This window comes from Cajanus cajan, chromosome 9 (assembly GCF_000230855.2).
Source record: "Cajanus cajan strain Asha chromosome 9, NIPB_CcT2T_4, whole genome shotgun sequence".
In the NCBI taxonomy this organism is placed as follows: Eukaryota; Viridiplantae; Streptophyta; class Magnoliopsida; order Fabales; family Fabaceae; genus Cajanus; species Cajanus cajan.
In genome coordinates, this window is record NC_138525.1 from 26,673,321 (window position 1) to 26,745,409 (window position 72,089).

Here is a 72,089-nt window from a genome sequence, read left to right on the forward strand (position 1 = left end):
AAAGTAGTGTCAACTTTGCTTCTCACAAAACCATTTCCAAGTAGAAAGTTATTTAGTTTGTCATACCAAGCTCTAGTCCATAAAGAGCTTTTTGTAATTTGAACACATGGTCTTTGAATTATGGATGTTCAAAACTAGGAGGTTGTTTAACATAAACTTCCTTCTCAATAAGACCATTTAAAAATGTGTTATTCACATCTATTTGAAAATGTTTTATATTTTTGTGAGCTACAAAAGCCAACATAATTTGTATAGCTTTAAGTCTGGTTACATGAGCAAAGGTTTCAATAAAGTCAATACCTTCTTACTGACACTCTGATGGTCTGGCTTCGACACGAGGGTCCAGATGTTGTTCCTCTCAAACTGACGAAGTTCTTCCTCTATGGCAATAATCTATTCATTGTTTGTCAGGGCTTCTTCTATGCATTTTGGTTCAATCTTTGAAACTAATGCACAAGTTGCGAGGTCCCGAAAAGGGGAATAAGTCTTTAGTCCTTATACCTTTTCACCCAAGATTCGATCCTTTAGATGATGATGAGAAAATTTCCAATTCCTTTGAGGTCTTGGAGCTTTATCTAGTTGATTCATCCTATTTTCTAGAGGTTCTAGGGTCTAGACGTTCTAGGGTCTAAGTCACAATGGTTCTCTCTATCATTTCATTATATTCAATTTGCAAATCTACAAAATCATCCTCTAGATCTGACAGTTTCTTATCAGTCTTTTGTTCATCATTGAACTTCACATGGATTGACTCTTCCACTACAAAGGTTCTAGAGTTAAATACCCTATATTTCTTTAAAGTTTTAGAGTATCCAAGGAAAATCCTTTTGTCCACTTCGGACTCAAACTTTCCAAGTTGATCCTTAATATTCAAGATAAAACTAATAGCCAAATGGATGAAAGTATGCTATGTTGGTTTTTTTTCCTTTGACAATTCATAAGGAGTTCGATTTAGCACGAGTCTTATTATTATTTTGTTTTGAATGTAAGATGTAGTGTTCAAAGTCTCTGCCCAAAAATGTTTTGGTAAATTATTTTCGCAAAAGAGAGTTCTAGCCATCTCCTACAAGGTTTTGTTGTTCCTTTCAATTATCCTGTTTTGTTGAGGAGTTCTCAATAAAAAGAAGTTATGGAAGATACCTTGGTTTTCACAAAAAGTTTTGAAATCAAAATTTTGAATTACGTTCCATGATCACTTTTGATAATAGATATCATTTTGAACATGCTTGCAAAATATTTCAAAGACCCTAAACGACTCGTGTTTGTGGCCTAAGAAGAATACCCATGTATATCTAAAATAACCATCTATAATGACAATTCCATATTTTTTTCCTCCTAGAGTCAATGTCGCAGTTGGACCAAATAGATCCATATGCAATAGTTCTAGTGGTCTAGAAGTGGAAACAACCTTTTTAGATTTGAAAGAAGATTTAATTTGTTTTCCTTTCTAACACGCATCACAGAGAATGAGTTTTCCAAGATATCTCAGGCAGTCCTTTTACAAAGCATTTCTTTCTTATTTTCAAAATATGTTTCATATGAACATGCCCAAGTTTTTTATGCCAAATTCATTTTTCATCTTCACTAGACACTAGACATGTAACATTATGTTCACTCAAACTAGTCAAATCAATCTCATAGAGATTGTTCTTCCTCTAAGATGTAAAGAGCATAGGCCCATCATTTTGTTTGACTATGCATGAGTCTTTATTAAAGATTACAGTATAACCATTATCACAAAATTGACTTATGCTAAGTAGATTATACTTAAAACCTTCAACATACAAAACACTATGTACAGTGGGTACATATGCATTACCTATCTTACTTATACCCTTTATCTTTCCTTTGCCACTGCCAAAGGATAAAGACCCTTCATATGGTTGGAGGTCTAGGAACATAAACATTTATTTCGTTACGTGTCGTGAGTAGCCACTGTCTAGGTACCAGCTTGAATCCTCCCTTCTTCCCACCAAGGAGATCTGCAATAGGAATAATTTGTGATTTTGGTACGTAGATTTTCTTGGGTCCTCTTATGCTAGTCCCACTTGCCTTAGTTTGTCTTTTCCATCTTCCTGGAGGTTTTACTCCTTTTCAATTGGAATAAGAGGTAGACTTAGGCCTCTTTGGAGATGTCTTTGGTCCAAAATCAAAGTCGAGACCACTTTTGCCTGATGGAAGTTTTTTGTGTCTTAGCAACATATTCAATTTTGAATATCCATCCTTTCATAAACTTGGTTAGGTCCTTCCTAAGTTGAATGTTCTCATCATCTAATGTTGTGATCTCAAGAGACACAAAACCAATGATCATGTCTTTAAGACCCCTAAATTTTGCCTTAGACTTCATTATACTTTTCTTGAGTTCATGATTTTCATTTTCAAGAAGTTCTTATTTTTCTTTAAGTTTCTTGTATTCAAGAGAAATCATATGAGAGTTGGAAAGTTAGTTGTCCTAAGACATTTCCTCTTTGTTAGAGTCAGATGAAGAAGAGCTGGATTGAGAACTTACCTCAGCATCTATCTTAAGGTATACCATTACACAGATGATTGCCTTCTTGTTATCTAAACTGCTGCTGCCGTTTATGTCCTCCCATGTGGCCATCATATTTATTTTGGTCTTTTACTTGCTAGATCATCTTTTCTTGATGGAGGGCCTATCTGCCCTCATGTATCTAGGTTTTTTGCATTCATAGCAAATGACATCTGTACTTACATCCTTACTCTCAAAAGATACAAACTTCTTCAATCTCTCCTTATTTTTGTGGAAGCTCCTCAACCTTTCCTTTTTCTTCAGCATCTCCTTGAACTTTCTAGACATGAGAGAGATCTCAGCATCTATAGACTTCTCAGAGCTCTTGTTTAAACTTTCTATCTTAGACTCAACTTTGAGAGCTTTGTTGCATTCCTTCTTCTGACTAGATTCACAACTTTTCAACGCAATCATATTGATTACGTTGATGTGATCCTTGTTGTTGAGGTGAACTTTATGAACTTACAAGGCTCCAAGAATTTCATCAAGCATCAGGATCTTCAGATCTCAAGCTTTAGTGATTATTGTGGCTTTGGGCTCCTAGATCTTAGGTAGATTGTTGAAGATCTTCAGGTTGTTCTAAGCTTTGAAAACTTAGTTCTTAAGGATTTTAACTCATTGAAAATTGTTTGGAAGCATCCAAACATTTCATCAATGGTTTCGTTCTCCTTCGTGGAGAACAACTTATAGTGTTTTTGAAGAGAAGTTTCTCTTCTAAGCCTCACGTCTTTAGTGTCCTCATAAGTTACCCTGATGGCATCCTATATTACTTTAGTAGTAGAGTAGATGTAGAACTTATTGTACTCAGTTTGGGACAAAGAGCATGCAATGAGATAGCGCGCCTTGGTATTGTTCTACAGTATGATGTAATCTTCCTAAGAATATTGATCCTCAAGGTTAGTGACTGCAGCATCACCTTGTGTTATTATCCTCCATAGGGGGTACTAGGTGGACTTAATGAATATTGTCCTTCACTACTTCCCATATGGATCTTTTACTTTTAACACGGTTAAATGCTCAACCTTATCAAAGGTTGAGCTCTGATACCAAATTGTGGAGAAAAGATAGACACTAGAAGGAGTTGAATAATGTATATAAAAAACTTTCACATTTTCAAGTGCGTGAAATAGTATCTACAACAAACGAAAGATTAGTAAGAATAATCAATAAACCTAATGTTTTTATATTGGTTCACCTCAACCACTAAGGTTATATTCAGTTCTTAATCTAACCAGATTGAGTTACACTAACTTTTAGCAAAGTTATAAGTATTCTTTTACCAAGCCACTTCTGGCTCAAAACAAGTGTTCTTTGACTGGCCTTTTCAAGCTACTACCTAAGTATTCTTTTATAGACAAGCCTTTTCAGGCTCAACCCCAAGTATTTTTTTACCGACAAGCCTCTCTAGGTTCTATCCCAATTATTCTTTTATCGCCAAGCCTCTTCAGGCTCTACCTTATAACAATGGTTATGAAGATATTACAAGGTTGTAGTTGTCATCTCTTTTAGACGTGATTACAACGAATCATTTTTGTGCAAGAAAGCTCTTAAAGAAGATACTCTAAGAGATGTGTATTGTAACTCAGAGTTTTTTTATATATATACTATTATTCTTTATTATGCACATCTTCATTTTCTTGAGTTCTAGAGCTTCTTATGTAGTAGTTTTGAAAGAGATGACGGTTGCAGCTTCTTGAGTTTAATTCATAAAATTACTCCGTCTTACTCCTTTGTCTGATCTTTAAAGAGAGAAAGTATTTGTTGGTGCATTAAATGCTTCAATTAATGCCTTTCACCCAAATGTACTCCTTATCTTTGATAGATAAAGCTATTTAGTGTGCATGCAAGAATGCAATCCTTTTTTAGTGCCCTTTTTGTGAAATTCGAGATTTTGGTCCTTTGTTCCGCTACTTTTCATGCTTTTATATACTTTTAACAGAATATAAGTTCCAAGACAACTGCTTTCGATCTGTTAAGGTATAAAGCATTCATTTGATCAACGACTTTTACAACGCATTCTTTTACTAAAAAATGTAGTGTTTGTTATAATTCAAACTTATAAAACATGAGGGATCTAAAATCATGTTTTGACTTAACATAAATTCTTACATATCATTTGCATGTTATACAACAATTATAAAACATCTAACAAAATCAAAATAATGCATCTTAAAAGTCCCAAGAAAGAGGACATAACCCTTTAACAAAACCTAACACAACAACCAATTGCTTCACTAGAGGCAACACCTAAGGACATTGCGATGTAAGACAATATATGTTGCCACCAAAAGATCGATATTTGGCCTTCACCACCACAAACAATGTAACCCACCACACCCCAAAAAGAGAATGGACATTGGGAAAGAGAAGAACGAACCTGGGATGGAGTGAGTTCAGATCTCTTGCTATGGCAATTTTTTTATGCTTGAAAAAAACCTTTGAGATAGGCACGAGATAGATAAAAAAAATTTGAGAAAAGAAGTGTCATTCTTTTATGCATGAAAAGAGACCATAAGGAAAAAAGAAAACATAAAATTGTTACCTTACCATGCAATATAATTACACTTTACCCATGGAAATAAATGTTGATAGATGCTGTGGATAAAATTTTTTAATAAAAAAAATGTTTTTAATTTTTAATTGTTACCAATGAACATGTTTGTTTACCCATCATATCATTTATCTACGATATTTGTAGGTAACTAGTCGTAAAAAACACTCGTAGTAAAAGTTGCCAACCTTTTCCATTGATTTTATCTATATAAATTTTGTGGGTAATATCCTTTGATGATTATCTATGTTGTATGTGTTATGAATAGATATATCCATATGTAACTAAAAATTATTCACATAAATAAATTCGTGAGAAAATTTTCATAGATAAACAAACTTTTTGTTGTAGTGTTATCACTGCAAATTAACCTAGTATATAAAGATTTTAATTTGTTTAAGTTGTTCAATCGAATAATTCAAAATTTAAGACAACGATTAATATATTTTAATCATTATATTGAAACTCAAACGAAAAACTAAGGTTTACTCGTCATGCACAACTTGAATAAAAAATATATATAATTTCAAACAATATTATAAAGCATATAATTAAACATACAAGTTTTTTATGCATATTGTAATCTTGTTTTCTTGCTTTGAAAAGAAGGAATCTTCATTTGCATCCATATAAACGATATTCCAAACATGCACATAGCAATTAGAGAAGAGGAATTTAAAAAGGATTTTTTGACAAACATGTCATAATGTCAAATATGTCATTGTGGATTTCTTGGAAAAGAGTGTGGGGACTACAAAAAATGTGGATATAGTTGAAAGGTGAGGAAAATGTGTGGTGTATCAATAAATGGAGATAATTGGAGACTATACAAATTTTTTATATTATAAAATATAATTAAATTACTTTTTTCTCTTTCATTTTATTTTATTTATTTATTGATCTCTCTATTATTAAAAAGTTAAATTTAATCAATTAATTTTCTACACTAGTACAGATTATACATATCACGTCGGTCATTTTAGGGGGTTTTACGTCGGAAATAGATGCGACGTAGAAGTGGAAGACGTAAATTTACGTCGGGGCGCAAAAATTGACGTAAATTTACGTCAGAGATTACAAGGTCCGACGTGAAAAGTTGCAAAAAATTTATTAAAAAAAAAAAGAAAAACGACTGCAGGCAGAACGGGTCGTTCTGTTTGGAGAACGGCCCGTTCTCCGTGCAGAACGGGCCGTTCTGGAACCCAGACTTGGCTTTTCTTCTCGCTTTTCTTCTCGCTTTTCCTCCTCCTTATTTCTAGCATCTAAAATCACAAACAGAAAAATGAGAAGACGTAATAAAAACCACACCTCTTGAAGACGAAGCATCTAGATCAACTATCAAGGCAGAAAAAGTAATGAAAACAAAAAAAGTAAGTCTAAAAAATTAGAAGGCAGAGGGACGAAGCGAAGCAAGAAGAAGGAAATACGAAAGAACCCTTCACATACTGGAATCGTGGTAGCAAGAAGAAGCGTAGAAGTAAAGAGAGGGACGAAGGGAGAAGTAGTAAGAAGGAGGCCGGAAACCCTAACCACTAACCCAACGAGCTCTGGAATCGTGAGTTATATGGAGAAATTTACGTCGGACAAGGGGGGTCCGACGTAAATTAGCCAATCTACGTCGGCTACAACAAAATAGTCCGACGTAAATTGTCTAATTTACGTCGGACCCCATATGTCCGACGTAAATTTCTCCTCTATATTTACGGAACTGCCACCGCGTTTTTACAACGTCGACTGTTCCAGTTTCCGACGTAAATGAGGAGACGTAGTAGCCCCTTTTTGCACTAGTGCTAAAACAATACAATGTGGTACTTTTCGTCTATCTAAGACTAAGGATGTTAATTTTTTTTACACATAACAATACATTTATCTTTTTTATTGTATCATGTGTACAAATAATTAACATTATTAGTCTGATGAAAAGATCATATTGCATAACTTTAAAAAAATTAAGAGACTAAATTGAAACTTTTAATAATAAAGGGGTCAAATTAAATAAAATAAAGAACAAAAACAGTAGTTTAGCCATAAAATGTTTAATTGTTATTAATTTAAGTGTTAAAAATATATTTTCATTATTAATTAAAATTTATTATAAATTATTAATTTTATGAGTCTAAGTTCTTATTTAACCACACTTTTTACCTGTGTGTTACATGGGTTCATGATTTACATATATTTTTACATTTTATTTATTGTTTTTTAAATGTGTATGTGTAAATAAATAAATAAAAATTCTAATATTTTTAGGGATATATCATATATAATTAATTACATTGAAATGCTATATAAAATTTACGATTTTTATTTGTCACTAATTGAATTATTTAATTATATCAGCTTATAATATTAATTAAAATAGTGTTTCAAATTATTTTTAATTTTAATTTTATATATTTTAGTAACATATAAATATTAATCATATTTATTCTCGTTTTGATGAAAATTATTCAAGATTAATTAATATTATTTCTAATGTGTTAAATATTTTATTAATTAATTTGATAAATTTAATGTTTATTTGATAAGAAAATTTATTTTTATTCATTTGTGCGTACTTGAGGATTAAATTTATTCATATTTCTAGGAACCTAAAGACTAAAGTTATTTAGTTTTTGAATGTCTAAACCAAAATTTTATTAATTTGTGAGAACCCAAAGGCTAAATCTTTTACATTTGTAGATGCCTAAACATTTTCAACCTAACTTTCTCTCTCTACACTTGTGTCTAACTATATATATATATATATATATTTAAAATCCTTCCTTTAAATTTTGTAGATGAAACTTGAAAATCCTTTCTCACAAGTTTTATGGTGAAATTTTGAAATTTCTTCCTCACAAGTTTTATCAATGAAACTTGAAAATCCTCTCCTCACAAGTTTATATGTGACACTTTTAAACCCCTTACTCACAAAGTTTTATAGATGAAACTTGAAAATCTTCGACACAAATTTTCTAGCAAAACTTGACAAACTCTCCTTCATAAGACCCCTTTAGGGCAATGATTCCTTTACAGGTTGAATGATTCTTTTTCATCTCAAGAGTTTTTATTTATTAACCTAACATCCTAATTTTAAGAGAAAAAACAAATTATAAAATAAATATAATATTTTAATTATAAACAATATCCTAAAAATAAATAATATATTTATACATTTAAAAAATATGTTAGAAATTCAAAATTAAAAATTTGAATTATTTTTCCAACAATTTCTCCTTCAATTAAAATTTTCAAATTTTATATACTTAATCTCTTGGATGCTCCTTAGAATTATCTCCAATCATAATTTTGCTCTGTATCCATTTCGTAAGTATTGTCAGTGACGGATCTAAAAATTTTAGATAATGCGGGCAATACTTATTCATATATTTGCAGTATTAAAAATTTTATATATAAATTTTAAAAATATAAATATATATCATATTTATTTTCTATAAGTTTTTATATATTTACAATTACAGTTATGGGTGAAAATAAACTAGATCAAACTAAGTTATACTATAATTAAGTAGGCATGAAAATACATGTCCTAAATAAAACTTATTTATCTGTTATAGAAATTTTTTAAAATATTTGGTTAGAACTACAATCTTAAAGGCCTAATTTATTATAATTTAACACTAATAAAAATATAAAAATAAATATATTAAATTTTATTAAAATAAAGTTTAATTTATTTATGATATAAACATATTTTTAATATCTAATATAAATTTTTAGATAATAATTTATTTAAAATATATTTTATAATAAAAATTATAAATAAAACATAAATCTTACAATCTTAACTATTTTGATTTTTTTTAATCAACATATACAATGAATAGAAAGTACAAAAAGTAAACATGCATGCTGCAAATTTTATTTTATCAAAAATTGATTTTTTAATATATTATATTATATATGTGAACATTAATATATATATATATATATATATAATTAAACATTTAAAAAAAGTTGATCAAAAGTATTCTTCGGCATATATGAAAATTCATCTCCTTCAAAAGTTTGATAAACATTAAATAAATGAACATCTCCTCTGAACTTAAGTTTTATACATACAATAATTTAAACATATATGTTAATTTTATTAGATTTCTCTTGTTTGGACATTTCTTCATTTCTTATTTTGATTAAATAACCAACTTTTTATTTTTAAAACCTCATATTTAAACAAAATAATTAAATTTCTTTTATTTATAAAATCTTTTTATTCATCATAAAATAATTTTTTTCTTTATAAATTTTATTATTTAAATAAATTAATTAAAACTTCATATTTGTATTTTATTTAAAATAAAATTATTTACTAATTTCACTGAAATAGGTGTAAAGTTCTCCAAAATAAAAATAAAATAACCATATATTCAATTTAAATTTTCTAACTACATAAATCAAGATCTTCTAAAATCAACTTAGAAAAAAAAAAGGCAAGGGATAATACAAATATATCAAATCTAAATAAATATATAGCAAAGACGAGTAAATTGTTAACAAGTATATATATCCAGTTTTTCAAGTGATTGCTACTAAATATTTACAATACATATCATACATTGATGTACTATCCAAATGTATAGAAACTTTGTGTGACTTAATCCTTTTCCATTTCCAATAAAAAAGAAATTAAGACCTAAAATCAACTTACATCATATTTACAGATATTAAAAATATTTTATGCAAGAAAATATAAGACAATGTTTACTTGTATTCCCTTTCTTACCCTTTCCTAGTTGTATTCCCTTTCTTACCCTTTCCTAGTTGTGTATACAGTTTGTTATTTTGTTTTATTTTAAAAGTTGTGTATATATATGGAATTTATACAAAATTCAGCCAATTTCCTATGGCTATGTTTTACACATGCTCAAGAAACAAATTGCAACCTAAAAAGTTAAGGACTAATCATATTTATAATGCAACTTGCCATCATGGAATCCCATCAAATTTTGTTCTTTGTTGAATCTTTTTGCACTCTTTGTCAAACCTTTAGTTAGAAGCAACTTCAAGACATCAACCCCTTCTTGCAAAGCCTCATAAATTCGTTGCATAGCAGTTACATTAAACTTTTGTAGCAAAAATGCTTTAGGATCCATTTGCCCAGGAGGACTCCTATTCCCAATTCTCGGCCTAGGACTCCCATTGTGCATCAAAGTAATTATACTCTATTTTAATTTTTTTCTAAATAATAATAACTAATGCTATCATTTTTAACAAATAACTATAAAAAAACCATTGTCTTATTTGTAAGAACTAAACATTTTATGGGCAGGGGACTCATGTATAAGCTTCCTAAAACCAATGTGGAAAACTTGTTCAGATAATATAAAAACTTTCAAATGTGGAATGCTAACATTAACATGTTATCTAAACTCAGAACTTTGGTTCACTATTTGTTGTTTTATAAACTCAAATATTTTATTTTTTTGAAACTCATTAACATTAACAATTTGTTTTGCTCCATGATGAAGGGATGGGCGTATTGAAATTCCCAAATGACCATCATTTTTCAATTACATACACATGTTATTCCCTCAATGAACTTTTTACTTGTACTACTCCTCTTTCATCTAACATGTAGGTTCATGAATATATAATTTTAGGGGGAAAATATATGATTTTCTTAATTAAACTTAGAATTTAATAGTCATTGCCTGCTAGCTAGTATACCGATAAAAAAAAATGTTATTATTATAAAAGTTAACAATCTTTTATACACAATAATATGTGATTAAAAAGATAGTATAAAACTGCAATTATTTTTTCTCTTAAACTTTAATACAATTTGAAAATTATTATTGGAATGCTTAGTGACTTAGCTTGAAAGTGTTTAGTGCTCCCCTCTTATCAGCAGAACTTGCTGCGTTGTTGAGTTAGCTTTTTTCATTTTATAATTTTCCAAGGAAAAAGTCATTACAATTTATGTTAAACAAGTGAAGTGACAGCATAGAAAGATCACTATATAGAAAGCTATGATGATGATAAGGGCACCCCCAGCTTAATTAGCCTCCCTCCTGAATAGGAATCTCATGCTACTCTAACCATAAATCTCATGCTATGCTACAAAGATTAACACACCCTCTACTTTCACTTACCTTTTGGTTCAATCATCATTTCTTCTTTCTCTACTGTTTCTTTCACTCTCTTGGCATATCATAAAATATGTTACAATCTATAGATGGAGTAGTACAGATTTTTAAAATCAACAAATTCCCACTCAAATTTCAACCACCTTTCCTCCATAAAAGAAAATCAAAACTTATACTTCTGCTTCATAATCTCATTTGCAAATGAGACCTATTTGACATAGTCCTAAACATCATCTAATCTCATCTCATCACATCATTACCTTTACTCAAAATCATGACATGATCTTAAACCAATTCGAAACTAGAAAGGTACAAATTTCACCTAACCTTTTTAATCCACAACAAAATCCCAATAGAATAATAATAGCAAATTGACACCAACAACCAAACTAGTCATAAACCACTATAACACATGAACTCAAATCACGATAATAACACCCAATAACGTGCAAAATCCATATTAACAGACTAAACTCGAAATTCACTTCACTAGAACTTAAAAAACTTATTCTTTTCGACAACAACTGAAACAGATCATAGACTAGCATAACACAAGATATCCCATATCACCCAACAACTTGCAAAATCCATATTAATATACCAAACCCCAAATCCACTTCACTAGAATCAAAAATAAAATGATTATTTCTGATTATAACTATAAATATCAAGAACATAAAGAAATAAGTCAAAAATTTACCTTTAATTTGGCATCCAGTGATAAAAGTCAAGATGTAATTCTCCTTCTCATTCAATGGAAGAGTTTTTTGAATCGCAAACTTGTTGGAATTTTCCGTCAACCAGTTAATTGCTTTGAGTCGAAGTGTGCTATCAAACACGGGATATTTTTCAACTCATTCAACACTTCATCTGCCACTTTTTCAACTTTTTTTATCATCTCTATTTTCTTTTGCATACATAAAAAGTCAATTGGGTAGAGCTCCCAAGCGATACACGATTTACTTTGAATAATTTTGTTCTAATCGAAGGCAGTGTATTTCCCAATTTTGTTCAGTATTGTGAAATGTAGAGTTTTCAAATGGTGTGCCTGGGGTGTGTTTATGAGTAAAATTTAGTACTAGTCTATTTCTCTTTTGGGCCACTTTTTTTCCCTTGTTAGGCCATCATTTTTTACGTCCTTACTTGAAGGATTTGTTTCAAGCAAGTTTTCACTAACATCTCAGTGTTACTTTCTATTGCAAGTAAAAAGTGTTTGCGAACTAAAGAAAGAAGATTGGGGTCTTGGGATGAGGAATTTCAATTTGTCCAATATTATTAACATGTTGGGGAAATGAAAATGCAAGAGAACCATAGAAAAATACGTCCTGTGGTATCTGGTTTTAACATCCAAATCATGACCGAAACATTTTAATCATTTAATAAGATTCGAACAAGTCAGGCGACATAGACAAAATCTCATCTTCTTGGTGAAGGATCTATGCAGCATTAAGTTACTTAGTTTCTCTTTTAATTCAAGGCCTAAGAAATTGACCCTACGTGATGGAAAAAGTATATCCTATTGTACGATGTGCAGTTGGTCAGGAAAAATTGTATTGATTAGGAGCCCTAATCACATTTTTTCTAACATTATCATTGTAATATTTTTTATTGACCAAAATTTACTGAAAATTATAAATTTTATAAATTCTGCATCTCATTTAATGAGTCTATATTTTAATTTAATAGTAAGGTTAATTAACATTTGTGATTTTTATTAGCTGAGTGTTAGAGTAAATGTAAATATTTCTCTTTTGTATTTTAGGGGGCAAGGATTCAAAAATTTAGTGATATAGGATATCTGCTTGGTGGGAGTTGACGTGGAAGTTTAATTTGAACTTTTTTTTTTCTTGGTATGCTAGTTTTTTAATTCACCTATTTTTATTGACCAAAAATTATTGAAAATCATAAATTTTATAAATTTTGTATGTCATTTAATGAGTCTCTATCTTGATTTAGTGGTATATTTACAAATATTTATAATTTTCAATTAATACTAAAATGTGTATTAGTAAGAGTGTAAGAATGAATGTCGTTAATATTTCTTTTTGTATTTTAGGGGACAAGGATTCAAAAATTTACTGATATAAGAAATTGGATTGGTGGGAGTTGAAAATTTGAGCTTTTTTCTTTTTGGGTATGCTAGTTTTTTAATTCCGCTATTCATATGGAAACGAAATTTGGTCTTGATGATGTTTGGAAATAAGCTTGGATAGTTTTGGCATTTACACCACATCATATGCTTATCGATTTTTATTAAACTGGAATCCAAGTGGACAAAAGCAATTCAATAGAAATAGTAATTTCTTTCTCAAGTTTTGTAACTAGATCGCTTCTATGAAGGTTTTGTTTTGATTTCTCTTGACAAGTGATACCAGACCAACTCCTTACTAACATATACCTTATTTAAATAAATAAAAAAATGTAATTGTGGACCATGAAAAGTACTTTGTGTGTATTTTGTAGCGAGCGCATTGATTTACCTCCGCAAAAGTATTATTGGACACCCCAACAACTTATATTATAGGCACTTGAGAAAGAGAAAACAAAACAAAACAAAAATGAGGAAAGTATAGATATAATAATTTTATGATGTGATAGAAAAAAAATTGAGAAAAATGATAGATATTTTTTTTATTCATGATATTGATACAAAGGAGAGATGATAATGAATCGAATCAATTCAAAAATATTTGAAACTCTTGATTTAATATTCAAATCATTAAACTTGATTCATGAACCAAATAAACTTTAGTTAAAAATTGAATTTGATAAATAAATGATTGGAAATTAAGTTGCATTAATTCAAATCATTTGGTTCATTGATCAACTCAACATATAAATATATAATTTATATAATTAACTTTTTATTTAATTTCAACTTGTTAAAATTTAAAATAATTCAAAATATAGTTATAAATTAATAATAATATAAGAAGCGGGCACATTAGGGTTTCATGGTTATAGATTGAGTTTTTTATTAGTGTAAGGTGGAGTGTTTTTATATATACAAACTTTTGGTTGTAATTATTTTTATTTTAGGATCACATCTTGTAGCCTTACAAAGCTAATAGAATAAATTATGTTATCTTTTTAAAAAAAAAACTTTAACAATCACTTTTTAAAAAAATTTATTAATAAATTAAAATTTTGAAATTAAGCAGATTCAAAAATTGACTCTTGGTTCATGTGATTCAAACTAATAGAGCTAAACTGATATTATTTACAAATTTGAACCGAATCAAGTTCAAGATAGAGAAAAAAAATTCATGTTAAACGCAAGTCAAATTACAAATTGATTCAAATATTATTGAGTAAAGTCAAATCAAACCGAGCTCGATTTAGCTTGACTCATTATTTATGGCACTAGTACGAATATCAACTATTAAAGGTAATAATTAATTCTACCAAAGACCTTAAGCGCACATAAATTAGATATTCTCTTTCTAACATAGTTTATTTTATATCAAATGATAGGATTTGAATATTGGACAATTTAATTAAGGAATACAAGATATTAGGGGTGATAATGAACTAAACCAATTAAAAAATAGTTGAAAAGTTAATTATTCGATAATTAACGCGATCATTACAACAAAATTGTCATATAGTGATACACACTCTATAGTGACACTATACATGTCACTAAAAATTACTTTTACCCACACAATAACTATAATATATGTTGGTATATTATTAAAAAGTGTGGGTATAGACTATAGTGACACACAAAATATGTTGTTAAATCTCATTCAAAATCAACACTAAAATTATGTGTAACTATATGTCAAATAGACATATACCTACATATATTGTACCTATAGTGACACTTTTTGTATGTAACTATATGTAACATTTCTTGTAGTATGAACTTGAACTAAAGATTAAGTTAGATAAATAAATGAGTCGAACTTGAATTGCATATAGTTTGATTCATAAATTGGCTCAACATATATATATATAATTTATGTAACTAACTTTTTATTTAATTTCAACTTATTAAAATTTGGAAGAACCTTTGAAACTAAGTTATAAGTTAATATATAATAATAAAAGAAGTTGACACTTTTAGAATTTCATGATTTTGTATTGGATTTTCTATTATTTTATGCAAGATGAAATAGTTTTTATTTAAACTAACTTTGGTTATAATTATGTTTCTTTGGAGACATGTCTTGTAACCTTGTAAAACTAATAAAATAAATTATGTTTTTTCTTTTAAAAAAAAATTAAACAATCCTTTTATCTAAAATCTATTATTATAAATTGAAATTTTGAAATGTATAAGATTAAAAAATTGATTATTGGTTCATGTGATTTGAATTAACAAATTGAACCAAATTGCTAGCAAGTTTGAACCAAATTAAATTTAATTTGAGCTGAAAAAAATAGTTCATATCAAACTTGAGACGAACCGCAAGTTAATACAAATATTATTGAATGAGTTAAATTGAATTGAGTTCAATTCAAGTCGACTTATTTTCAACTCTATAAATTACTATCATTTATTTTAACCAATATTAAAAAATTAAGTAGAATGCATAGAATATCATGTGTCTAAATATCATTTATATTATATTTTCATATATGTTATCCAAAACTTTCTATTCCTCAAGATTATGATTTCAAGCAGGAAATTTACCATGTTACTCGAGTACCGCATTATTAGGTATTGATATGGTTTTTTAATAGATTAATTAGATGGGTCTGCTGGCTAATATATTTCTCTCATTGTTGCAATTATCCTTTACAATGTCTTAAAACAGTCTGACAAAAGCTCAGACAGATTTTGTATTTAGATTTATTAGAATATTTATTGCACTCCTTGAATAAAATAATAACTGTCCATCACTGTGATTAACAAAGGCATGCTTAAGGTAAAATATATGTCCATAATATGTTCTTACCATTCTAGTTATCTTCACATATATTTAATGTATAACTTGAAGCATTACATACACACGAATTTCCAACATTTTTATATGATATCTTGCTGATGACGGTTCTATATATAGAGAATGAACAGTTTTTCTAATTTGGCGGATAGATTCTCATTTCAAATGGGTTTCTTTTTCACAACATTCGTCACTACTTATGTCAACTCTTGTGTGCTTCATAAACTAATTTCAAATTTAGCGTGATCATATGCTATAGAATCTACAAACCTACAAAAAAAAGGATGTTCATATACCAGATTTCGAGTCACAAATTTCTTTGTAGAGTTCAAATAAACAACATACGCATATACTTGTAAACATTCTTAGAAAACTTGCATGGCCCCATCAAATTATAAGCATACGCAATCAGATAAATTATGAAAATGGTGGAATATGTGCTCATTTAATTACAATGCTTCACCACTAATGATGGCATTAGTCCCTAACCTTAGTTTTTGTTATTAATTGATGAATGAGATATTATTTTGAGGTATTAGATGCTTTCTCTTCTCCACTTTCTTTCTCTCTATTTTATTAGCTCCTTCTAAAAGGAATATGGTATCAACAAAAATATAGTCACATCCTCCTTATGATAATAACACACCTAATTTACAATATTCCTTACTAGACATTCTCCTTAAAGTTATGTGTACATTGCATGTATCACTGGCTAAATGCAATATATTATCGACCACATTATTTTTAGTATATAGTTCTGACTTTCTGATCTTATATCTGCTTTATGTCTTTAACAAATTAAAATTAATTTGATATGTTTGCATAAATTAACACATTGTGGCTTACTTATGGGGCACATATCCCTCAAAGAAAGGACGAACCACTACTATCCCAAGGGAAGGAAAAGGTTCAGATTAATGATTGTATATATAATCTCAGAAAAAGTAAATTAATCTTTTATAAAACCTAATGGAATCAGAATCTAAGCTCGATCACTTTAACTAAAACTTTTCATGCATATATGTCTCACCCCACATAGCTCAGCGAGTAATATATAGCAATGCAAGTTTACTCATTAAAAAATTATGAAAGGGGCATTTTAAATTTCATACCTAAACTTTAAATATCTACGCGTTTAAATTAATTAAATTGTTCTAATTTTATAAATATATATATATATATATATATATATATATATATATATAAACAAAATCGTGCAAAGAAATTTTGAAATGTAAAAATTATTTCTAAGTATAAAATAAATTAATCTCTAAGTACGCTTCTATTCTTAACACAAAAATATAATAAAAAAATTATCATAATTAAAATATAACAATTAAACAACTTACTTTAATATTTATCTATGTTAAAATTTTCTAAATTCATTATGAGTTTATCTATACTATTATACTATATATAAGGGGATACTTTCCTTCATAATCACTTTGGTCTCCATTTTTAATTAAATTGTTATATTCCTTAATTTTAAAAAAAAACTATAAAATCAAGATTTTTTTAATCCTTCATATTAGAATCTCGACTCTCAGTCTCTTTGAATGATCTTCTTTTAATTACTTTTATTTTTAAAATGATAGAATGACACGAAATATCTTTTTTCACTAATCTATAATCTATAAAAATAAATAAAGGAAATATTTTTTTTTTTCATTTTTCTAAGAACATAGTTACCCTTTAATAATATCAACTTTCCTATATTTATCAATACCTCTATCTGTAATTCATATACTTTCTCCTTTAATAACTTCAACTTTCTTTTGAATAAAACCACCACGTAAACACAATTTTAACTCTCTTTGCATTGTAATTGCTGCAATACATATATTAAAAAAAAAGCTTTTTCATTTTTCTTACATTTTAACTTTTATTTAAATAAAATACACACAACCCCACTAGTATACATTCATAATATAAACTTAAAACACGTATGATTTCTAATACAAAAAATATATGTTGTTTCAATTTATTTGATATGTCAAATTACTTTTTAAAACAAGTATATAATTTCGTTTTTACTTTTATGTATATATTTGTTAATAGTTTTTCACACAATTCTTAATTATACAGATACTTGATATTAATATTTACTCTCGAGACAATACTACGTACTATTACATACTAATTATTTCTTAAAAATAATTAATAAATATCAATATTAAAAAAAAAACTTTAAATTACTACTAAAATAGACAGATAACACTTTTAAAATGTAATTATTAAAAACAAAAAGTTTTCAATTATTATTTTTTTGAAAGAACAGTTTTCAACTATAAGAATGGGTTTTAACAACAATATAAAAAAAATTACGTTAACAATGTATTTCAATAAATTTCTTATAATAAAACTATCAATAACAATTCAACACTTATATTCCTTTATTAAGAATCAGGAATTTAATCCTTATAGTATGAAATTACGATCGAATGTATCACTTTATTTTTATAAGTATAAACTCATTGAAAAGAGTTATAGCTCTTTATAAATAAATAAAAATTTAAAAACTGTCAATAGTTAAATTAATTTCCCTTTAAACCGTTACACCACAATGGATAACCAAATGAACATATTGTCAAATTGAACAAAGGATTTAGATGCATCCAGCTGGTGTTGATATTAATGGGGAAAGAGATGTGAATGAAAGTTCCAGAAGCCAAAATGTGTAGAGTACTCCTGACTAGTTTAAGGGCTGCGTATTTAATCAAACTAGCTGCCTAGGCTTTCCTTTGATACATAGTTTTCAAGCTTTTCAGTTTGTGGCTTTGAAAAGAAACGAGCATATGCAGCATTTTAGTGGAGGCTACTTTTTTCCTTTGATGATTCTCATTTTATAAAGTTTGTGGGTGCCTCAAGGAATTTAGGGTTTGTCCCACCATGCATGCATGTTTTATTCTTAATTAAATGAAAAGTTTCTTTCTCTAAAAAGGAATTGGATTTCGAACTTAAAACATTTCTGAGTTGGATTGTCCTCCAAAATTCAGACAACTGTACAAGCTGACATGAAATCATGGGCATCCTAGTTGGACACATGAGAAGTTTTTTTCTTTTTTTCTTTTTTAAGGGACATGATATGATAAGATAAATTGGCTGACATTATATTTTGTGATCTATACAGTATCCTAAAATTAATCAAAAAATAATTTGTTGTTGAAATCAAACTAGCAACTCCTCTTAATTATTGATGTAGCTAGTTAGTAACCATATATGAATTTGCTGGTTGGTTATTCTATTTTAAAAAAAGGCACTCTCAAGTTAATTGGCATCAATGATGATTTATACTTTAACTATAATTTTCTTTTGAAAAATTTTACAGTACCCTCTCAGCATATTACGGATTTTGGGTATTGTTATAGAGAAATTTTCTCTCCTTTCTCTCTTGATATATACAAACTCATTACCAAAATCCTCATATATATCTAGGTATCATAACAACTCTATTTTTTTCGATTTCAATTTACATGTTCACATGCATATATCATATGTTGTCTTTATTTTTTCTTCTTATTCTCTCTTTTCATTTAACACTACAAAACTGAATTAGTGATAGAAATTAGGGACAACAAAAATAAAATTTATCTCTAATCTTTGTTGTCTCTAATGTTTAGAGAAAAAAATAACATTTTTCCGTCTATAAATTTTCATTGCTAATTCATTCTTTTCTAAGAGTATGTTTGGATACAATTTTTTAAAAAAAATTTAAAAACTTTTCTATTAATTGAAAAAGAAAATCTAGTAAAAAAAATTTTAAAAACATTTTTAATTTATATCTAAATTGGTTATAAGAATGTTAATCATTACAATTTATACTTCATTGGACTTTAATTAGGCTATCATATTTTTTAAAAATTGACACTTTTACAAAGTTTTTATATATTATAAAAAAATTATTAAAGATGCACATTTTGATGGTTGCATTAGAATTAAGACAACATTCATCCACTAACTAGCTACAATATTTTTATTCTCTCTTCTTTTTTTTATATGTATGTCACAATTATCTAAAGTTGTTAAAATGGGTTTTGATTCATAGATCAATCTGGTCCACCTTAAAAATAAGTCGGGCCAAGTCAAATAAATGAAAATTCTCATAATGAGTCAAACAAATCCAACCTACTCCACTTTCAACTTAATCCACCTAAACTAAACTAACGATGGACCAAGTTGTTCACTTAACCCACTTACACTTCCATCAACCCACCAACAATTCATGTAACCATTTATTATTATTACTATTATTATTATTATTATAACAAGATACTATTTTTTTGTAGATAAAGATAAAGTCAATTTTAAATAATATTAAATAGTTATAAATTTATCTACTCAAGTCTCTAATGCAATTTAATACTGATAAACAATCACTCTCATAAAAGGATTTTTTTTAATTATTTAAAGTTATACACTTTTCTAATTAAGTTTAATGTTGTATATGTGATATTTAGTTTGACAATTTTTACTTTAGATTAAAAGTTATTTTAGATTGGAGTTTATTTCAAATTAATTGAAACTTATTTTAAATTAGATTTTAAAAAAATAGGTAGATTGGTGAGTTGACCTATTTAACCCATCAACTAGTGGTGTGTTAGACTAGATTAGAAAATTTTGGACATTAAAGTTGGTGATCGAGTCAGATCAACCCACTTAAAAAGTGAATTGAGGTAAATTAGGTCAAATGTATCGAGTTGACCCGTTTTGTCAATCCTATGATTATCCTTAAATAAAGACAGTTTTATTTATATTTGAATCAAATAAATCTACTATAAATAATAAAATATATTTTTCTCTGAATATTTAATGTAACTTTATACTTAGTATTCAAATTCGAAATCACTAATTAAAATGAAATAATCTTGTACCAAACTGATCAGGCACCAAGTGGGTGTGTGGCGTCATTGTTTCTCTTATTTATGCGCTAGTTTTCTTAATGAATTAAACAAATAAACAGTTCACACTATGGATAGTGCAAATTCGATGTTACATATGAGGCAAAGGACCACATAGTCTTCTTCACACGATATGGTGGATGCTGTGCACGTGTCCACATGAGCATGGTTATGCCTTGTGTCTGCTGCTTGGTATGAACATAAATAGGGATAACACACTTAGGGTTTGGCACCACCTAAAATTTGCATTACAAGTCTTAGTCATAGGGCGTTATTGCATGCATAAAGAGGGGCACACACCTATGAACAATGACCCCTTGGATGCCCAAAGTTCATCAGCCTCCAAAGTTTAGGACCACCATTGGCTCAGTCAAGTCTAGCCATGATGTTGATCGAGCATATACATGCATGCAAATCATGTGGATAAACCCAGCACTAGCACCTGACATTGTCACAGCCACACTTTATTATTCAATCCATGACATAATGCATGAGCTTCCACCCACTCAGAATATATTTGCTAGCTTCTAAATTTAGTTTATTTGCAATGTCCATTCATGGAAACCGTGCTTATTTTACTACCTTGCTTCAAAAACAAGTGTATAGGAATGTATTAGTTAATTAAGATAGTGCTTAGTCTATTTCATTTTTAGTTTTAAATTTTAATCACTATGTATTCTCGGTTGAAAAAATTTTATAGTCATTCAATTAAAAATTATCGTTAATCTTTTTTTTTTTATAGACAATTTATATATATCTCAAAACTAACAATCAAAGATGAATTTATGTTCATAAAAAATCACTTTTGTTGACTAAATATAAAATCATTATTAATATGATTTGTAAAATTATTATTTTAAAAACTAACAAATTTATCAAATATATATATATATATAGATATATTTTGATTGTTTTGAATAACAATGTATTACATTAGAGTATTTTTTTTTCTTTAGATTTTTCTTTTCCTTAAAAAGGAATTTCTAAAAGATCTTAAAAAATTAAATAGCTTTCTTTTATAATATATTTTTTTCAAATAAAGCTAATGAAAAAAAATTAAGTTGACTTCTCTTTTATTTTTTTTCTTTATCTTTGCTCTTCTCTCTCCCCCGTTCACTCCCTTTCCATGTTCTTAATTTTTCTGACTAGTGTCAGGTTATCTATATTTCAGGATAAAAGAAATAAAAACCATCCAACAACTTCTATTTTATCTTTTAAAAAAATTATTTTGAGTTCTAATTATAAACTGACTTTTAACGTGTTAAAAAAAAAGTTTAATTGGTTACACACACCTTACGAATATGTAATGACACATGGCTGCAGTAAAAAGATCATATTAATTTGCATACTTTATTTGTGTGGAAAAAAATCACACTACATATAATTCAACTATTTGTGCACTAATTTATCCATTAAAAAAATAAAATAGTGATGTGGCAACAATCATATATATCGTATTACTGTACTAGTGTTTTGGTAGCCATGTCTTAAATGACAGATTTGACAATGCGGCTACATAAGATTTTTAAGCTTTTGTGGAGGACCATGAAACCTACAAGGCCCATGTGATGCCATATGGGCAACTCAGCAATTTTTAGCAACAAGGAAGAATTCTGTTGCCTCTGGTAACACAATAGGGGTATAATTATACGACAATGATAATGATAAGTGAGACTCTTGTGGTCCTAGCAAAGTTGAGGAGCTTTTTAAAGGCCCAATCATTTCTGAAGTGACCTAAAATCAAAGGGTATGCCTTGTGGTGAGGTTAGAGTGCTGATGGAAAAACCCTAATGGATCATGCAATCATCTACTATAATTGTAACTACTAACTAATCATGGACCACTTTGAGACAAAAAAGTACAACTAAGGTTTCAAAAGATAAATAGTAGGTTGAAAAGAAATCATGTTTATCCTTAGTGCCTCATCAAATAATGGTTATGCAGTTTTCACTAATTATTCCCAATCTCTCATCATCTAGGTGATGAATATTTTATAAAAAAAATGAAATATAGATTGTTATTGAGAATTTTTATAAATGTGAAATATTTATTAGTTTTGACAATAACAAATCTCTGTCAAAAAATTCTACTGTCCGATAACTTTTAAGTAGAATTCCAACTCTCGCATGTATGTTTTTTATTCGCAATACTGAATTTCAGTAAGAATTATATATGATTACAAAACAAATTAATTAATTTTGACTTTATTACATATACAAAGTGCCTTTGGTTTTTGTTATGCTATAAGATTAAGGATAATTAAATAACAGGAAAATAAATAAAGAATGCGTGGAAAATGTAGGAGACTAAATAAATGGTTTGGATGAAGAATCTGAATAGGGAATGTTAGGAAAGTAAACTCCAACCCTTTGAGAGAATAATAAAGAGCAGGAGCATAACTCACTATTAGCTGTCATTCCTAGATTCTTTTCTTCATAGATCAAAAGATCTTCATAAATTTTGTATATGTGGATATATATATATATATATATATATATATATATATATATATAACGAAAACTTGAATTTTTTTATTTTTTCACAAATATTATCTTATCTTTGTTTTAATATTTAGTTTCCTTTTTAAATATTTATATAGAAAATGATAATCATCATGGGTTAACACACAAATGATTCAAGATCGAGTTAGACATTATTAAAATCTTACTTTGATAAGTATGATACAAAACTAAAAAAAAATTGTTGAAATGTTTAAGAAAAATTGACTCATTTTTAAATATTAAAAATATCACAGAATCTATCTTATTTTATCTTTGTGTGTGTAGTGTTACTCTAATTAGTTATGTGTCTCTGAAGGGTTAATAAATAGAGAATATATATATATGTTGTTCTTGTCGGTCTTCATACGCATTCGTACACACAAAAAGATACATTCGTTAGGCATCAAATCGGCTTTACGCTAAGTTTAGGAGATAACAGCTTCTACTTAACGGTTCACAACCGTACTTCTACTTTATATATAATTTAGAAAGTGTGTGTGTTTGAACTTTATGTTATGATAAGAAAGAAAGAAAGAAAGATCGATCCAGTGTTAATGATGTGCCCCAATACCCTTCATTTTTCCAAATTGATACTCTACAAACCCACATAATATAATAATAATTGTGAACATATATGTAATGTGACCTAACATACATATTTATATCCCCATAATTTATTGAGTCGTGTCCAATTGGTAAATATATTTGTATTTTTTAAGTTGTGAAATTTACTCTAACTCCCGAAACCCCATTCACATAAACTTTTTTTTAACCAAAATTAAAAATAATAATAATCTCGTGAGCCATGATGATATCATTTAAAAATTAGGTCAAAAGAAACACAACTATGACATATTTGAAGAGAATTTAAGTAATAAATTGTTTTATCAGCTAAGATTACAACAAACAATAGTAAGATTCAAATTTTGAACATTGTTACTCAAACTTCACGATATTGGGTTGACCATAATGATTTTTGAATTAAATATTAATTGTGTGGATGAAAAGAATTATGTGATGTTTAATTAATTAATTAATGATTGGGTAATCATGTTGAAAATGAGGTCCTTTGTGAGCAGAAAAAAAAAAAAAAAAAAAAAAAGGCGACACACTTCACTACATAAAAGTACCTAAAATTGCCTTTAAGGGTGTCCAATTATTCCCAATGATGAGTACCAACATAAACTGAACAGCTGCTCCTTTCATGTAACAGTCTCAGCAACGTCTAAAGCTTGCAACCCCACTATGTTCACGTGGACTCTCGTGATCTACGTGGGAGCAAATCTTTCATTGATTGACTTTCTAATTGTTGTATTCATAGACACCTTTTCCTCCATTCGTTAAATAAATCAAAAAACATAATTCCCTCGATAAAAAGGCTACATGCACACTAATAAAAATGTTATTGGTACTAAATATTTATTGACTCAATCCATCATTTATATCTTTAAAAGAATTTAATTGACTGATTTATCTTTAATAAGAGTTTTTCATTATAATCATAAAGTCTAAAATATTATTTAAAGAGATCGAGTTCAATTTTACTATAAAAAAAAAATAATAATAATAATAATAATAATAATCTACTCATTAAATTAAGCAAAAGAGATTCTCCCAAACTAAACCCCTTGGCTATTTTGGTGCCCTAGGGTCACCCTATGCAATCATATTTTATTATTAAAAACGTTAGGCCCCACAAATCTAGATTCTGTGCCAAAGCCGAACGAACCCATGTCATAACCCAACTTTTAACTCTTCCACTCCCATGGAGTATTTTCCCCTTGTTTTATTTGGCCTCATCCTCTTTTGACACACATATATATATACCCTACCACCCTTCCATTCCTCAACAACAACCAAAACCTCTTCTAGAGCCCCTCTCTCTCATCATACCCATATATAAACCCAAAACTCAACATCATTCTATACATAAACCAAAACTAAAACCTAGAAGAAGAAGAAGAAAAAAGAAAAATGTCCGGGGTGTGGGTGTTCAAGAATGGTGTGTTTCGTTTGGTGGAAAACCCTCAAGCTGAGGCCTCGGATGGAAGACAAGGGAAGGGAAGTAGCTCAAAGAGAAAGGTGTTGGTTCACTTGCCAACAGGGGAAGTGGTGTCTTCCTATGCTTTTCTTGAGCAAATCTTAACTGGATTAGGGTGGGAGAGGTACTATGATGGGGACCCTGACCTCTACCAATTCCACAAACACTCTTCAATTGACCTAATTTCCCTCCCAAAAGATTTCTCCAAGTTCAACTCCATCAACATGTATGATATAGTCATCAAGAACCCCAATGTCTTCCATGTCAGGGATAAGTGAGTCCTCATTTGTTCATGTGCCACTAGTAGCTCCTCTCTCCATATCACCTTTCTGTGTTTTTTTTTTTCTTCTTTGGAACGGTTTTTATTGGTCTAGTTTCTCATGGTGTGCACTTATATATAAATAGCTAGCTAGAGTTTGTGGAAAGCTCTAGTGAATTAAACTCTCTTTTGGGGTTTTTCTCTTTTTGGGGTTTCTGTTTATAAGTTAGATGATTGATGGTGTGGGTGCATGATGAGTAAGTAGCATATAAGAGCTTGGTGTGCTTATGTAACATATTGGGTATTGATTTCTAATAACATTTATGCATTCCATGAATTAATTAATTCTCCGTTTCTTAATTTCTCTCTTTTTGGTTGTCCACCATATTTTTTTATCTATCATAAAAGTTTATAGCACCCCACTAAGTTATACCTCTTGTTGTCCACTGTATACGTACTTGGAAAGTGGGGAGTTAATATTTTAATTTTTAGGAAGCTTCTATTTGAGGGTGGGGGTGAGAAAGAGAAAGAGAGAGAAGAAACCCATGTTTGGTTAATTGGTTTTTTGTTTTTCACATTTTGTCATGTGTCAACATTGGGTACACTACAGTTGTGGAAAGGCAAATTGAGCACAAAGATTGAGTGGTGATAAAAAGACATGGTTTGATTGGTTCGGAGAAACAGAAAAGAGAACATGGTTTTGATAAGCACTGCTTGTCTGCCTGTTCCCAACTTCCATGGATTATCACATCTCAAAAGGTGAGGGAATTGATTGATCACGTGTCTATGTTTTCTCAGGAATTACCACGTTCTTCTATGTGAGGGATTTTGGACTAATTAATCTGAGGTTATAATTAGAATCATTAATCACTTTTAAATTATAAAATAAAGTAGCATACAATTTATCTCAACTTTTTTAATAGTATCTATTTTGTCACACTATTTAATTTGAAGCACTAAAATATAGATGTTTTTTCATATTTTTCACTTCGAAAATGTAAAGGATATATTACTACCATGTTACAAACAAAAAATTTGAGAAAACACACAAGATTTAAAAATGAACACAAGTAAATTAGAATAATCGTGTAGTTTAAATCACATCAATCTCTTGCTATATATTTTCACAAGTAATTGATGAACACGTATTCTAGTTTAGTTTTGTATAAATATTTGACTTACATAGTTTAGGAGAAATATATAACGCACATATATAAAGTGACATCCCTAAGAATTCAAGATTAATCTTTTTCCTATGTAAAATCTAGCAAAATATAATGACTATTTACAATCTATTTACATAATAATATAAGATATTATAAAATTCAATAATATAGATTTGATAAAAAAATATAAAATAAAAAAAATAACCCATCACAACAATTTGTGATTCAATTATTAATATGAAAATTATTGAAAAATATAATATCTTATTATATAAATAGATAATAAATTATTACTACATTTAGTTGGATTGACATAAAAGAGAGATTAATCTTGAACTATTAAGAGTGTTAGCTTATAATGTGTAGTTAATTAATTTGCTCTCAAAGTTTGCAAATCATAAGAGAGGCATTTAATATTTGATTTGATGATAAAAAATAAAAAAAAATCATGCTCACTAACAAATCTTTATCTTTTTATATAAAAGTCTACTTTTTATAAGTGTTTTTAAAAGTTTCTATATAAAAATAAATAATTACTTCTAATAAAACAAAACTCTTAAAAAATACTTTAAATTTGTGTTCAAATAAGTTCAAAGTGCTTATAATCTAACTCCACTGTGTATTAAATTCAAAATAATATATGTGAATTAATTGGAGTTTAAAAAAATGCTAAAGTCATTTGAGAAAACATTGTCTACCCCACATCATCATAATGTTGGTGTGAGTGACTCCAAATACTTGCGAGTGCAGTATGCTGCAAGAATATGTCATGTCCAATGGAAAACAAACAAACCAACAACACTTCCAATAGCTTGTGTGTTGGTGAAAGAGAGAAGGTTGACTGAGTCAGAGAGAATCCCGCAGCCAATGAATATGCCAACAGCTCTTGTTCTTCTTCCACTCTTAGATATCATGAAATTCTAATTTCAATTAAAAAACAATGCCATTAAAAGTGTCTAAGATGTTATACATTACATAACCTTTTCCCTTTAAAGTACTTTATACATAGTAAGAAGAAAATAAGGTCACCCAAGTCATCCCGTTTCCTATGATATCATTAAATTTGATAATAGTTATTGCAAGAGTCTAAGTGATAGGTGGCATAAATTTTATTATGCTAAGTGGCACAAAACTTAAGCAACCTTTATCATTATTATTATTATTCTTGTGCATAAATATTTTGCTTTAAAATGAAGAAAATCAAAGTGTTGTCAAGTATAAAAATGCAGACCACGCATTGTAATGGATTGGGAATGAATATACGATGTTGTGTGTGAGTTGAGAGTTGAGAGAGAGACATAAAGGCAAGGAAAGGAGAGATGGGGCTTCACGTGAGGCTGATTGTGAAAGGTACATATCGAAGCCATGGTTGCCACGTGCTCCCAACACAATCTATAATATTATATTCTGCCATCAAAATTATCCACAATTTCTTTCTTGGAATAATAATAACTCAAAGGATTTTTATTTTATCCACAACTGTAAGAGTGTCAGAGCCTCATGGGACCATATAAAGATACAATTTGTCTACATTTAACTCCTTTCAGATTTATATATATATATATACACATACACCCATGTCCAAATTCATGTCACTTCATACAAATCTGTCGTATAAAATCAGCCACCATACTTTTTTTTTATCAATAAAACATATACTAATAATGATATGAAGAATTTTACAAAATTATTTAATTGCAATACAACTATTGATTTTTATCATAATTATTTTAATATGACAAGTTTTTTACAAGACAATCCTACCATATAAAATGTGACGTGGTTAATATATAGCTTTATTCTTAAATAATGTATTCAGGAATTTATATATGATAAAAATACCATTTCTTTTGTCAACTTTTGTATTTTTCTTTTATCTTTCTGAATAAAACTAATAATGTACATGTGGTTGTCTTTCTTGTAACTGGCACATTCCTCTTGCTATTCTCACTATCCTATCTCTTCCTCTCCACACTCGGTGACACTTTTTTGTTTCTCCACACTTTCTTTTTTAAGCAACAGATCTGAAACAATTGTATTGCTGGAAACTCTTTTTCTCTTCCATTGGGTCGTTGGAGGTACTCTTACAATTTCCTTTCTTTTATTTTCACTTCCTTTTTTTGTTATTTTGTCTTTCTTTCTTGAATTGTGTTGCACAAACGATGCTAGATAATATTTTTGATGTTGTTTCAAGTGAGAGAAAAAAAAACTGAAGGAAAAACTAATTTCTTGTAAATTGAAGAGTCTAGATTACCATCTTATCCTTAACTAAAGAGTAAAAAAGCATCCTCATATCAGTTGGAAGAAAATTGAAGGCTCTTTTCTCTTAGCACCAATCTTAGCCAACAAATCTGCACATAGATTGTCCTACCATGAAGTCTGATATATCTTGCAACTATAACTGATTGCATAAAGTCTGATATATATCTTTCTAAATATTTTTTTTTTCAGTGTTACTATTTAACAAAAATTGTAAATATACATGTAAGGTTCATATTTTACAGTGAAAATAATTGAGATGCTAGTCTTCACAGAGTCCTGAGTCCTGACTATGCAGCTATGTTAAATACTCTAAGGAAGAACTTTATCACTTATAGTGATTCTGTCCGACTCAAACAAGATTGTTTTCTATGAAAAGTACTTGTGGTATAAACCAAAAAAATAATTGAGACAGTTATTAATAATATTTTTAGGGGACAATTTTGGAGAAAGAAATTTCCACTCAGGATTTATATAATTTTCGTTGATTGAATAAACTTTGAATTGCATTAAATAAAAAATACACGACATAATTTCATACTTTTTTAATAAATTTTAATAAGGAGAAATATTATGCAGACAAATGATTCCATTTTCCTTTAATTTAACTCCATGTAGTTTTAATGTATGATCTTGCTTGTCTTGTCTTCTGATTTTAATTTGTTATTGTTAGACTCTACGTTTGTACATCTGTTATAATTGTTATGTTGGAGTTGTCTTGGCTTATGATATATTTGAGAACTAAGAAATAGAAGCAAGGATGATAGCTTGGATTCTACCTTCTGAATGATGACTTTAAAAGTAGCACTAGACTTGAGAAATTATATATGCCCCTAAGGTGTTTGTAAAAATGGTTGAAACATTTAGTTTTAGTTTGTAAAGTGTAGAGGACTCTTTAATGATTTGCAACTTTCTGATTCATAAAAGCAAACTACGTATTTGAATTTGATTGGAAAGGTTGTTTTTGGTGTAAACGGTAGGATATTGAACATACCCCTCTTATTTTAGTGATGAAACATAATTTTGTATTTTGGTTCCTTTATTTATTTTTTTAATTAGGTTTTTGGATTGTTGCTTTCTGGGCTCACCATTTTTTCCTCCATGATCATTTCCCATGGAGCCATTTGAAAATGTCACTAATTAACCATTTGAGACAGCAAAGAAGATTATTCTTCAAGCATAACATATACTTTTCCAACATTTTCTTTCATACATGTTTTGTTTGAATTTGATATACTTAAATAGGTTTTTTTTTTCATTCGGAACTTCACTTGGATATTTTTACAATGCATATTGGCTTCAGTAGAAGAATGCAAGATTTAAAATGAATGGAAGAAAACGTAAATGACTGCTGCCCATCTCAGTTACATATAATTAGTAATTATAGGTGTTGACCTTGTTGTTTTCATTACTATGAATCTGTTTAAATATAATTTAGAAGTATTTTTGAGAATTCATCTACTGAAAATAAAAAGTATTTAATTTATAGTAGAAAAACTCTCAAAAACATTTTTAAACTTGTATTCAAATAGATTCTATGTTTATTTAATGATTGTTCGCATTCTCCTCTTCTAGTAAAGGTTGTGCATACCATGGAGCAGCCTTGCTGCTTTTTCTTTTGTTTTAGTTTTGTATATATAAATGGAATACTCATATTTGGTGTCCAGTTTTTTTAAGACATTTATACTTCTCTATCATATTTCAATATATTCTTACTAATGTATCTTTTAAGGATAAAATAAGGGGGGAAATGTATACCCAATAAGTTACCTATCCACTCCAATATTAACTGTCCACATTTTTTTATGGAGGCACAGAGTGTTTCCAGTACTAGTTAAGAGTAATGAATCTTTACGAAGGAATCTCCTCAGCATCAAACAATGTTAGTACTATTTGCCATAGGATCAAACTCAAACATGCCAGGCTTTCAAATGAGAGATGTGATTGAGTAGGGGAAGAAGTACTTAATTTGACTGTTAAATAAAGGCTATGTTTGTGACTCCAACCGTACTTCAAAAAATACAAGTGAAATGTTTCTCTTAATGGACAATCAATGTACATTCACCAGCTAGAAATGACAATCCAAACAACCTTAAAGATATGCGTACATGAGGAATGCCAAACTAATAATGCTAGGACCGTTGTTTATATTATTATACATTTAATTGCACTTTTGTCTCATTTTACATTTAAAAAAGTAGGCAATCTCAGTTACCTATTATATGCCTAATTGCTTATTAGGTTCATTGTAACTTTTTCCATTTTCGGTTATTTTGAAAGATCAAGCAAATGTTCATTTTACTTCTCTGGATAATCCTAAATGAAACTAGCTTATGAGGTGATAGAATGCAAGTACTATGTTACTTGAATGTTGCGCAGAGCAGTTTTATGGGAGTTTTTTTTTTTCCTTTGTAAAAAATATTTCAATCTTCCAAATGATGGTGTTTATGATCCATGGTATATATTGCTTTCGCTATAGGAAATATAATTTTTTTTTATAAAAGTACAACAGAATAATTTATAATAGAAGAATTTTAGATTACAGTCATTTTCCAAGGAAGAGATACAAAGTTATCAACCAAAACAATGTAATCTTAATTACTCATGACTTCGCTTCAGAATATGGTCAGGTTTGTGACGATGAATATCTTCTGCAACCAATCTATGGGTTTTCCTTCTGAAAACAATTTCTGATTACCATTTCTCCTCTAATTGATTAATCCTATACTCTTGAATGCGGCAGTTTTGGCACTGAAGGTGATTTGTCCGGACAAAGATAATCGGACTTCACATCACAGAACTGATGCTAAAAACCTAAGATATTTGGATATTTTTTTAATGTAGTTTACCTTAGACTCAAACATATAGATTAAATCAAATCATCTTATTTGATTTGGTTTGTCGCGTCCATGAGTTGGTTCAATCCAATAAATTTCTTAACATAGAAATCATGCCTCAACACATTGCAGTTCCTATAAGACGCCAAAAATAACAATCATGAGCAAGACTTTTGTTGAAATTATTTTAATATTATCCTAATTTTTTTATTTATTGTGCTTACAGGCCTGATGCAAGAATTACGAACTACTCTCCTTGAGGATTGTCCCGAGGCCAAGATTGAAATCTTTTAGCGCCACAAGAATATAATTCTTTCTGCTTACTTCTCTTTGGGGTTATTGGTGCGACGATGGAGACATTAAAAACAAAACCTAATAAATATTTTCAAAAATATAGATCTGAAAATAGAAGTCGTTTCCAAGAAATAACAAAAAAATGGAAGTACATATTTTTTAAAGCAACCTAGCATCATTTAACAAGACGTTAGAAGTGGTTCTTTCGATTTGGGCACACCATAGTTCATCCATAAACTTATCTACATCTCTAAGCTTGTAATCAAAACAGATAACGGCTCGTTTCCTAGTATCCAGCTCGATACTCAGCTATATTTCTCATCAGATTACATGAAATTTCAAGCTTGTTTGTAATGGTAGTCATCTATGGTAGAGTATACTAAACCATCATCTCCAAGAGTCTTCAGCGACAACCTGGCATCATAAACAGAATAGCCGAGTTACATCATGAGCAAATGCTTCACGTAATATCAAGACAAAAGGATACGTAAGGGAAGTGACATGATCTTATCCATTGGAAGCTTGAGCTCTCGTGATAGTTCATTAACATGTATTCCACGTTCATCTGACCTGCAATTTAAAACCAAATTTACAAAACATTCAGCATCATAACTCAAAGTTAATTGTGTGGTGAGAATCTAAATAATCCTACATTTGTTGAATATTAAATGAATGGTATGAAGCAAAAACACTTTGAATGTACAACTTACATATCTGAATGCTGATGTAGGTAGTCAATAACCAATTTATCACAATCCTTAAGTCCATCCACGCTATATTGTGCATATCCCTGAAATGAGGAAAATCGTATCATCAATCATCAATCCAAATAAATAAATGTAGCAAATAACAACTGTCATATCAAATCTCATACTGGATTTGATGATGGTGCCTGAGATCCATTTGGTTCACTTTTGACAGGAGTGTTAAAAGACGTAACAGATGAAGGATTTGTTGAAGTGATTCCTTCCACCTATAATCCAAACAAAAGGAAATACATTTTAAATAATAAGTATGTGCACTTGAGCAAAGCACATAGCTGTGCATGTCGATGGTGAACACTTCTAATGATCCTATAAATGGATTATACACAATACTCGATTTACAGAATTCCTGGGAAATTTATGCAGTATCCACTGCCATCAATCATCATACTATGATCTAATACTATGCAGATGGAATGAAAAAATTGTGTGCACCTTTACTTTGGAGCGGAGATGGCTATGAATGCAATCAATAAAGTGAAAAGGGATCTCATCAAAGTTTGTCACGGGCCTGTGAAACACCACAAATATGAAGTAAGCATATGATAAAACCATCAAACCAATTTGCCAAATATTTTTTTCTCAAACCAGAGAAAACTGCATATATCATAATCTGGAAAATTCCTTTTCAGTGACAAGATATCACGAACGCTTTGTAATTCACAAGTAAACATGCCATTCTGAACAAATATAACTTCAACTTAATGCATAATACAATTTCAAAAATACAATAGGAAACAGAACTAAAATCAACAAATTACGCAGCTTTTGATCTAGTGACATGAATTAATATCAATTATGCTAAAGGTTATAAATGTTACTCGGTTAACTCCAAAATTAAATTTTTTTACAAATTAAACATGTTGCAAAAGGATTTCATCTGAAATCATGCTAAATAATTTAAACTTACACCATGAAATCAAAACTACAAAATCTGTGAGGTTAATAAATCTACAGATTTATAAATTACTGTGAAAAGGAAACTCTGAAAAACTTTGAATATCTAGATAATCTTAATAATGACCAGCAGAAACACAAAAATACCCAAAAGACACTCAGCAATCCACAACTTATAGGTACCTCCATCTTTTTTTCTGGTTTGCTTTGATGGAAAAAAAATTATAACGGAATAAATGAGTACAAAATGATATGCTTAAATGTTAAATACAACAGAAGAAACTAACATCTAATAAGAACCTTTGATACATCCCAAGTTAAACCTCTTAAAACAGCCAAAGCACACCCCAGAGGAAATGCAGTCCAGTAAAAAACACCCTAATGCATATCAGCAACAGCTCCCAAGCTCAGTGAGAAAACCCACAATTAGCAGGTCTCAAAACATTCAAAGCAACCAAGTAATAGTGCTTTGAATCATCGATGAAATCAATAATCAGTAATATTCTATTATATTCAATGGTTCTACACCCAGGCTGAACACTTTTAACATCTATTCTACTAGCAATAAGGGGAATGAATAATAAGTTGAGTCAATTTTTGAATTGGTTCTGGCAATAAATATCTAACTCCTTGGTCCTTGCATATACCCCCCTCAACCAATTTATATTTTCGTCAATGAAGCCTTCAGTAAGGCACGACATATCTAAGCAAACCAGTGTTGCACCTTGATTGAAGCACCTAACCTGGGAGCAGGTGAGAGCCCCCAAAAAGGTGAATAGCGTTGAACCAAACCCAATCAGCACCTTTTCCTAATACATAATAGTGTATCAACTTTGATGAACCTGACCAACCACAATAATGACCCTGAGAGTCACCCGGTTTTTCAATATCAAATGCCCTGAACATTAGATATTGTAATCTATGCTTTGACCATTTCAAGCTCAAAATGAGCGAGTTATTTGTCACCTCATGCTCTGAACAGAACAATACTCCAAAATCTCAGAACACACTCTAGAACTTCACTCCGTTTTACAATTAGATAGCTAAGGTAATGACATAAACAAGGATTATCTCTTCTTCATAACTGACAGAAAATCACATTTCTCTTGTAACTAACATACAAAAATTAGTAACTGATACAATATAACACAAAAGGGGTCTAGCGCACATGCCTGACAGAGAATGCGACAAGTTGCCTAACTCCTTGAAAGCTCTTCAAATGCCCATAAACACGAACGTACATACCATCACTATCATTAAATAACGAGGTTAGAAATATAACAACCACAAACCCGAACATAAGCTTCCATAGTTAAAAACTTACTTTACTTGCTCCATTTCCTTTGTGTCAAAAGTCTCATTAACCCTAATCAAACAACCAAAAAGAAGTCAGACTACTTTCCACAACATATATTACTGGGAAACTATCCAAAATAGGTCATAAATAGTAAAGATTCAGCACAAGCACACATAAGTTGAAATCAAGTTAAATCCAAAGTAGCATCTAGAATGCACGAAATACCATCTTCGACATTTGATTCGCCCAGTCCCATCATCCAAAACAAAATTGACATCAGTGTTCCTCTCAACTTTCTCATACACCATTCCAACCAGCGTTACCTAAACCAGAAATATATGAAACAAATGTTAAAGCATAATAAAATAAAAATTACGATGTAAAACTAAAATTTTATCTTACTTATTTTACTTGTATAAAGGCCTGTTTGGGTGTCCTTTTCTAGAAGCACTTATAAATATATATATATATATATAAAGAAAAAAATAAAATAAACTTCTCTATAAATTAAGACTAAGTTATGCATAAACTAATTTATAAAAGCTCACTTTTACGAACTTCTCCAAAATCTATTTGTATAAGCTAATTTAAACTTAAGGAAAAACCTATTTCCCTCCTTTCTATTTTTTTCCTGGTAAAAGTGTTTTTAAAGAAATTTATCCAAACACATAATAAATAAAGAACATAGCATAGCATCATCATAAAATACTGATAAGACGAAAGTGAGTAATGAAGCACGAGGCTTACGTTGTTGAGATCTACACCGTTGATGGCAAAATTTGACTTTTCATCACCGGATTGAGAGGCTTCACTTATCTGCTTCACCGTCACCGGCACCAAACCCTGACTGTCGCGGCTCTTCAGCGATCAAACACGGAAACCGAATCAGTCAAGCACAGTGTGTCGCTTCCGAAACACAAAAGAAACAAACATTTACACCTAATTTGGCTATCACCGAAACAATTGACGCTTTAACGAAAGACTTTACTCAACTCACTTTGTGAAAAAACAAATTATCATTCGTTAGAGGAAGAGAGAAAGCGTACCTTGGACGCAGCAGGGGAGGAATCGTTGAGTTGAGAGGGCTGAGAGGACGTGAATCCGCCGCCGGAGAAGGCGGCGGCGGCGTCGAATTGGGAACTGGAGAACATTTGCGAAACCCTAGAGAGAGAAGTGGAAGAGACAATGCTATGTGTTTGTTATGCTTAGCGAAAGTGAAGAACGAAATGAAATGAAATGAATTAATCGAAATATGGGTTTCATTTTGTGTTGATTCCCGCCACTTACGATTCCTTTTTCCCGCGCTGTTTAGGGTTTCAACTTTCGCTACCTCTCCGTGCTGCGAAGTGTCAATGTCAACTAATGCTTTTTAAGAAATTATAAGAGTAAATTAAATTACTCCTCTCTTCCTTTAATAGTAGATAATAATATTGCATAATCTCTGTTAAAAATTTGCAAATTAGCTCATTTAATTAACGTCATTAACAAAAATTGCACTCTTGATATAATTATTATATTATTTATTATTTATATTAAATATAAAATAAATTATATTTTCATTTCAGAGACGTGAATATTATAATATTATTCTCTTGTTATATTAAAATATTTAATTTAACATAACTAAAGAATATTTATTATAAGATTTTAAAATATGTAATTAATTTTAGTAAAGTTCATAATAGTTTTTAAAATAATAATTAAATGTGTAAATAAAGACATGAAGTATTAAAAGTGTAACATGATATGATTATATTTGTTAAAGAGAAAAGTGTTTATTTTAACAAAAGAAAAAATAGTGGTATAATATTTATATTTTTGAGAAAATGTTAGTATAAAGGATGTTTTGTTGATAACTTTTTGTATTACATAACTCTAAAAAAAAAAATTAAAAAGTAGGTAAAATATCATATATTAAAAGGCATGACAATATTATATTTGTATCTCTTGAAGGAGATAAGTGTAACTTAACAAAATAATAATGTTAGATTAGATTTGGATCTTAATGGATTGGTGCTTAATTGTCTACATTTCTCTATTTTTCAAGTTAAGATATAAAATTTGATATTATTATTATTATAAAAGTAGCACAAGAAAAATGACATTATAAAATACTTTAACACTTATTTTCCTTAACTAAGATTTGGAGTTCAATTTTTGATTTAGACAAAAAAAATGTAATTAGAGTGATTAATTTACGTTGAGAATGATAAATGTACACAAAAGTAAATATTTTTTTCTTAACATGATCCATTTCATTCTTAATGTCAAAATTCGAAATCTAAACAACTTAGGTAAAGAACATAAGTTGTTGCCACTTATATTAACCAATGTTAGTATAAAATACACAAGTTTTAAGAATAGGTTTATGAAATTATGTCATCAACTTATTTTTAAATGTGTTTGGTAAGAAGAATAAGAAAAATTAATAAAGTGATAAATTTAATATATTTTTTATAATTTTCTACATTTATTCTAAAATAAAAATGTTATGGAAGTAACACGTTTTTTATGGTGAAAATTTGTTTTTATCAAACATAATAAAGTAGAGAAAGAGTTAACGTAATAATGTATAACCGTCTTTGATAGAGAGTATAAAAAAATATAAATTTTGTGTATATTTATAAAACCAATGTTATTTCAAATAACTCTTCTTTTTTTTTGCATTTTGTCAAACTTTTATATCTTTAATAATTATTTTTAATATTTAATACCTTCTTTTCTTTTTGCACACTAAAACTATAAGTGCAAACACTCTTATTAACCGTAAATTCTCGTCTCATCATGTTCTTGAAAATTTTAATCACATTCTCAAAATCTCAACCTTCTACTTGTTTACACTCAACGGATCAAAATCAATCCAATGTCAATCCTTCGTTTAATTTGATGTAAAATTATCGCTCTTTACTAATTCATATTTAAGAACACCAACATCGACTTCTAGCAGACCATATAAAATATATTTAATAACGTTTTGAACGCAATTGTCAACCGTTTATGTTTTTTCTAAAATCAACATGATATATATAACATTCCAAATCTGACAAGACAACGATTGTCAGAAAAGTTAATTATTTGTTTAATCATATATTAGTAATTTTAATTTTTTTTAACTTTTAATTTTAATTTTAATTTTTTATAGTTTTGTTTCGCATTGGTAAAAAAGAATCACAAAAATAAATAGTACAAATAGATCTCTTAAATTTTATAATTTAATTATTTAATAAATAAGATAATTGCAACTTTATAAATGAACTATTGAAGTATAAGAATGTTGAGTTATTGGTGAAGTCCATTTAATAACTTTTTGAAGGTGCTGGATTGAAGAGATGGTTTGCCTGTGAGGTGCTTCAATTTAAAAAGTTTTTCTGCAGCATAAAACTTCTTTTTTATTTTAAAAAAGAGTTAAAAATGAAGTTGTGTATAAATGGAACGCATTTAAGAACGTTGATACTCTTAGATGCTGAGAAGTGCCTTACATGCAGCATTTCCGGTAGTTGATCTTTTCAGGCCTATATACCATCTACAACACAAAAATTACCTATTTCGAAGTTCGGAAGCAAGATCTTTCTTAAGGGGAATCAAGCATCAAGCTTGTACCATTTAAAGAAAAGTGCCAAATTTAAAACTCCTTGAAAAATAAGTTTATTTGTTTCTCTGTTACAATTAATTCTAGCGCTGCTTTTTTATTTTAACATTCATATAAACAATAAAAGTAACATTTTATTACCACTGTTTCTGTACAACTAGTAAAAATTAAGAAATTAAAATAAAAATGCAACATTTTGCCATTATTATTTATAAAAAATGAGAAGTGAACAGGTAATCAATTTTCCAAAACTGAGGATGTTGTAGTTTAATTGGCCGAAGTACAAGCAAATAAATATCAAGGCATGTGCACAGAACCAATCTCAAAGAGAAGAAATTCACCATGGTTGAAGCAAAACCCAGGTGTATTCCCATTTCTACAGAAATGACCAAAAGTCACTACATTAAGAACAAAACAATTACCTATCGCCTATGCAAAAATATTTTTTCTGAAACACTATTTCCAAATACGTACTATCACAATATGTAAATACATGGATTCCCGATAGTGATGCCTCAACCTCAACATGTTCTTTTGGGTTACCCTAATGTTAAGAGAGACAATAATTATAGTATTTGTTGGAAGCAAATATTTATCTGCAGTTGGAACTTCAGATAGACAGGCAAATGCGCTCGCAACAGTTGAGACAGAAAGGATATGGCATTAAGTAATTTCTTTCTCTACATAAGATAAGCTTATCATGGTTGAGCTAATTTTGCCAAAATAACTAAGTCTAAAATCTTAACATCTAAGGTATCGTCTACCTTTACAATGCCATCGGTGCCATCCACACCAATCAACTTACCAGTGGCACCACGCAATGCCCCACCCATAATCTTTATCTTGTCTGATTTTCTTGGTACCACTGCCTCAATTTCATTAGGAAGGGCTGTGATCGTTTCACCATTCCCACTAGACCCAAGACCTACCTTGTAAGACCCATCCTGAACAAACAATGCCAACGTCATTAAACAGAAACCAAGCAAACCAAATGGAATGTACAAGCAAGCTACTATGTCAAGTCACCATACCGGAAGAACCTCTCTTATAACTCCAATAGATTCGTCTCCAGCCCTGTGTACATTGACTAATATATCTGGCATGAACCATGGCCCTTCATGATCCCCACCTACAAAATTATATGGCAAACTTGAGTAAGAAAAGTACATTATATTTTTTGTTTGTTAATGATCCAATCCGATCAAATTAGTAGTACAAGTAATAGATCCAGTATCATGCTTGGTACAAAAATGGAAAGGTTAACAATTATCCTTATGGGAATGTCTCCATGGTATAGACACGAGACAAGATATGGCGTGTGAACTAAAATCATCCTAATAGAATTGCAAATATATGAACTTAAACCACCTAAATAAATTTGTAGAAATGAATAGCAACAAGAAAACAATGTTTGAATCAGAATAACAACTCCATCCTTGTCCATGTTTGACTAACAAGCGGCACAGACAAATACTTTGTGCTAACAATCATCTTCATATTAAATGAACATAACAGGTGTAGAATAACAATTAAGAAAACCAATGAGGTAAGAGTCGTCCTTCATATCTCAAGGACCAAGCTTTTTGTAACCAAATTAGGTACATCGCAAAGTTGTGGTTTGATAATGTAACCAAATAGACAAGCCAAAAAACAGATAATGTACATTCACAAACAAAAGCTTACCTAAAACTGGAGACATCATGTCCATACCACCTGTGCCCGGAGTCATAGGCTGTCCTCCAGGGGTACCAGGAAGATAAGATGCTGAACTTGGTGTCATAGGCTGCCCACCAGGTGTTGATGGTAAATATGGGCTTGGAGCATTGGCTGCAATTGATTTGATGTATAGAAATATTAGCATAAAAATAGAACTACAAGTATACAACTGATTTGAAGGGACAAGAGGTAGTGCTACCATATGCAGAATTGTCCCGTGGTGTTCCAGCTTCACTATAATTTCCACCGGGGGTGCTTGCCCAACCAGCACCAGGAGTTGGGGCTTCATATGGCCGAGAAGGAGGGCTTCCGGGCTGAAAAGATTAAAAGGGAAGAGACAATAAATATGATATGAAGTTGCAGAGTATCTCAAGTCAAGTTTGCTAAATCTCCTGACCTGATACTGTGGACTGGTTCCCCAAGAGCCTGGATTTCCATCTTCCCAGTTATCCCTATTTTACCATAAGAATTCATACATCACACATCACATATGCTACTAGCTTAATAGTTCTGCAGACTGTAATTAGGTAAAAATGCTTTTATCTACCAAATTGCTCATAACCAAAAGCAGTCTAGCTCTAGTAGCTTCTGTTTGGGTCAATGATGCCTATTTGAAAGCTGATTAAATTAGACATTTTATTCTGCGTTTTCCTTTTCTTGTTAGATAAAATAATTTTACAAAGTGCCCCGCAAGGCATACAAATTGGAAAGAAAAATATTTTTATTAAATTAGAAACTGTAAACAAAAATCAGAGAGCAGTATATATTAGCTCAATGAGGAAAAATGATGTTTGGACAAACCTTGGAGGACTCATTGGAGTATAAGGATTCCATGCCCGGTCACGCATAGGTGTCCTCATTCCATCATGAATAGGTGTTGCTAGAAATAGCAGTACATTTAACAATTAGCAGTTAACAAACAGTCAAACATCAGACTCAAGTGTTAATCCTACAAAATAAGTGAAAATCTACAACAATAAAAATTATAAAATCAAACAAACCTCCAGGATCTCTCATAGGAGTCATATATGGATGCAAAGGAGTCCGAGAAGGATGCATTGGGGTTTCACTTCCCATTCCATAGCGAGATGTATCACTGGTAGAACACATAAAAGTCAGATGGTTGAACATCGTCAAATGCACACAAGGAATTCCAAATTATATGTACATATAACTTACCGGTGTGGGGTTACAGCCACATTGTCAGATATATGGTTACGGTCAACTGCAAATCACATTGTCAGAGACCATGCAAATACACAAATGCAAGCAATACAGGTATTTGGCCCACTAAGACATACCTGTCACAACCTTCATTTGGGACTCCAACTCAACACGAACTGATGAGCCTTTGTCATCTATAACACGCCCACGGTAACCTTTATAGGGACCCTGGCGTACTTTAACAGTTGTACCTGCCAAACCATCATGACCCCTTCCACCCCTACCCCTATGTCTCCCTCCAGCTATACCACATCCAAAAAAAAAATTAACATCAGACATGCTACTTGAAAAAAGGTACAACAAAAAGATAGGTTGAATCAATATTCCAGCATATAATACACGGAAAAATTTGGACATACAATCATTTGCCCCTCCTCCTCGAGAAAACCTTCTTGGCGACGGTGGGATACAACTTGAATTTCTAAGACTAGCAAATCTTGAGTATGCATTGCCCTAAAGGAGGAAAGAAATAAATTAAGCAAAACTCTATCACAAGGATAAAGCCAAAAGTTCATACAAATAAACACAAAAACTTGTTACATTTCTGTCACCACCGGAGCGTGAACCTCCCACAACTACACATGATTGGGCCTTAGCACATATAAAGCCTGCATGTTCAAGATGATGGCGATCAAAGATGAACAAGATTCCTCTATATATGTGCTCCACAGGACCTTGTTTTCCCTACAGAAAGAAAACAAATAAATAAATAAATGTGAACAACATTATCTTGCAAGAAACAAATCTAGTCAAAAGACAGAATCTCACTTTGCAGGGACCATCAACAATCCGCACAACATCCTTTGATGATACTGTATTCTTAAACCTATCCTGCACACTTATTTTCTTCTCTATCTTACACTTGATCTCTCTTAATCTAACAAGCACAACTTCTGGTCTGTCGGGAACCCCCTTAAGAACCTAGAAGAAGCAACGGCCATTAATATATTGACAAACATCTCAAAATCTTAATAAAATAAAATGTTGAATCCATAATGTACTGACCTGAAATGCCTCACTTTCTACACGTATTATCACACCAAAGCTCATATTACTGCAACATGTTAAATTAGAAGTGAGAAAACATTGAACCATATCATAGAGAGGCAAGGTGTTATGCCTAATCTCAAGCACAATAAAAGGCTTACTCTAGCAATACAAGATCACGAAGTTCATAGTCCCCAATTCTTGTAACTCCAGTAGTTACTTCTGAACTTTCTACTACATGTTCTGAAAACACGCGGATCTAAAGAGAGGATACTTTTATGTCATTTCTGCACCAAATATAATTAGAAAATAGAAATTCACAAGTCTTTTCAGCGGATCTATATAGAGACCATAAAACTCACATGTTCTTTTGTTGTATCGGATATTAAGATTAGGGCATGTTGCTCCACCTTCACAACCATGCCCGTAGCCCCCTCTTGAGCACCAGAAACAACCTTAACGTGGTTCCCAGGTTCAAAATATTTACAAAGTTCCTTCTCATTCACAGCAATAGTTTTCTGACAAATGAAAAAATGATAATTAGATTATCATGAAAAAAAAATGTTATTAATCATCAACATGCAAAGTGGAAGACCATGAGGGAAAGCCAGTTAATTATTCATTCATACTTACCGGTAGTCCTTCCATTTCTGGTTTTATATGAACATTATCTTCATCAACTTTCTCTACCTTCCCCTTCAAGTTCTTTAAATCGCCCTTGAGAACAATAACAGCATCACCTTTCATGAAATGTCCTTTCTTCCTGTTTGCAAACAAAGTTGACAGACTAGCTACATCACCATCTCCACTCTCACCCGGTTTACGAAATTTTTCAAGCTCATCAAAAGTAGGTTTGATGTTCTGAGCACTGATGGATTTTATTGATACAGTTTTGTATAAGAATCCATCTTTGAACATCATGCCTCCAATTGCATCAAATCGTTCCCCATAGGCATCACGTTTATGCTCTACACGGATGTGCAGTTCCCTGAATGAAAGCATAAATTTAATCAGACCAGGAATGAAAAAGTTTACAAGAAACAGAAGACTTTCGGTAACAGAATGGACAAAACAAGCAATACCTAGCTTCATCAACATTCATAAAACGAGGAGGAGGAACAAAAGCTTTCTTTTTCACAACTTCTCTACCTTCCTGCATGAGACAATTGATTTGTAAAAAAACTCAGGCCATTTAAATTTCTAAGGAGGTTAAACATTTGCCAAATACCAGCATGAATTTAACAAAAAACCACAACATTTCATACCAATTTGTTTGCAAGAGCCTGTAAGTCTATCCTTGGAATTAATTTCACAGTAACCCTCTGCCGCACATTATCGACATCCACTACCTATACAAGAGATATTTGATGGTAAATAAGAAAATAAAATGAATTTTATCATGAAATTTCTTGAATGTGGTGGTGCATACTTTGGCAAGGTCCCCTTTATATGTCCCGATCTTCATTCTGACCCAAGTATCTCTAGCAAGATCAATAGCTTTGCTTTCAACCGAAAGAACATCAGTCATTTCTCTGATTGGAACAAGTGTTATTTTTTGGCCAAATATATTGCGTAGACCTTTGCAAGCCTGAAAACAGATGCAAAATATGAAAAACACAATTTAATCCATAAATATCATTGTTACTAATGTGCAGACATTTCACATTACAATACCTCTCTGACATGGGCTTCTTTATCTGCTTCCACATATATGTAGTTTTTTAGATGATCAAGAGCAATAGCTGATCTGATTTGTAACTCAGACCCCCTATCTATGTACTTTTGCATGAGGCAAACAGCTGTTTCTCTCTCACGACCAATCTAATGAACAAGAAACAAAGATTACATAAAATGTTTCTATATCCTTGCAAGAACAAGGAAATCATCACAAAATGGATAGGATCATACCGCACATTTGACCATCCACAGCTTTGGATCTCTCACAGATGGCAAAAGTGCTTGTTGCTCTACATCTGTGGTTTCTTCATCATAATCCGCCAGACGCCTTCCATATCGTTCCTGGATGCTTCTGGCCACAGCTTCAAGATCCTCATGATCTTCTTGGTGATGAGGAGGAAGCATCCGGCTATTACGCATCCTTCTCCCGTCATCTTCTTCCGGCAGATCAGCTCCACCCTCAACAATGAAGTCTGCATGTTTTAACAGTTCTTAAATTGTCTACAAAAATACCGGAATGGATGTATTTTACACAGTTCTTAACTTGCCTGCATGTTTCAACAGTTCTTAACTTATCTACAAATTACAATTCTTCGAAACCTCTCGCATAATCAACAATACAACCCAAAACATCAAAAACAATAGTCGCGCACAGACAAAGCTAAAACTCAAGGTTCGAATCAACCACAGCCACCTAATAATCATTCCCCGCCGTCTAATTGAAGGAGAACGCAAGCCCTAGAATCTCAGTTCCAACCCTAATTTCAAATCCATCCAATCCAATCGCAACAAAATTAATAATAAAAAAGAAAAAAATCATACCGTCTTCGCCTTCTTCCTCTTCCTCCTCCTCGTCGCTGTCCACAACGGCTTCCTCGTCGAAAAAATTAGAAGCGGAAACCTTCTTGTACTGGCGCCTCCGACCACCGCCTCCTCGACCGTCGAAATCCTCATCGTCATCCTCGTCCTCGTCCTCGTCGACCTCTTCGGCGTCATCGTCAATGAAGCCGGATCTTCGGCGCTTCCTGCCGCCGCCGCCGCCAGCGCGTCCACGGCGGTGGTCCTCTTCCTCCTCCGGTTCGTCGTCGAAGTCGGCGACCTGCTCCTCCTCTTCCTCCTCCTCATACTCCTCGTCGTCGTCCATTCCGCGGTGACTCATTGATAAGCTTGGAATGTGAGTGTGGTTGCTGCTCTGCGCGAGAGGGAGCCTTCAACAGAATTTATTGGGGCATCAACACCCAAGTTACCAATGGAGCTCGTAAAATAATTAAACAGTAAGTTAAATATTTTAGTCTATACATGAAATTGTGAAAATTGGGTAATTCTAGTTGGTCTTTTATATTGCAATTTTTTTTATTTTGGTAATAATTTATTATTATTATATTTTTATTATTTAATTTAAAAATAATATAATTACTTATTACATTAATACCAAAATATGTTTAAATGTTAAAAAAAACAATATCAAAAATATATGCTTAAATATCAAAAAAAACAAATATCAAAATATGCTCATAGTAAATAAATATATATATACCATAAGTTCTTTTGACATAAATGTTAGTAAATTTATAAATAAATAAAAATTGAAAAGTTTTTAATTTTTATTTTATTCATGAGTTATTATTTTTTAATTTTATGTCAATTTTTAATAATTAATATTTTTATGTAAATTTTATAATTACTTTTACTAAAATTATAATAATTTAAAATTAATATAATTAATATTTTATGATTGAAAAAATAAATAAAATTTTATGATACCATTATATTTATTATTGTAAAAATTGTTTCCTTTATATTTATATATATATATATTAGAAAATTTCCATCCTCCTACATAATTATAGTTATTGAAACATTCATGTATATCTAAATTAATTTAAAAGAAGCACATGCACACTATCGTATACTTACGAATATAAGATAATTTTATAAAAAATAATTTTTTAAAATATTTTCTATATCTACTTGTTATTATATAATTAATATAATTTTAATTTTATTTAAAAATTCACGAATTAAAGTATTTATATTTTCTAATTAATGTTACAATTTCTATTTATTAATGTGTTATTATATAATTAATATAATTTTAATTTATTGGAAATTATATAAATACTCAATAGTCATGAAAATTTTTTATAGAAAATTTTAGAGGGAAGAAATTGTTCCTTTTATATTATTTATTTACAGATATTGGACATTGTTTCTCTCAATTGTAATATATTAAGAAAAGTGTAATTTTTTTAGGTGTAATTGATGTTAGTTTAAATTAGAGTTAAAGTTTTATTTTGATATTATATAAATAGTGTATTTAATATAGATTTTATTAATATACTATTTTTTATTATTATTGTTTTAAAAATAGTGTTTAATTAACATATACATTATTTATTATAGGCAAAACGTTTTTTTAAAATAAACGTTATAAGACTTGTTTTTAAAATGATTATTTTTTAATTTTAAAAATTTTAATTATTAATTAAGATTTTTAATGATATATCATATTCACCACACTAATAAATCACTAACAAGCAATGAAAATAACTAAATTACTTAGGATTAATGTGTTCACATTTGAATATATATATATATATATATATATATATATATATATATATATATATATGTGTGTGTGTAATTTTATATTAAATATAAGAAAATTAAACAATTATATATAAATTATATGTATAAGCATTCAATTATAAAATATAAATCTTCCCTAAAAAAAACTATAAAATATAAATTATAAGTTGTTAGTCAAGTAATTACTATCAATTAGTCACCCAAAAAGTAGCATCAAGCTACATGTCAACTACATAACTTCACAAAACACAACCCACCTCCAACTAACCCTATTTGCTTTCATATAAACAAGACAAGACCATTGCAACTTAACCACTAGGAAAACATTATAAGGAGATGCTAGATTTTAAAAGAAATAATCATAAGTATAAAAGGAAAGTAACTATACTAATACTATAAGCATCAAAATCAACATGTAGCTTATCAAGTAAGCATCTCATGAATTACAACATTTCAACGACTTAATCATGTCCTTCAGTAAAATAATCACCCATGCATATGAACAACATCATCAATTATATCGCATCATGTGCATGCACCTCAACTAATAAGTTGTCACGCATACACCCAGTGACGGATCCACAAACTTTAGATACTGGGGGCAATAATATTTATTCATATATTTATAGTATTAACAATTATACATATAATTTTTAAAAGTATAAATATATATCATAATTATTTTTTACAAGTTTTTATATCTATGATTACAATTAAAAATAAAAATAAATTAGGTCATACTAGATTATCTTATAATTTAGTAGGTTTGAATATAATTTTTAAAAAATATATATATCCTAAGTATGACTTATTTATCTATCATAAACATTTTTTTAAGTATTTGATTCGAACTACAATTCTAAAGATCTAATTTATAATAATTTAACACTAATAAAAAAATATAAAAATAAATATGTTAAATTTTATAAAAATCAAGTTTAATTTATTTATGATATAAACATAATTTTAATATCTAATATGTATTTTTAGATGATAGTTTATTTTAAAATATATTTTAAAATAAAAATTCTAAATACAACATAAATCTTTCAATATTTCCTATTTTGATTTTTTTAATCAACGTATATAATAAATAGAAAACACAAAAATTAAATATATATGCTGCAAATTTTATTTTATCAAAAATTGATTTTTTTTAACATATTATATTATATATATGAGTATTAAGATATATATATATATATATATATATATATTTTATAATTAAACTTTTTTTTTTAAATTGAGTCGTTATTAAAAAATATTCTTTATCGAATAAAAGAATTAATCTTCTTCAAAAATTTGACAAATATCAAATAAATGAATATCTCCTCCAAATTTATATTTTATACATATGATAATTTAAATATATATATTAATTTTATTAAAATATAATTTTTATTTTTTAAATATATTATTATTTTTAAATATAAAAAAATGCATGTATAAAATGGAAGTGGGGGCAAGTGCCCCCATTGTAGAGAACCTAGATCCGTCCCTGCATACACCTACAAATATCTATTGTAACACTTGAGCAAACCAACCAATTATTTTCATGCCTTATGTAACACTCAAGTTTATGGAGTCACTGAAAGTTGTGGGATTAAGTAAAGAATTGTGGCTAGTTGATTGGATTAGTTTGGAGGTAGGGGTCTTATAAAACCTTATTAAGAAGGGGCATGGATCTCTCTTCACCCTTTCAAAAGCCTTGAGAGGATAACTAGAGCTTTTTCTCCTTTGCCTCTAAAGTCCTCCTTCCTTTTCCTCTTCCTTTTGTGTTGCATAAGGTGATTTCTATGTTGTTTGGCCCATTGGTGGCATTTATGTTGAGAATGCATGAATTTTTCATTTTAGGTTTTCAAGGTTGTTGAATGTTGAAAATAATTTGATGATTTTGAGTTGGTAATGGTTGCATATAATATTTTGTGGTCTTTTGAGTTGTATGAGGTGTGGCAAAGTAGAATGATTTACATGAATTCCATGTTGTGAAGTTGGAGTTTCCAAGGAAGGTGAATCCAACTCCAAGGTTATTGATCTCTTGTTGTCGAATGCATGTATGTTGCATCTAAACTAGTTTTCATGATGCATGCATGTGAGTTGATGGTTTTCATATGTTTTTAAGGCTTATAGATGAGTTTGAGATGATTTGGAACTCATTGAAGATGTTCTTGAGGGTTCATGTTCGTAACCTCATGTTTGGGAGCCATCATAGGCATGACTCAACGGTCATAGCCATGATTGGCACTACCAATGGTCAAAAAATGTTGTAATAGACAAAACAAAGCTAGTCACGAGTGTGACTCAAAGTTCATGGTCGTGATCCTAGCGAATTTAAGTCAAAAAACATGAGTAGTATCAAAACAAAGCTTTTCACGGGCATGACAAAATTGTCACAATAGTGATTGTCTTGGGAGCCCCTATATGAGTCGAATTAGTTATTGAGGTCTTCATGAAAGTTGTAACATTTAATGTTAATTTTCCAATGACTTTGGATTCACCTAAAAACATGGTCTAAAACTCAAGTTATGACCTTTTTAGTGAATAAAGATAAAGTTGTCAACATTAGTCCAAAACATTACGGCTTGTGTGATTTTCATTATAGTAGATGATAGAATTAGAACTTGATATCTTCATAACAGTTGTATATAGTATTCTTATATTTCTTATTAAATAAGGATGAGCTGGATAGGAGTAGTATAACTTTTTATCTAATATTTTATGTGGAAGTTGTCATTGTATGATGTTTTAATGTTGATTGAAGTGTAAGCTATAAAAATTGTATGATGCTAAGTTGTTGGAGATGTGTGATGAAATTATATCGATAATATATTTGGGTGTACAATGATGTTGTATGTGATGGTGTATATGTTGAATATTGTATTTATTATTATTGCTAAGTTGAAAGTTGGTATGCATGTTGATAAATGGTTAAGTTGTAAAGATACAAGCTAATATGATGTTTATTTTGTTAGGTGATCAATCGAGTAAAGTACGAAGTCAAGGACTTAGTCCCTAATCAAGTATTGGAGAATTATGGTATTTGAAGGATAGCTGGTGGACTAATCTCATAGGGGGCTTAATGTTGCAAGCTAATGTTATGGTAGACCCATATTCAAACTTTTATATTGACATGGTACCATACTTTTTAGTTTAAGTGGCAAAATCTGATAAATCAATCTAGCTTATGCTAGCTGTTATTTTTAACCATAGCGTCAACCGTTGCTTTTAGCCTTAGCGTCAGTCACTATTTTTGGTTTTATACCAGCTGCTTGTGATTCAATTGGGTCAAGTCACTTAAAATTGTTCACCTAAGTTGTAGGAGATATCCATGGTTGATATGTGTGACGATGAATCAATTGTACATTTATGTTATTTTGTTGAATTTGTTGAATGGATTAAAATTGTATGAGTGGTTGTATTACTCTAGTTGTTTGTATTAATGCTTATCATTGTCTATGCTACTTGTTTACATAACTAATGTTGGTTATATGTGTGTATATATGTGTGTGTGTGTGTAAATGTTGTTAAGCTGAAGGTGTAAAGGTGTATGAGTTGTATGTTGGGTAGTAGGATTGACCCTAATTTTGTTTCTGTTGTATGCTTTACGCATGAGGCTTTTCTCCAAAATGCGTATTTGTATTCTTTGTTGCTTTTTGATGTTCTAATTGTTATTATGTATATGTATATGCCTTTAATTTTGTGTTTTGATATGTAATTGCATGTTTGGATTACCTATGGGTTCCCATAAGAACTTAAATGATTATTATGTGAATGGATAGTATGAGTATGTAATTGGTATGTAAAATGTGGTTTTTGCAATATAACATGTCCTTTAGAATTTGTCTAATGATTGGATGTTCACTTTTGAGGATTTTTGATAAATTATGGTGATGGGATGAGTTTCGAGACTAAATAGTTGAAATTTGCACTATTAGATTTTGTCATGAGTGTGATTGGTTAGTCATAGATGGGACCGATGTCACGGGCGTGACTAGTGAGTCATGACCATGACTCATTCAGATCTTGACCTTGTTTGGATTTTGTTGAACAAGTGATGGATATGATTGGTCAAGGGTGTGATTGGGTCAGTCACAGGCACGATCGACGTCACAACTGTGATATGTGAGCCACGGTTATGACTCATGTTATTGCTTCTTTTTCTCATTTTTTTTGTCTTTCTTCCTTTAATTTTATCACCTGTAAGATAAAAAAGAAGCTTAAACTATCAATAGAACAATCTGGAATCCCTTGAGACACTTTGAGTTTTGATGATCATAAACATCTCTCTAAAAAAACTTAGAGTGTTTCTAAAATGTCTCTTATAAACAACAAGAACGTTGCTTTAAGTTTTTCAAAAGAAAGCATTATAGATAAAGCAGTAACACATTTTGTTTGTAAGACGGAGCACATCAAACAAAGCATATGATCTGGTGTTAGTGTTATATTTATTTATTGTTACACTGTCATATTATCCTTAAGAAAAGCATTAATACTTTTATTTCTTAACATATCGAATAAGGAAGGATCCTCAAAGAGAGCAAAAGCTTTTGAAAAGGAAATATCAAATCATTGTGTCAGGATAAAAAGAGAAAATCTCAGACATCTTGGACAAGACATTGAAAAAGACTACTCTGCACCAACTGCTTTACGCTAATGTTGCCACACTCAAAATAGTTGCCTAAGATTAGATAAAGGACACACGCATCTCTAATCAACATTTGATAATAGACACACGAAGCAACTCAAGGAAATTTGAATGTTTAAACTTAAATATTGCCGCAATGATCATCTTTCCAAAAGCTACTATATAAGGGTAAAATCCTCAAACAAATATAACTGACCTTGATAGAAAAAGAGAGTGGCGTGAACAAGAAAGATGAGCATGATGTAAACTATGAAGTAAGAGGAAGTGTTAAGAAAAAGGAAAGAAAGCGTGGAGAATAAACTCACACACAACAAACCACACAGTGAGAAATAAAAAGTTGATATTCTAAAAAGAAGACCTATATAGAAAATCTTGTATATAATTTTTTGTAGACTAATTGTGCCAAAATTATATAGCATCACGTCTAGAAGAGAATAAACTATTTTGTAACTCTTATCAATTGTATTTATAAGGGTTAAGCTTGGAGAGACTTGTTTAAAATAATATTTAGTGGTTAAGCCTGAAGAAGCTTGTTTAAAAAGAATATTTGGGTTTAAGCTTGGAGAAACTTGTTGAAATAATACTTGGGTTTAAGCCTAAATAGATGGTTGAAAAATCCTTGTTTGTGTGATATTGAACCTTTTTAGTTGTTTTTTTTTGTGCAACTTATTCCTTAGTGTCACATGTTCATTTTTCAAAATTCAATTGTTTATCTTCTCCTAATTCATTATCTTATTGATGTAATTTTAAATAGTGGTTTTGTTTGTATTTTATTGTCTGTTTATAGTGTCCTTTGCAAGTGTTTATTGAAATTCTATATTTGACTAGTTTTGTTGTCTCTTGGTCAACTAAACATAATCCTTGATGTAGACCGATTATCTTTCAATCATGTTCTATCCGTTTGTTTTGATAAAATGTTGTCCTTTATGAGAGTAAGAGTGTAGAATTTTGATTATCAACCAAGTTAAAATCTTTTGAAATAAATATTAAAGTATACATGATCCCTTCTTAGTGAGATTTGAGGATATAAGTGTGTTTAGTGACATCCCTTAGTTAGAGAGCTCCTAAGTGTTTTCCTGAGGATTTTTTTAGTTTACTACTTGGGAAAGAGTGAAGTTTTCTATAGTAGACTAGGAATACCCCTTGAGTGGGAGGATAGGTGTAAGAATCTTTGCTAAAAGTTTAGTGTAAGTTGAATAATATGCTTGCCTTAGTTTCTCAAATCCTAGTAAACCTTGTGGTGTTGTGGTGCCTATGCATTTGGGTGACTCAAGGAAAAAAATAGAGGAAGTAGTAGAAAATAGTTTATATGTGTGTGAGTTACCTTTGAAAGTGCTTATATTGATAATTAAGGAAGGTAGAAGGGCATGATGCTAAATATGAATTACCGTTAAGTAGACTAGTAAACATTATAAGTGAGTACCTTTTGTTTAGGTAGGATGAACCAATTGATTGGAACAAGTGATTTTAGAAGTATAAGTTGGATGTTTTGGTGGGTGCCAAAACCTTGGATACCTTGTGATAAAAAATCTTTAGAATTATGATTAAAGTGAGATTGTAAGAGTTTCTTAAGATTTGTGATTTTAAACCTTGAGTAAGAAAATTCTTAACATGTCTACCTTAAGAATGAAAGAGTTAGAACTGTCAAAAAAAGTTTAGAGACCTTAGTGACATGAGTAACCTCTAGGGTATCTTAAGTTGAATATGTTGAAGAGGACCAAAAGCTTGATAGACGAGATATTAATAAAGGCAAAAATGTTGGATTTCTTTGTTACTTGTTAGCTTCAATTTAGAGTTGAATTAAGATTGGAGGATGGTATTGATGTGGTATATAAGTGATGTTCGATGATTTCAAAATAATCAAAGTGCGTAGTGAAAGCATGAAATACCTTAGGCTAGTTAAAACCTAGAAGAAACCTTATATTAGGATCTAGAAAGGTGCAATGAACTATTAAAAAGGTTAAACCAAACTAAGAAAATAAGAGAGACTATTCTTAGGAGATAAAAGTGATACCATATGAAGAGGAAGGATTTAACTTTAGTATTGAAGATCATGCATTCTTAAGAAAAAACTCTTGAAGTGAAGTTGGTTGACATATGATCACACAAGCTTACTCTATGTTTCATTGATCTACACCTATACTCGAAAAGAGTTAGTGAAGTTACCCACTTATAGTTTTATTTCTTTCTCTACCAAACATCCTTATTGTAACTCCATGTCACCCTACTCAAAAAATATGTTCTGGTGCCTTCTTTTATCCATAATTTATTTTTCAAGCAAAATTTCAAGAACGAAATTTCTTAAGGGAGAAGAATAGTAACATCCTAAGTTTTTTAAAATTATTAAAAAAATATGGCTTAATTAACTAAATAAGTTTTATAAAATATTTTAGAGGCTTTTAATAATTATGAGTATCTGTAATTAAATAATAAATATTTATAAAATTATTTTGCATAATATTTATTGAGGAAATATGTGTTTTAATGATATTTTGTAATAATAAGTATTTGAAGAAAATGTATTTTTATTATAATTATTTTATATATTTTATTTATTTATAATTTCATTAAAAAAAATATGTTTATTTTATATATTATTTATAAGCTTTGATATTTGAGTAGGGTTGATTTTGAATTTTTTAAGGCCTTAGGCGAATAAAAAATATAATGCCTTCAATTATTTAAATACTTTCTTAATATTTTTTATTGTAAAATTATTAGGATATTAAAAATATTTTTAGGACCATTCATAAAATTATACTCACCAAGTTATCTAACATGCGCGCGCGCATACACACATACACATATATATATATATATATATATATATATATATATATTGTCATTCAAATTTACCATTTTCAATTAAAATATCACTCTTTTATTATATTTATATTGTTTTTCGTTCTCAAAAATTTTAGCTTTGGAGTCTAGAGTATCTAGATTTGCATCATGTTGTACAAAAATTATAGGATGTTTAACAATTTTTTTATTTATCAAAAACATTCTTTTAAGAATTAATATCAATTTGTTTGTTTCTTTTCGATTTTAGATAAAAAGGTTATTTTTTATGCAAAATGTTCAAACCCAAACAATTAGAAAAATATAAATAAAAAAATTAAATTATAAATATATGATTTAAATTATGAGTCTTTAATGAATAAATGACAACGAAATGAAATAATGATACTTGATTATCTATTTTTAAACATTTATCTTGAACTCTAAATTTGTTGTAATGGAAGAAAAAAATTAACAATCCCTAAAAAATTTACAATGACTAACACATAAAGATTTTTAATTTGATTTTAACATTCTAGTAGTATATATAAAGGGAAAGAAAGAAATTTTAAGACGATCCTTATTTATTAATAACAAGAGAAATATAGGATAAGAGAAATTAAAGAAAATAAATTAATAATATATTATATCATATAACACACTTTTCTCTTTATATTTAACATCACTGATTTATTTTTCTAAAATTACAAGTACATTTTTATTGAGAAATAAAATAATCACATATAAATTGATTAATTATTTTTTATAAAATTATTTTTTTCGATAGTACTTTTCTTATATAATTTAATTTATGTAAATTTTATTTTATATAATATAGAAATTGATGTCTCTCTAAAATGGGGTTTTGGATGGTCGCCCATCTTGACCATGCTCAGGGTTGTCATTGTATTTGAAGAAAAGGAAGTGTTACAATTGATTAAAGTGTTTTACTAAAAGATTAAACGTGTGTTGAAATTTTTTTTAAAGAAATTAATGTTAATATTCACGTACACACTTCTCTTCACGCTTTGTGGTATAAATAATTAGAGAATCAAAGCTTGCGAGAGATTATCGAGATCCATGTCCTGCATCTAGAATTAAGTGGAAGTTGTTTTAGTGCGTGTTTGATTTGAATTTTTTGACATGATTCTTCAGGTGAAACAGGAATAACTCCTTATAACTTTTGCGTAAATATAAGATTTTGACATAAAAATTTGTTGCAATATATATATACACTAAACCAAACACACACTTAATATAACTAGGTGAAAGTGTATCTAGGCCGAATGATAAGGAGGATGTTATTACTTTCGTACAAATTATTCTAATACAACCAATTTATACATATATGTTTGTAATCTCACTAAATTTTTTTTATATTTTAAGTTGTTTACTTCTCTTATATATATATATATAATATTATATGATAATCCTATATTAAAAAGTAATTATATTTTTAATTATATTGTAATAAATGTAGTGAGTTGTCCGGTTGAAATATCTTTATTTAATTATTAAGCAAGTGTTGATTTAATTTTATACAGTTTATTTTTTTCTTCTCTGCTATTGATACGCTTTTCCAAAAGGCCTAACTATTTATATTTTATGAAAATAACAAAAATAATAATAATAAAACTTCAAAACTATAGCGAGGTTAGCAGCCACTTGGGCACAAAGTGTGTCCATATAATAAAATTATCCTTTACGGTCCAAAGAAATAAAAAATAAAAAATGGATGTGGCTATTGTTTGGTTCCGCCACGTGGACCACACAACATGCAAAGTGTTGGGTTCCTGTGGCTGTCTTCGCAGCACCACCGTCTTGTATTTATATTTAAATATTTAAATGGAAAACTAATTCCCAACTTTCGGTTTTCTTCTTCTTCTTCCTCTTCCCAGTTATTCACTCATTCTGATCTCTCAACTCGCATCCAAATGCTCCCAATTCCCTTTTCAATTTAGGGTTTTGCCTTTCGTCTTCGATTTCGCGCATCCATGGACTCCGTCTTCGCGAGCTCGTCGTGCACGGTTCCTCACCTTCTCCGTCGCGAGGCACCGTTGCTGCTGCCGCGAGCCTCGCTCCGGCGACCGAAGAAGGCACCGCGGGCTCGGGTTTCGAGTTCCGCCGCGACGGGAAGCGGTGCCCGTGCTGCTGCCTCGAACGGCGCCGTTTCGAGGGCGTTGCAGGGCTCTGCGCTGGAGCAGCTCGACATCGAGCGCGGCGTATGCATCCCTTTCCGCAAGTACTCGCCCGAGATCGTACGTACGCATTCAACTCTTCTCTCTCCCTCCTGCGTTTTGATCACTCTCTTTGCGTTTTATGTTTTGATCACTCTCTCTGCGTTTTATGTGTCTTCCTTGTCGTTTTGGTCTCCAAGGGTCTACCGCACTCAGCTCATTCAACTTTATTTTTTATTTTTATTTATTATTATTATTATTATGCAACTGGAATTGTATGTAATGCCACTGATAGTCCTTCAAATTAGCAGCACAGGTTTAATTAGGAGTAAATATTACAAAGGCCTTTTACATAGGAAATTTGTTGATTGAACCACTAGGGCCACCTAGTGGTGGGGTTGACGGTAGTATGCATAGGGTACGGGTTCGAAACCTGTGCCTATTTATTCTTTTGGCTAAATTTTTTACTTACTCTTACTGTACTTTTTGATTAGTCTAAGTTCAGATCGGTGGAAAAGCAAAAAATTACTTTTTATCTTAATATTTACATGATCTTTATTTTTTTTTATGTCCTTTAATTAGAAATACTCTATTTTAGTCGCATGTACCATTTTTGTTCCTATATGGTTAACAGCAAAATTTATGCAACTTTTAAGGACTTAAAATTAAAGTTTATGCAATTATAAGAAAAAAGTGATAAAAACGAATGGTTTATGTGAATATTTCAACTAAAAGTTAAAAAATTGGTATATATAAGGATTAAAATAGAAAATTTAAAATTGTATGGATTTTTTTTGGACAGGGATTATGGGGACTGAAAAGTAAAGGTTATAAATAAAACTATTGGGACAGAAAGATAGTTCAACCGTATGATAATTATATCTTAACTTTTATTAATTAATACTTAAAAGTCATGACTTAAAGATGATGTTGCATGTCTATTTTTTTTTTTTGAGGACATGTTGCATCTCTATTAAACTCTTTAATAATAGTTACAAAAATATCATTTTAATCCTTTAAACAGTAAATTTATTAAATTGTTGCTTATGTAATTTCGGGATTAAAATAAACGTTATAGGTCTTACTTTTGTAATGTCAGGGATAAAATGTTTGGTAAAGTCATGGCCCATGGGCTATAATACGGTCATTTGGTTATTTCGTAGACGCAAATGTCATTTTAGTAATTTCGGGATTTAAATTGATGGGTTGTATTAACTGTTATATGTGAAGCTTAAATTACATTTTGTGTCTTTGAACTAGTCTCCATTTACAATTGTTGCAGTCCATGAATCAGTTGGGATTGCCTATTTTTATTTTATTATTTTTTTTTGTCTTAACTAAGTAACTTACTTTTCAGGAACAATTTTATGTAACTCATTTTTTTTTTTTATAGTTTTTGCGTGGGTGTCAGTTTCTGTATTTTAGTGCTTTGAGGAATTGAATTTAGATGGTTAAAGGGCACTTTAGAAAGTAGAGTGGGAATGATAACCCCTAATTAAGGTTCTGTTTGGAGTGGTTTTTAGTTGTTAGTTAAAAAAATTTAAAAACTACAACCAGCTTTTAGTTTTTAAAAATTAGTTTTAGTTTTATTTATATTATTTTATTTTTTTTCTCCTTTAAGCTTTGGTTTCAAAATAAACTCTCTTTTAAAGTTAGTTTACGGATGCGTTTGTGTGGTGTTGACAATAGTGGTGGTGAGAACATTAGTGATGGAAGTAGTGCTGACGGCAATGGTTGTGGTAGTGGGCCAGTGATGGAGGTGTCAATGGTAGTGGTAGTGGTGACATTGGTGGTTGGAAGGGCTATTGTCTTTTTTTTAATCAGTAGGAAATGTTACAATGATGACAACAAAGCTTGTGCATACTACTTCAAGTTTCCCACTACTAGGTTGACCCTAGTGGTTTGGAAGGGCCATTCTCAAATCTAGCAACATTGTGTCTTACTTTAAAAACTAAAAATCAAGTTTCCAAATCCTTGCTCTTGGTTTTGAAAATAAATGTAAAAATATTTTAAAATTGAGTTAAAAATCATTTCAACTCCATTTTATCCAAATGTGTTCTGTTTTGATTATGAAAACCAAAATCTTGCAACCACTTCAAATGAACCATGAACCATAAGGGAGTAGGTTCTTACCATGTGATTTTGATATTTAAAATTTAGTCCACTGGTTTTTTTTTATTTTTTTTAAAACTTATCTTAATGTATATATCTATGATTATCAACTTTGCACTTGTTTTCCCTCTGAGGTACACCCTTTTTCTCACTTTCGAGAATACAAATTCAGATGAAAGGGGTATTGCCTAACGAAGTGCTTATGGTTAAGTAATTGTTTAAGATTATCCTGTATGGTATTAGATATAAAATATAAGATTATTCTGCATGATAAGTATGTTACACATGCTTACTATAAGATGGATATAAGAAGTGTTGCCATTAATGGGGATTATTATCCCTGTTGGTAGAAAGGATGGTAGCCCGTGGCTGTCAGAGTAAGCAAAAATATTCCAATCTGCTGGGTGATTATTGCTAACTTAAAGCTACTTTTATTTGACGGCATTTTTGTTGTGGCTATTAGGTGAGGAGTAAGGTATTAGAATCAAGAGGGTCCACTTTTTCACTTATGTTGCGGGGAGTGGAGATAGTTTGGAATCTGGGCTTGTACTGGTCTAACTTGGTGTATGATTTCCTGGTTGGAAGGGATGAAGAGGTTGTTCCGTATCGTGCTCGTCAGCTTAGGAACCTCTTGTGTGACCTGGGTCCTTCCTTTATTAAAGCTGGTCAGGTGTGTTGTTTTGTCTTGTCTTTTCCAGTCAAGGGTCAGTTTAAGGTTTTCCAGTTTAAAATAAGTTTTCTTTCATTTGACAGGTCCTTGCAAACAGACCAGATATCATTCGAGAAGATTATATGAATGAACTTTGCATTCTTCAAGATGATGTTCCTTCATTTCCTAATCAAGTAAAACGTACCACTGAGCATCAACTGTTTATTTTTTAATTCTATTTGTGCTAAGCATTTATCATACTGTTGTCACCTGGATATTATGATGCTGATGTATGGTCTAAAAATGTCCTAGATTGCCTTCAGAATCATAGAAGAGGAATTGGGTCAGCCCCTTGAAGCTGTTTTCAGCAGAATCTCGTCTGGGACAATAGCAGCTGCAAGTTTAGGTCAAGTTTACCGAGCTACTTTACGTGCTACTGGCGAGGATGTTGCAATCAAGGTTTCATTATTCTCACCTTGTGTTATAAATCTGTTTTCATGTTCCATTGCTTGATTAGCTAATAGTTTTTCAAATGATCTGCTAAACTGTTTTGCTTAATTATCTTTTTGCAGCATCTGAGCCATTGGCTTTATGTTCACAACAGTTTAATTTCCTGCTGACCTAATTCTTTTGCTAGAAGCATTATGTGTTCATAACAGTTTTACATAATTTTTAGTTGTGTTGATTCATTGATATTTGTCCATGCTGTTCCAAATCAGTTGATTTTATTCCTCTTTTTATCTTCAATTGTTTTGTCTATATTTAGTGATAAATGAATTTTGACTTTTTCCTTCTTTCCAGTTTCTACTGGGTTTTATGTTTTCCTAATTACCATTTTCAAATATGGCTTTAATTTATCAAAATACTTTTATGGTTTTATATGATTAAAATGTTGCAAATGTATTGCTAAAATATAAACAAAGGTGAAAGAGTAAAGTTTTAAACTAATATTAACTCCACTTCTAAAGACATACTTTGTTGTACTTACAGGTTCAGAGGCCTGGGATAGAGCCCATTATATATCGAGATCTTTTCCTATTCCGCACTTTGGCTTCATTCTTAAATGGAATTAGTATGCAGAAACTGGGATGTAATGCTGAGCTGATTGTTGATGAATTTGGTGAAAAGCTTTTGGAAGAGCTTGATTATACCCTGGTAACTTTCAGCACTGCCTTTGTGTTTGTCATGGTAGTTTAATGTGTGCTTTTTGAAGTTTAAACTTTTCAATGCATAAAATATGTGCATGTTGACATTTTGAGTGTTTTATCACTTTATGTTTTATGTTTGTTATACATAAATTTACTGATTTCTCTATCTGTATTTCAGGAAGCCCGCAATCTTGAAGACTTTCTTGAGAATTTTAAAAATGACCCTACTGTCAAAATTCCTCAGGTTTACAAACAATTTTCTGGTTCACGTGTGCTAGTTATGGAATGGATCGATGGTATCAGGTGCACCAATCCACAGGTTTGTTTATTTGGATTGGCAATCATAATACTATGTATTGCATCTATCATGAAGCAACATGGTTTGTTATCTTGTGGGTCAATAATTTTCCTTATTGTGCGAATCAGGCCATCAAAGAAGCTGGTCTCGATGTAGATGGATTTTTAACAATTGGAGTGAGTGCTGCCCTACGACAATTGTTGGAATTTGGATTGTTTCATGGAGACCCTCACCCCGGAAACATTTTTGCTATGCGTGATGGGCGAATTGCATATGTGGACTTTGGCAATGTTGCTGTTCTCAGTCAGGTAATTCTTCATATACCGAGCAATAGCATGTAGGGCAGTGGCCGTTGCATTTTTATCTCTGACCACCAAATTGCTTTACTATGCTATAAAATAATGGTATATGATGAAATGTTTAGCTGTTTTCATCCCTCGGGTGAATGAGGATTTCACAGAAATAAGCGGACTAACCATGCCTTAATTTATCATCCACCTTTGGGAATGTTTGCCATTGCATCATATGCCTATAATTATCATATCATACATCTTAGTTTAAACCTATGTGTTGCACTATACATGTTATATTGTAACGGTCTCCCTTGCCTTTCCTTAATGAGAGGCGAATATCATTTTCCTTAATATGCAGCTGCTGTGAGAATCATATTTATATTTTTTCTCTGTACTCCCCCATTCCCCCACAAATGCACCATTCGTTGCATTTTACATGTTTGAATATTTTGAGTTATATATTATCTGGTTTTGTGTAGAAGAGTAAAAAACCTTTTAGATGTGAATGATATAATTGCCAACTGTTTTAAAGATTTTCATACTGCCTGTGCCTTTTCAATTTATTATATTTTATTCCATTAATTTTTGGAAGATTAGGGCTCCTATGCATAGCTATATGCTGTGTAGTTTGAAGTCTAACTTGAGTGTGAGACAAACAATGGATTTATTATATCTCTAAAATAAATGAATATTTCTCATATTTTATCATGGTTATTGATTTTGAAACTTTCTCATGAAAGTCAAGCTTTCCATCTAGTTGAACAGAGTGCACACTTATTATCCACTGAGATTGGCATCCTTTTTCGTTTTTTCTGATAAATGAAAAAAAAAAAATATTAGAGAGGGAGATGAAAATCAAGGGATTAGATATTATTTCTATGGAGGCAAAAGAAGTAGCATAGGCAATTTTATTTCATTCAAGAAAAATAAGCAATAATTTTGGCCCTAGTATTTACTGTTGTATCGTGAGAATAAGACTAATTGTATGGTTTTCTGCCTTGAGAGTGCTTCAAATTCAAATGAATTAACCCCAGAAGCACTAGTTGCATTCAATTGAAGGTCCTTAGCTAGTGATATCCAAGACATTAGCCAGATACAACTATCAACTATGTGCATTTACCCATGGTGTTTTAACTAACCAAATACAATTATCAACTATCAACTATCAACTATATTCATAGATGTGCCTCTTATTAGGGTGCTTTCATAGTTTTGACATGTTAATGCCTTCTTTTTTGGTTAGATAAAAAAGGTTTATGGTGTCCAACTGAACTGGCACAAATACCCTTACTGGGTACACACTTGAGGATCTATTATGGAAATGGGAAAATATTTTTCTTTTAGGGCAGCTTCCATTATAATCTTGATTATGGATTTTTCTTTGGTTTGCTCTTCATGCTTTTTGTGGCTGACATGTTGATCTGCTTCCATTTCTTCAGCAAAATAAACAAATTTTAATCGATGCTGTTGTCCATGCTGTGAACGAGGACTATGCTGAGATGGCTAATGATTTCACTAGATTAGGTTTTCTGACACCAGGGACTGATGTCACTCCTATAATTCCTGCTTTGGAAGCAATTTGGCAGAATTCTGCTGGAAAAGGACTGTCAGATTTTAACTTTCGTAGTGTCACTGGTAGGCACTTTCCCTTGATTATTTAATATAAATAGCCTTTTCTATTTACTACAAGGTGACCATTTGACCAATGCTTGTTAAAATAAATTTGCTAATTTGAGATTGAATTTTCTCGTCATGTTAAATGGAAGAGTTAAAAGCAACAAGCCACAATGAATACTCTCTGAATTTGAAAAGAGGAAGTAATCACAAGTTGTATGGCTAAGTTGTTCCATCTTATTCTTGCCTCTTAATACCACATTTCCCTCAGTGATATTTTATGGAGGGTGTCACAATATTTATGGGAGGAGGAACAAATATGTTTTCTTATGCAGCCAGGGATAAAAAAATAATTTACTTTATTTATTTATTTATTTTGTGAAGATAGTATAATTTAGCTCTTAATATCTCTACAGTGATTTAGTTTGGTGTCTCAAATTCATGGTAATCTTGGAATGGTTCTGTTGTTACATGTTAATTGCAATTAGATTTTGGTTTTTCTTTCGTTCCTTGATCAAATTCTAAAGATATTTTAATGAAATATACTGCAGGGAAGTTTAACCAGTTGGTTTACAATTATCCCATTCGAATCCCAGAAAGATTTTCACTTGTAATCCGTTCTTTATTGACCCAAGAAGGCATCTGTTTTACCCTGAAGCCTGACTTCAAATTTCTTGAGGTAAAAGTTCCCATTTTTCTGACGTCCATATTTCAATTTCATTTGGAGATTGCATGTTACTTATTTTCAAAAGCCAAATTCTTATTCAGTTGCATTACAAGAAATAAAGCTGTATAATATAGTATCAGAAATATAAAAGTCGTAAATATTTTGTAGAACAAATACTTAATCATTGTAAGTGAATCAGTGTGAGCAACTGTCCTTTATCTATCGAAGGCAAATTTTTTATTCAGTTGCATTACAAGTAATAAAGCTGTATAATATGGTATCAGAAATAGAAAAGTCATACATATTTTTTGTAAAGCAAATACTTCATCGTTGTAACTGAATCAGTTTGAGCAACTATCCTTTTTCTAACAATAGTTTATTTCTCAGTCTAATATGAACCCTGGTATGTCAAATAGGTTGCCTATCCTTATGTGGCTAAGCGACTACTAACAGACCCAAATCCAGCTCTACGTGAACGCCTCATACAGGTTAGTAATTCTATTCAAAATGCATATAAATTTTATTCTGTATAATTTACAATCCTCTAGTTAAGAGGTTCATTTTTGGTGATCTATATTTTAAATTTTGAATCAGTGTGAGTATCATATGTTGGGCAAGTAATTGCAGTGGTAGGTTTCCTTTGGTGAGGAAAAAAAAACTGCAGGGGGGGCATAAAGGATTACCAAGCGGTTCCATTGCATCATACTGCCATGCAGTAATACCATTTTTACCTGCTATATTTGAATTCATATTCTAAGGATTCTGCTTTATAATGGTCATTGGAGATAATGCTAGCTTGACATGATGGGTTTAATTTTGAAGCAGATGGCTAGATTTGTACACTATGGCATCATGTCTTTTGGTGTCTTTAATCTTGTATCTTACTTCACCTATGTTATAGTGATGACAAGTGATTCTGTTATATTAAAATTTGCAATGGAAGCAATAAAATCTTTCTTTTTCATCCCTTACACATGTTAATATGTGGCTGCACAATTCAGCCAGCTATGGTAGAAGCTTGATTTGCTGCAAAGTTCCTTCTATTTTTTCTCTTCCCTCTGCTACCTAGGTCAAAGCACTAAATTCAAGCAGTCCTTTATGTGAAATTATCAGTATACTACCTTGAGAGATATCTTAGCAAGTATTTAGTAGCTACCAATAATTAATCCAAAAGTATTCTTATGATTCTTTCTTCTTCTAAGACTCTGAATGCTAACTTAGCCATACTTGCTATGTAATTGTAAACATGTAACTCCTTGTTTGATATACTTTCTTATTTCAGGTTCTATTTAAAGATGGTCTTTTCCAATGGAAACGGCTTGAAAATCTTATTGTTCTTGCGAAGGAAAATGTGGCAAAGATGAGCAGCAATCCAGCATTGAAAGTGAAAAACACGTCTGTATTTTGTTAAACAACTTGTCTGTGATAGAAAATAAACAGCATTGCATGTTTGATTATTTATTGAGTCATTCAGTAATATTCACTAGAAGCACATCTATTCAGGCAAAACCAGAGAGACTGGAAAGTTGAAAGAAAATTGGACCTCACAGACACAATCAAAGATGGAGCTCGCCTTTTCTTTGTTGACGAAGCAATACGTAGACAGCTTCTTCTTGCTTTGACTGAGGACTCAAAACTTCATATTGAAGAGGTTTGTGTTGATGATATGACACTTTCCTCTCCCTTAAAAGTCCATAATATTGTGCTGGAGAGTTCTGACTTGTGTTCTCTACAGCTTGTTGATGTGTATAGGTTGGTTGAAGATCAGATAGACATACCTTCAGTGGCTGTAGAAGTAGCTAGAGGTAAAGCTCTTGTGAACCTTGAATTTGACTTAGTTCAATTAGGCTTAAATATCTTTTTGTCTCTCAAAATATCATGATTTTTTCCGTTTGGTCCCCCATTTATAAGTTATTTCTTTCTCAGTTTTTGTTCCTATATAGTCACTATTAGATTTTTATTTGGTTTATCTGTTGTGTCTGCATGGCTATAAAAAATAAGGAATCAAATGCAAAGTGTGTGATATTTATAGTGACCAAAAGATAACTTGTGATATTTGAAGGAAGAAGAGAATAAACAAACAAATTTAATTTCTTTGCATTGTTGGTGTAAAAAAAACTTTACGGTGTCAATCAATTAGAATTAGAAATTATGGAAGATATAACTTTCAAGGTAATTATTGTAAAAAAAACAACAAATTTACTATATATAAAAAAATGTGATTAGATGACAATGCAAAATCACTTTACACTATATGATTAAAAGTAGAGATTTTAATAAAAGTGATGAGCCATGGATAAAATTGGTACAAAGTTAACACCTATAACATGGTAAAAAAAAATAATTGTACACTATTAGTGCATAAATTATTATTTTCTAAACCAAAAAACAAATACTAAATGGACAAACCTAAGCAAAGACTTATAAAATGAATAAGATTATATGGAAAAAGGAAAAAAAAATATGGAGGCTAGATTGAGTCTGTTTAGATATAAACTTAGAAGCACTTTTGAAAGTTTCTTTTCACCGAAAATAAAAAGTATTTTTTAATAGAGAATTTCTCGAGATCGCTTCTAATTGTATTCAAATAGATTTTGAGAACTTTAACCATTAAACTGTTATTTGGCATTACTGCTTGATGATGGCATGACGCATGTTAAATGTAAATATTTTTTTGGTGTAGATTTACCCACAGTTGTCAGGGATCTCCTACTTTCATGGAGTGAGTCTGTCTTGTCGGATAGATAGGTAAATCTTTGGACTACCTGCACATAGCAAATCCAATACTGTTTCAGTCAGCTGAGTATACTTTACACATGTTCTATATATTCTCTTAATTCTTTTTTCTTTTTATATTACCGAAGGTTTAGTATATGAAATTTTGAATGAATGTCAACACTTGTAACTAAAGAAAATCAGTACTTCATCTGTGTAGGAAACAATATTTTGTGCAGGAAATATCTTGTAATAATTTCACGGGCAGAAGTAAAAAATATTCATGTATTCGTTGAGCCTCCTTCAATGTTATTTGTTGTATAAATGATAAATCTAACTCATGTTTAACTTTCATGTATTCTTAGCTTAAATATTTTCAAATTATCAATTAATTAAAAATTTCCCTGTATATGTTTTTTTAGTAATTATTATAATAGGTGTAAAAAAACATAATTATTATAAAAGTAAAAAAATTTGTCAAAAAAGTAATTATTATAAAAGTCTAACAATGTTATTATATAATATATATGATAATTTATGGTTTTTTCTGGTTTAGATATATGACAATTTCTGAATGAATGATAGTGTAAAAATTTCTATATTGTTGAAACATTTTGATTAAGTTCTTATTTATTCAAACTTCTGCCCATTAACAGCTTATATGTCTGTATTTGTAAAATTGGAAAATCCATTTTTTGATCTTCTGTATCTTATTGTATCCATTTATCTTTGAAAATCTAAAAACTGACGTCTCCTAATTTCTGTATAAATTTTATTATATCTTAAGCTGTTACTATTTGTCGACATTTTCCGCCCATCTTGTTTCTTGAAAAATTAAACATGTTTATTCACTCGTATGTACGTGTTAACCTCTTTTAACTCAAATGAATTGGTTTGGTTTGTATGATTGAGCCTATCAATTTATATAAGCCACTCCAATGCAACAAATCAACTTGGTGGTCAATGACAGGTTGGGTTAGGTTTATCCATTGGTTTGAGATTTATTTATTTATTTTTATAATTATAAAATTGAGATATGTGGATAGTTTATTATATTATGATTGTGATTTATTTGTCTCCTTTAGATAGGAGGAGAGAGGTTTTAAAACATTTTTAAGTATAATATCTAAATTATCTTAGTTTTTATTTTTAAATTCAAAATTATAAGGGTACAAGGGAAAATTGATTTTTAAAATTTCTCCGATTTACTTGTCAACTAAACAAAAAAATAAAATAAAATAGTTACTCTCTTTTCTCATTAAAATTTCTTTGTTATCCTCTTCTCAATCAAATATAGAATTTCTTAGTATTTTTAAAATTTGGTTTAATTAATTTTTAATAAAAATTTAAAGTAATTACTTTTGAAGAAGTTTTATACATTAAGAAAGAAATGGTTATTTCTTTAAAATAAATTATATGAAATATGCTTTCGTTTTAAAAGACATGCTCAAAAGGCTGGATGAAAGATGGTCAGTATATGGAAGTAGTTAAATTAAACACGAAAGTAGTTAAATTAAACACGCACTTATTCTATGTTTATAATTTAGGTGAAGTATGTGATAGACTAGTTATACAAGTGGTGCATGGTGCACCATGAATCTTTACCATTAGATGCATCTAATTTAATAGTTTATTATACACCCTATCACACAAGATTTAACTTTCCAAATCTTTTATTAAAATAAATTAAAAAAAAACAATTTATTCAAAAAATATCTATTTACACAACTGCCACTCTTTGGTATTCACGTTCTACGGCCCGTTCTGAAATCAGAACGGGCCGTTTCAGATGAAAAAAATAATACATGACGAATGGACAAGAATGACCCGTTCCAGATCCAGAACAACTTGTTCCAGATTCAAAAATAACACATGACTAGTTAAACCAGAACGGACTGTTCTGAATTCGGAATGGGTCGTTCTAACTACATATTTGTCATAATTTTTTTTTAAGCAAAATAATATATTTTTTTTCATTATACTAAATTACATTTAAAATTTAAGTATAGTTTTTCAATTGATAATGTTTTTCTATTAGAATTAGAGGTTTACATTAATTATATGTGTAAATTTCTAATTCTAATTAGAAAATAACATCAAACAAAATTTTCTACTATAAATATAATTTTCTCTCATTTAAATCATTGCAAAAATTTTAGTTTTAGTTTTACATCTCGACATTTTCCTCTTAAAAACATGATGTTAACAAGTATTTTTAAATTTGATTTACATTAGTTTAATTGCTTTTAAGGTCCATAGACTTTCGTCATTTTGTTGCCAATGCCACAAACATTAAGCGTTGATTAAATGTCACCTAGTGTGAGGAGAGATACTCATTTTCTGTTTGGATTTGCATTGGGTGCTAATGTATGTGGCGTTAAACATGAATTAGACAAAGGTCCTCTGTCTAATTAGGGTCGGATGTGAGTTTTGTCATACTAGACACAGGAGAATAGGAGACTCTTTGCCTCAATCACATTAGGTGCGGGTAGTTTGGTGCTAAGCTGAGTGAGATATGAAGCCCCTTCCTCAATGACATCAAGCATCCTATGAATGAAGCCCAAAACTAGGCCTAATAAGCTTAAAACCCAAAAAGTCTAATACTGAGGCCCATAATACAAGACTGAACAATATAAACTCCTATACTACCAAATATATGAGAAAGGTGGTCATCCATGTAAAGCTCAAGTAAAGAGAACCCTAGGCTCACCAAACCCATTGGACTCACTAAGCTTTGAAGCAGTCAAAAGCCCAAAAGCCCATGAAGCCCAAAACTAGGCCCAATAAGCTTAAAATCCAAAAAGTCTTATACTAAGGCCCATAATACAAGATCAAACAATATAAACTCCTATACTACCAAATATATGAGAAAAGTGGTCATCCATGTAAAGCCCAAGTAAAGAGAACCTTAGGCCCATCAAAACCATTGGGCTCACTAAGCTCTGAAGCAGTCAAAAGCTCAAAGGTCCATGAAGCCCAAAATTAGGCCCAATAAGCTTAAAACCCAACAAGTCTTATACTAAGGTCCATAATACAAGACCAAACAATATAAACTCCTATACTACCAAATATATGAGAAGGGTGGTCATCCATGTAAAGCCCAAGTAAAGAGAACCCTAGGCCACCAAATCCATTGGGCTCACTAAGCTCTGAAGCAATCAAAAGCTCAAAGGCCCATGAAGCCCAAAACTAGGCCCAATAAACTTAAAACCCAAAAAGTCTTATACTAAGGCTAATAATACAAGACCAAATAATATAAACTCCTATACTACCAAAAATATGAGAAAGGTAGTCATTCATGTAAAACCCAAGTAAAGAGAATCCTAGGCCCACCAAACCCATTGGGCTCACTAAGCTCAGAAGCAATCAAAAGCCCAAAGGTCCAAGAAGCCCAAAATTAGGCTCAATAAGCTTAAAATCCAAAAAGTCTTATACTAAGACCCATAATACAAGACCAAACAATATAAACTCTTATATTACCAAATATATGAGAAAGGTGGTCATCCATCTAAAGTCCAAGTAAAGAGAACTCTAGGCCCACCAAACCCATTGGGCTCACTAAGCTCTAAAGCAGTCAAAAGTCCAAAGGCCCATGAAGCCCAAAACTAGGCCCAATAATGTTTGTTAACATAATTTTTTAAGAGGAAAATGTCGAGATGTAAAACTAAAATTAACAAATTTTTGCAATGATTTAAATGAGAGAATATTATATTTATAGTAGAAAATTTTGTTTAGTGTTATTTTCTAATTAGATTTAGAAATTTACGTATATAATTAATGTAAACCTCTAATTAACCCCAAGCGTGTGGTTCAGTGGTAGAGGTTGTCCCATGCTTAAACAAGGTCATGGGTTCGAATCTTGCCTTGTGTATATGCAGCCGCGTTAAATAAATTTGAATAGATGTTTTTTTGGGTAATTTTTTTAAAAAAAAATTATTTTAATAAAAAATTCAGAAACTTAGATCTTGTGTGATAGGGTGTATGATAAACTAGTAGGATTAGATGCATCTAATGGTAAATTCAGAAACTTAGATCTTGTGTGATAGGGTGTATGATAAACTAGTAGGATTAGATGCATCTAATGGTAAATATTCATGGTGCACCCATACACCACTTGTACTAGTGGTCCATCAGAGAATTTACCTATAATTTATAGCAATTGTAGATAAATATATATATATATTCATAATGTCTAGCAATGGCAGGTAAAATTTTAATTTTGTTTAGAATTTATATTTTTTATAATTAAATTTGGGATTTTTTAATAAGATATTTAATTCGGAATTAGGACAAGCACAAAGGTAGGTAAATTTTATGTTATATTGATGGATATATAAACAGTTTAACTTTTGAGGAGATTAATATAGTTTTTCTTTATTGGCCGAGTGTAATTTACAATTACGGATAAATTCTAACGGTTGATCTACATTGAATATTAATAATTTATTAAAATTTAGTTTTATCTGGTAATTTTAATTTGTTTGAAAAGTGTGATAAAAACACATTCTCTGTTTTTCATTTTACATCCAATAAAGGTTCAATCTGGTTGGAGAATATTTTGCTCTTATGAAGAAGAGTCTGGGTAGTATGAATCAAATTCACAAAAATAAGGAACATTTCTGTACCCATGCAGTCGAATGTATATGGATTCCTCCTACGTCTGAAAGCATGCAAGATGCAACATGTTCAATAAAGAGCGAAATAAGTATGTATGAGTGATACATTAAGTGAGTATTTAGACAAAGTATAGGATCCAAAGTTTCATATCATAAGGTAAGCTTCAAATGACATTGTTTTAATCGTGATTCCCAATTCATCTTTATATCCACATAAAAAGTCATTCAAATACTAGAAAGATTTTCATTGCATAAAAGCACACTGCAATCATTAGCAAGTTGCTCTACTATTTGTAAAAGACCAGGATCGAGAGATGATGAAAAACCCAAATATGCAGAAGAACCACTATAGCGAGATGTGAAAGAATCTAAGCAAACAACGAAAAAAGGATTGAAACAAAGAAACTACAAAACAAGTGACTCATAATTAAATAATTGAACTTTGATTTGGACACGAGTACTGAAGTTATCATTTCTTATATAGAGACTGATTTTACTTCTATAGAAACTGATTTGGTGAGAATAAATTATATCTTTTTATTAAATAAAAAATAAAAAAACAAAGAAATTATACCTGATCTAAAAGAATCCGGTATTTAAAAAAAAAACAACCAGAGAAATAATAAAAAAGAATCCAAACCTGCAAAGAAAGTCTTACCAATGGGGAAAGATGGCTTAGTGCTCAGATCGAAACAATAAATAAGACTCTTTATATGAATATTATAAAACCTAAATATATACTGTATAAAAAAATAAACACAATTTCATTAAAATATGATATATTTTATTATTGAATAATATAATTTAATAAACTTATTAACAACAGAATAAACTTATTTTATATATAAAATAATATATATATTTATATATGTTACGCCAAGAATGAGATGATAAACATACACACGGGATTCACTCTCTGTTATATTCCTTTAAACAAGAAACAAGCAAGAAAATTATGAGAACAAAGATAAGGAGAGAACACACAACACTTTTACGTGGTTCGACTTAGAGCAATGCACTCAACAGTCTCCACCTTGGTTCAAAAACAGCAACAGAACAACAACAGAGACTCACGAAGAGGTTGTTTACATGAAAAACATTTCATATGCAAGTGTGTGTGTTTATCATCTCATTCTTGGCGTAACAAGTGGTGCGGTGAGCGTGGATCGTCGAGCTATGGGTTCAGCCAAATATGAGGTGAAAAAATTCACTGGTCAAAACGACTTTGGTCTATGGCGATTAAAGATGAGAGCCCTTCTTGTTCATCAAGGGTTGGTTGATGCTCTTGCTGGTGAAGCCAAGGCCGAAAATGCTACT

The 72,089-nt window shown here is 30.4% G+C and overlaps 4 protein-coding genes and 1 long non-coding RNA gene across 6 annotated transcripts; 3 read left to right on the forward strand and 2 right to left on the reverse strand.

Moving 5' to 3' along the window:
- Positions 1 to 25,290: 25,290 nt before the first annotated feature.
- Positions 25,291 to 26,102, forward strand: LOC109804795 (flowering-promoting factor 1). The gene has a single exon (XM_020366657.3). The coding sequence runs from the start codon at positions 25,436 to 25,438 to the stop codon at positions 25,778 to 25,780; it is 345 nt and encodes a 114-aa protein (XP_020222246.1). The 5' UTR covers positions 25,291 to 25,435; the 3' UTR covers positions 25,781 to 26,102.
- Positions 26,103 to 26,940: 838 nt separating this feature from the next.
- On the forward strand, positions 26,941 to 32,676 carry LOC145952203 (uncharacterized). Its single transcript, XR_014429876.1, has 2 exons — positions 26,941 to 29,005; positions 32,250 to 32,676. It is a non-coding gene; the product is annotated as an uncharacterized LOC145952203 (long non-coding RNA).
- RPA2 (replicon protein A2) lies at positions 32,383 to 36,707 on the reverse strand. The gene is made up of 11 exons (XM_020347125.3): positions 36,563 to 36,707; positions 36,322 to 36,436; positions 36,023 to 36,133; positions 35,501 to 35,598; positions 35,303 to 35,344; positions 35,151 to 35,228; positions 33,517 to 33,592; positions 33,192 to 33,290; positions 33,028 to 33,107; positions 32,819 to 32,887; positions 32,383 to 32,731 (listed from the first exon to the last, which is right to left on the reverse strand). Exons 2-11 carry the CDS (start codon positions 36,424 to 36,426, stop codon positions 32,656 to 32,658), a joined length of 834 nt encoding a protein of 277 aa, XP_020202714.1. The 5' UTR covers positions 36,427 to 36,436; positions 36,563 to 36,707; the 3' UTR covers positions 32,383 to 32,655.
- A 2,479-nt stretch (positions 36,708 to 39,186) lies between these two features.
- GTA2 (global transcription factor group A2) lies at positions 39,187 to 45,701 on the reverse strand. Its single transcript, XM_020380369.3, has 22 exons — positions 45,291 to 45,701; positions 44,700 to 44,941; positions 44,466 to 44,612; positions 44,221 to 44,379; positions 44,057 to 44,140; positions 43,874 to 43,944; positions 43,425 to 43,779; positions 43,154 to 43,309; positions 42,953 to 43,050; positions 42,810 to 42,858; positions 42,573 to 42,725; positions 42,345 to 42,488; positions 42,164 to 42,257; positions 41,882 to 42,046; positions 41,760 to 41,805; positions 41,582 to 41,676; positions 41,382 to 41,460; positions 40,978 to 41,032; positions 40,780 to 40,894; positions 40,548 to 40,691; positions 39,896 to 39,993; positions 39,187 to 39,808 (listed from the first exon to the last, which is right to left on the reverse strand). Exons 1-22 carry the CDS (start codon positions 45,625 to 45,627, stop codon positions 39,563 to 39,565), a joined length of 3,132 nt encoding a protein of 1,043 aa, XP_020235958.2. The 5' UTR covers positions 45,628 to 45,701; the 3' UTR covers positions 39,187 to 39,562.
- A 10,634-nt stretch (positions 45,702 to 56,335) lies between these two features.
- On the forward strand, positions 56,336 to 66,444 carry ACDO1 (Protein kinase superfamily protein). 2 transcript variants are annotated; one of them, XM_020380992.3, is made up of 15 exons: positions 56,336 to 56,741; positions 59,236 to 59,442; positions 59,526 to 59,615; positions 59,734 to 59,880; positions 60,412 to 60,576; positions 60,748 to 60,888; positions 60,996 to 61,175; positions 62,600 to 62,795; positions 63,326 to 63,453; positions 63,858 to 63,929; positions 64,724 to 64,836; positions 64,945 to 65,092; positions 65,177 to 65,246; positions 66,125 to 66,189; positions 66,377 to 66,444. In XM_020380992.3, exons 1-14 carry the CDS (start codon positions 56,478 to 56,480, stop codon positions 66,187 to 66,189), a joined length of 1,986 nt encoding a protein of 661 aa, XP_020236581.1. In that variant the 5' UTR covers positions 56,336 to 56,477; the 3' UTR covers positions 66,377 to 66,444. The 2 variants fall into 2 exon arrangements, with proteins under 2 accessions (XP_020236581.1, XP_020236573.1); XM_020380984.3 differs by having other exon boundaries at positions 56,337 to 56,741; positions 66,125 to 66,444.
- The last annotated feature ends 5,645 nt before the right edge of the window (positions 66,445 to 72,089 follow it).

Coding starts and splice junctions, on each gene's coding strand:
- LOC109804795 (XM_020366657.3), top strand. CDS start 25,436: ATGTCCGGGGTGTGGGTGTTCAAGAATGGTGTGTTTCGTTTGGTGGAA.
- GTA2 (XM_020380369.3), bottom strand. CDS start 45,627: ATGAGTCACCGCGGAATGGACGACGACGAGGAGTATGAGGAGGAGGAA. Junction 42,489..42,572: donor TTGTTGATGGTCCCTGCAAA/GTGAGATTCTGT, acceptor TTCTTTCTGTAG/GGAAAACAAGGTCCTGTGGA. Junction 40,895..40,977: donor GAACCAGTCCACAGTATCAG/GTCAGGAGATTT, acceptor TAATCTTTTCAG/CCCGGAAGCCCTCCTTCTCG.
- RPA2 (XM_020347125.3), bottom strand. CDS start 36,426: ATGTTCTCCAGTTCCCAATTCGACGCCGCCGCCGCCTTCTCCGGCGGC. Junction 35,345..35,500: donor CGAATCAAATGTCGAAGATG/GTATTTCGTGCA, acceptor TTGTTTGATTAG/GGTTAATGAGACTTTTGACA. Junction 33,291..33,516: donor ATCTCCGCTCCAAAGTAAAG/GTGCACACAATT, acceptor TTTGGATTATAG/GTGGAAGGAATCACTTCAAC.
- ACDO1 (XM_020380992.3), top strand. CDS start 56,478: ATGGACTCCGTCTTCGCGAGCTCGTCGTGCACGGTTCCTCACCTTCTC. Junction 59,443..59,525: donor CCTTTATTAAAGCTGGTCAG/GTGTGTTGTTTT, acceptor TTCATTTGACAG/GTCCTTGCAAACAGACCAGA. Junction 60,577..60,747: donor AAGAGCTTGATTATACCCTG/GTAACTTTCAGC, acceptor TCTGTATTTCAG/GAAGCCCGCAATCTTGAAGA.